This window comes from Physeter macrocephalus, unplaced genomic scaffold (assembly GCF_002837175.3).
Source record: "Physeter macrocephalus isolate SW-GA unplaced genomic scaffold, ASM283717v5 random_308, whole genome shotgun sequence".
Classification (NCBI taxonomy): Eukaryota; Metazoa; Chordata; class Mammalia; order Artiodactyla; family Physeteridae; genus Physeter; species Physeter macrocephalus.
Window position 1 is genome coordinate 1 of NW_021145650.1, and position 68,088 is coordinate 68,088.

The following is a 68,088-nucleotide window of genomic DNA, read 5'->3' on the forward strand; positions in this document are numbered from 1 at the left end:
TTATTCAGACGCACCGTCCCAAGGTTCCCATCCCCCTAGCAGACCTACCCCCTTCCCATACACGCATCCCCTCCAGCCTGCCACGTCCTTCTTAGAACCTCTGCCCTGTCAGGAACACCTCAGTTCCTGCCCCTTCTACCAAGGACCACTCAGTCTTATGTGAATTATCTGAACAGGCCCTGGCTTGGCTTCAGAGCTGGAAGGGTCTGGGATTCGGTGGGGGCTGCTTCAGGCTCCCACTGGGTGTCGCTCTGAACCTCAGCCTCCACAAGACGCGAACTGACCTCTGCAGGGGCACTGTCCTTTGCCCAGTGGCCCAGGCCAGAACGGCACCCCCTCACTATCCCTCCACTGGCACATCAATATTTCAGTCCACCAACAGTGGTCAGATCAATCTCCTCTCCAGCACTCTCAGCAGCCCCAGTAGGGGTCTTCATGGACCCTGCCCAGGGGCACCTCCATCCAGGGCAGCCAGATGGCCTCCTTCACTCCCACCGGCAACCATTCCTCGCTGAGGAAGCCGTGCCAAGGCTCCCGTCGCAACCCACCAGTGCCTTGGCTTGGCATTCTGGCCCTGCAGGCTGTTGAGTTCCCCACTCCCACCCCCTCCCCACTGTCCCTCTGTAATACTGATCTGATTGTTGGGGGGCTAAGGGGGAGAGGGGGCAGGTTGCATCTGGCTTTCCGTTTGGTCAGAAAGCTCCCTCTCCTCCTTTCCCCTTAGTTTGCAAACCCCTCCTTTAAGAAGGCTCAGGTCCGGGACTCTGGGCTGGTTTAGCGCATCCACTTGCTCTGGGCCGCCGCCTCCTGTCCCCGCCCCTATGACAGCCCCACATTTGCATTATCTGCCCTGCAGGGCCGGGGGGCGCCCGGAGGGGTGGCTGGCCCTGTGTCCTGGCGCCAGCCAGCTGGGGGCCCACTGAAAGTATGTTGAATGAAAGAACGAGCAAATCAACCAGTGAAAGGAGGAAATTGGCAACTGCTGACATCACCCAGACCATGGCGGGGGAGGGGGGAGGGCTGGGGTGGGCCTGGGGGTGGGGGGAGGGGGAGGGCTGGGGTGGCTGGGGGGCCTGGGGTTGGGGCCCCGCGGGAAGAGTTGTGGGGGGCGTGGCCACGCTTGACGGACGGTCCCACAGCCCACTGCGAGAGGAGGCCGACGGGCCGCTCCGCCCACCGGCGGCAAGATAAAGGCGGAGCGCGGGGGCCGCGGCGCTTGCGGACTGCTGGAGGGGTCCCCTGAAGTAGGTGCTCCAGGCGGACCCAGACGAGGGAGGACGGGCACAGGGCCGGGCACTACGGGGAAGATGCTGCGCGAGCGGACGGTGCGGCTGCAGTACGGGAGCCGCGTGGAGGCGGTGTACGTGCTGGGCACGCACCTCTGGACCGACGTCTACAGGTGAGCCGGGCCACCGCGCCGGCCCAAGACCCCCTCCGACTCCGGGCTCGGCCCGAAATCTAGGCCCAAGAAATCCTGAGACCCTCGCTAGACTTGGGGACACGGACAGCCTGCCTCCAGCCCGAGTCGTCCCTCATCCGACGCCCCCGCGCCCCGAAATCCTAAGAACCTTGCCCAGAAACCTGACGGCCCCCAAACTTTGTGTCAGCTTCCCCGGAATCCGGAGACCCTCCCAGACACCCTGACACAGCCCCAGCACCCTTACTACTCCTTTCCAGGCGCCAGCCCCTTCACCAGAGTCTTCCCACCTCTCCAGCCCGTCTCCCAGGACGACCTCAGCACCCGCTCAGCTTCCCCAGCATCCTCTCCTCTTTCCCTTCCCCGCTCTCCCCTCAGCACCTCCCTTACGCCCTCAGACCCTCCTGGCTCACCACCCGCCTCAGCCCAGCCCCTCCCTCCACTCCCAGATCAGCTGAGCTTCCTCCAGGATTTGGCAGGGGCCGGAGCAGGGCCAGAGGGGAGCTGCCCAAGGGCAGAATCTGGCCCTAGCGGTTGCCTAGGCTCCAGCTTCGCCCTGTGGGGGCTGCTGGGGGTTGCCTGTCGCCAGGCACTGGCCATGAGCTCCCTGTCCCCAGATGCCTTCCCCTGACTTCACCCTGGGGTCGGGGAGGGACCTTGTTTCCCCAGACCGAGGGTGTGGAGGTGGAGTCTTTGTCAGAGGCGCTCTCCTGTTCAGGATGCTGTTCCCCCTGGCCCTGTTCTCCTGTCCATGAACTCTGGTGGGGTGCAGGATTTCTGAGACAGCAGGACCTGGACTGGGGGAATTGAAGTCAGGGCCCCCCTGCTACCCCCAGCCCCCAGGAAGCAGCCAAGTTCAATGACCCGTCTCCCCACCATGCACGGGGCAGGTCTTGCGAAGGTGTGGCTGGTGTGAATGAAGGGGTGGAGAGTCCAGGGTGGGATCCTGCAGCCCTCTGTTCCAAGCATTTGCAATGTTCCCCATTGCTAGCGTGGGAGGGGTCAGTGCTGAGAGGAGGGAGCATGCAGGACCCAGGGGTGGGGACCCCATGCTGATACCCTTGGGCAAGTCCCCTGAACCTCTCTGTGCCTTGAGCTAAGCTGGAAGTGCCAAAGTGGCTTACTGCTCCCACATCATTCTGTCATCTGGAGCACCCTGCCTCTCTCAGGCCCCAGCCCTGCCAAACCCCATCCCTGTGTCTTCCCACACATCCTCCCCAGCCCATTCTCTCTGTCACCTCCAGTGGCCCTGGCGGCCCTGCTGGCCGGTCTCTAGCCTCTTCCTCATCAGGCACTGGTCTTCCCTGAGAGCAAAGGGCCCGGTCACCGTGCAGACCAGGGACCCTCTCCACTCATTGGCCCCTGGCTTCAGTTGTCCACATGTAATACTCAGGGGTGGTTTCTGAAGTTCATAACACAAAAGTGGAGTGTGGGGCTTCCCTGGTGGCGCAGTGGTTGAGAATCCGCCTGCCGATGCAGGGGACACGGGTTCGTGCCCCGGTCTAGGAGGATCCCACAACATGCCATGGAGCGGCTGGGCCCGTGAGCCGTGGCCGCTGAGCCTGCGCGTCCGGAGCCTGTGCTCCGCAACGGGAGAGGCCACAACAGTGAGAGGCCCGCGTACCGCAAAAAAAAAAAAAAAAAAAAAAGTGGAGTGTGGTCCAGGCCTCAGTAGCCTGGGAGCGCTCCCCTCCCTTCTCCACCCCCCCAGTCCTAACTAGGCACTGCCAGGGAGTGGGACGGGAGCCAGGACGCTCAGGTCTCTAAGCCTCAGCTGTCACCATACCCGCCTGTTTGTTCACTGGGGCACTTTTAGTGCAGCCTGAAAGGCTGGCATGGTGCCTCCATTGAGGGGTGGGGAGTAAAGAAGGGGTTCAGGCTCAGGCTCCCTGCCCGCCCTCTGTCCTGGCAGAGAGAGGCCCAGCCCGCGTAGGGGCAGGGAGCAGGGGCGATGTGGACTCTGGCAAGGGGCAGACGTGTGACGATCCCCTTTGTCCTTTCTCAAGAAACCAGCCGCAGCCCCAGCGACCCTCACCTCCCTCCTGCACTTCACCTAAGACTCTCCCCCACCCCCAAGAGAAGCAGTACAGTCTAGACCAGCGCTGTCCAGTGGAAATAGAATGCAAGCCACAAATAGAGCCACATGTGTAATTTTTAATTTTCTAGTAGCCACATTTTTAAGGTTAAAATAAGCAGGTAAAATTAGTTATAATATATATTTTATTTAACCTAATATATCCCAAATATTAGCATTTCAATATGTAATCAATATAAAAATTATTAATGAGCTGGTTTGCATCCTCTTTTTCTTGCTAAGTGTTTGAAATTCAATGTGTGTTTTATATTTACAGCACATCTCTATGCGGACTAACGGCATTTCAGGCTCTCGATAGCCACAGGTAGCTGGTGGCCACTGTATGTGCTGAACAGCGCAGGTCTAGAGCAGAGCTTCTCAACCTCGGCACGACCTCATTTGGGGCTGGATAATTCTTTGTCGCCAGGGGCCATCCTGTGCATTGTAGGATGTTTAGCAGCATCCCTGGCTTCTAACCCCTGGATGCCAGTAGCAACTCCCCAGTTGTGACAATGCCAGCAGTCCCTGGCGGGCCAAGTCACCTCCAGTTGAGAACCACTGGTCTAGTGGACAGAAGCCCCTTCTGAAACTAGGGAGACTGGGCCATTGTTACTCCTGATAGCTGTAATGGTAAGAGTGACTGTCAGTATTAATAGCAGGAGATATTAGTGAGCACTTACAGACCAAATGCATTATCTCCTCTCTTCCTCTCCACAGACCTTGGAGACTGTGCTAGGATCATCTCATGTTGTAGATGAGGAAAGTGAGGCTCAGAGAGGTGAAGCCATTTGCCTGATGTCACACAGGACTCAGGTCTATGTTCCGTGTGGGTCAGAACTCAGGCTCTGAATCTCCACTCCAGCCTGTGTGACCCTAAAACTAGCAGGTTGAACTGGGTGCACCTCTCAGCATGTGTCCCTCCCACCCTCCACCCAGGCCATGAGCCCACTGCCCCCAGAGAGTTCACCTACTTCCAACTGACCCTCCACTTCCCACTGAGCCCTTCCCCACCCAGACACAGGTCCTGACCCAAGACCCCATGTGATGCCCCCAGGGGCTCCAATCTCCACGGAGACGCCAAGGGACAAGGCCTGGTGGACCCTGGGCCCAGTTAGTGACGGATTGGTGTCTTGACCCCTCACTCCTGAGTCACAAAGGCAAGTGAACAGATCTCAACACCCACCCCTTTTCCCAAGGGCTCTGGGCCACCTTTCCTGAAATGTACAAACGACCTCCATCCCCTCCAGGCGCACAGCAGGGGCCTCGCCTGCCCCTTCCTCAGCAGGCCCTGAGGGTCACCCTCCCTCTCCCAGCAAAATTGGTCGTTTGGGGATGATGACCTGACCCAGCCACATTCTGAGTTCTGGCAAGCTATAAATAGATGCGCAGAAAAAAGGAAGTAGAATTTTTTTTCCTACAGATTTACTTGGCGATCATTGTTAAAGATACTTGCTGTTTCCTTCTACCACCCCGAAGTGAACTTATCTTAGGTCTGGCACATGTACGCCTTGTCCGGACAATCTTCCCTGATGGTCCCTTTAGCTGGCAGCCGTTTCTCCACTGGGGCTGGCCTGGGTCCCCATCTGATTCTGGCTTGGAGTTGGAGAGAGGGCACTGGGTGAGCGGCACCCCCATGTCGGCTTCACCCTCCCCGCTCACCTCTGCCAGACAACCCCAGAGCCTGGAGGGACTGGAGAAGGGGCAGCCTCGGAGTAAATTAATGGGGTGATCGCACTCTGCCTGACTCTCCCGCAGACTAGGCTGTGCAGACAGCTTCTCCTGTCCCTCCCTGGTTCATGCATCTGTCCAGGGGCGTGAGAGTTCTCAACTGGGCAAGTGTCCCATTCTCCCTGGTGGAGAGAGGTCAGGACCCGTACCCTGAGGTCTGCAGGAGCTTCAGAGCAGAGATGATTGTATCAACTATCTCTTGCCTCTCCAGGGCTTTCTCCTGGTTGCATTTGACCTCATGATGAACCCATGAAGTAGGAAGTAGGGGTGATCCTGTGCCCCTTTCTCTGAGATACCCTAAGGCCAGAGGCTAACCAGCCATTTTGCCCGGCAGGGTCTTGCCCATCACTCTCTGGCAGAAGATAGGAAAGGGGGTACCAGGGCAGGAGTTCCTAGACGTCAGCATAGCAAAATGCTGGAAAAACAGGGCATGGGGCAGTTACCTATCCTGCCTTGGAGGAGAGCCTGCCGAATCCAAATTCATCCTCATCTCGCTCCCTCAGCTCACTCAGACCCCTCCTCTCTGTCTCTTGGTTGGTCTGAGTGTTTTAGAAGGTATCCTTAGGCAAAGGCCAGGGAGGGTCAGCAGTCCAGTCTGAAGCGACGAGGACTTAGGGCGCCAGGCCCCGCCTCACTGACCCTATCTCCTGCTGACTCCCCTGCGCGCATTCCACTCCGGCCACGTTGGTTTTGTGGATGCTCTTGGCCCTTGAATGCACCCCCCTCATCCCCACCTCAGGGCCTCTGCAGGCGCTGTTCCCTCTGCCTGGAGCATTGTCCCCCAGACCTCTGCGAGCCCGGCAAGTCTCCGCTCACGTGACCTCCTCCAAGCAGCTTTCTTGACTCCCCCCCATTTTGTAGTGCCCGACCCAAAGCCCCAGTCACTCCCTACCTCATGACTATTGTTTTTATCTTTGCAGATCTTATCATTTACTTAATATTACTAGCTAACTTATTCTGTACCAGGCAGCCTTCTGGGCACCTTGCACACGCATCTCACATGTACTTAATAATTTACATGTGTTTAAACCTCACAACAACTTTATGAGCTAGGTACTATTTTGGGGGAAACTGAGGTAAGGGATGTTTGTCCACGATGGCACAGCTGGTAAATGGTGGTGGCATGGAGACCAGGCCCTTGACTGCTCTGCTGGGCCGCCTTCTAGGACTCGTGTTTTAGGCACGTCCTCTCCCTGCTCACGGTCTTCCTTGTTCCTGTGAACTTCCTGCCCTCAAGTCACTGAAGGGTTCCTTGGCTGGGTGAATGGATGGATGGCTGTGGCCAGGGATGCATGTGGAGTGGCCTATCGTTGGCCTGTCACTGGGCTCTCCACCCCCAGCCTCAAGGGATGGAAACCGTTGGATGGGCCGGTGGACGGTCAAGGGCACGTGGCCGAGTTTGGCCAGAGCAGCACTTGCTCCTGAGAGAATGACAGTAGGTGGCATTCGGGCCAGGTCGGGTGGCCCCATAAATTAGAACACCCAGAGCCCTCGACTCTGGAAAGGAAGCCCTGCCAGGAGCTGCTCCAGGGCCTGGGCGTCAGGCTGGCTCCCGGGGAGTGGCAGGGTCCTAAGGAGCACCTGGCACCCTGCAGTTCGAGCCCACAGCCCCCTGCGCGGCTGGGGTCCCTGAGAGCCTTCCCTCCCTACCCACAGGGCCTGAGCACAGCGGCAGGGGCTCACCCCAGTGCCCACCCCCAGCTGAACAGGCACGCCTGTTCAGCTCTGGGGGAGGCCAGTTTTCGGAGATAGCTCTGTCCTGCCCAGCCGGGCCCGACCCCATGCCTGGGGCTTTGACTGGCCCAAGCCTGCTTATCCTGGTCACTCACCCAAGAGCCCAGGGCAGGAAGCCAGCCTTTGGTCTCCCGTCTCTGGACCTCTGACCCCCACGTGCAAACTAAGTAGGGGGCTTCTCATTTGATCCTCTCCTGAGCCAGGCCTGACAGTCCCCCTCCCCCACCAGGTGTCCCTACCTGGAGGACTTTAAGGAGGACTGTAACCTCTGGATCCTCTCCCAGGAAGGAGAGGATCCAGTGCAACCAGGCCCGGAGCTCAGAGCACTTGAGTTTACCCCACACCCTGCCCATCTCAGTCTGTCCCTGAGACTCAGAGCAAGTGCTTGCCCTCTGTGGGCCTCAACATGCTCATCTGTAAAATGGGATGACATTAATACAGGCCTCGTGGGGTTATCCAAAGGTTGGACTGAGGTCACGTGGGCCAAGGGCTTGAAACAGTGCCTGGTACATAATACTATGTAAGTGGTTATCAGGAATTAGTATTGGGTTTATTATAATATTATTAAAACAAATAATAATGAACTATGGCCTCAGAAAGTTTATAACATGGGAGAGAAATGTTGAACAAGTGTTAAGTGTTGTTTGAAGCACCAGCAAAGGGAGGGAGAGATGAGTCCTGGCTGATAGGATCAGGGAAGACTTCCTGGAGGAGGTGGCAACCTAGCTGAAGGGTGGACAGGGGTTCACAGTGTGACCAGGACAGGCCATGCAGAAGCAAGTGTACCTGGCAAGAAAGTCGGGACACGTGGGGGCAGAAAGGGCATAGTTTCTGTAGCCTGGAGTGTAAGACTAGAGGGCGGGTACATTTAAACTGGGGCTTTGAATGCCAGGCTCAGGTGTTAAACTTTGTTCTGCAGGCAGGAGGGAGTCATTGACGGTGTCTGTGGAGGGAGTGGCCATAGATTAGATTGTTTCTTCCCTCAGGAGAGGGAACTTGGGCAGCTGTAGGCACCAGTGCCTAGTGAGAGAGGATGCTGAGCTTACCAGGCACAGAAAAACGCTGGCTGAAGACAAAAGTCATGTTACGTCTTCACCCATCCCTGTCCAGACCAGCTACCCACCCCAGGCCTCCGGCCACCACCACACCAGGCGGCTCCTGGAGGGTGCTCGCCATGGGGTTGCACGCCAGATTGGCACCCACAAACCCCCTCAGATTCCTGCAAAGACCCAAGGACAGGGTGTTACACCCAGGCTGCCAGGAGCTGGGCTTACTGTGGAGTAAGCCCCGCTGGTGTTAACAAGGCCCGGGGCAGGCAGACAAGCTGGGAGAGCCAGGTGCCAGCGAGCAGCAGGCACGTCCTGCCCTCGAGTCCCAGGCTGAGTGAGCATCCCAGCCCTGCGAGGCCAAGCTGGTGACCCTCCCCACTGACTGAGCGAAGACCAGAGAGGCTGACTGGCTCCCTAGAGGCCACACAGCATTTGTGGGGCTGAGCAGATATTAGGTCACAACACCCAGAATTCTCTTGGGCCAGGCACAGTGAACATCCCTCTTCTACCAATACATCTGACACTACTTTCCAGTCTTGCTCAACGTTCCTTTAGTTGACTCCTGAATTGCCCACCCTGCACCCTGGTGGATCTGTCTGCAGTGCAAAAATGATCACGTCTCCCCTGCTCAGAATCCTCGGTGCCCGCAGGAGAATGGCCAGCTCCTTGCCATGATCTGGGTCCTCTCCCCCGACCCCTCTCCCTCCCCTTTGCTCCCAAACTCCATCCACATTTACCTCCTTCCAGTTTGTTGAACATGCTGGGCTAACTTCCACCTCAGGCCATCACCCAAGCTGTCCTCGCTGCTTGGAAGTCCCTGCTCCTCGTCCTCTCTTCACTTTGTCCAAATTCAGCGGTTCTCACACTGGTCCCCGGACCAGCAGCAGCAGCATCACCTGGGAGCTTGTTAGCAACGCACTTTCCTCCCACTGTATATGTGTATCAAATCATCCTGTCATACACTTTCATTTATTTTTTTTTTTTTTTTGCGGTACGCGGGCCTCTCACTGTTGCGGCCTCTCCCGTCGCGGAGCACAGGCTCCGGACGCGCAGGCTCAGCGGCCACGGCTCACGGGCCCAGCCGCTCCGCGGCACGTGGGATCTTCCCGGACCGGGGCACGAACCCGCGTCCCCTGCATCGGCAGGCGGACTCTCAACCGCTGCGCCACCAGGGAAGCCCTGTCATACACTTTAAATACATACAATTCTATTTGTCAGTTTTTCCTCGGTAAAGTTGCGGGGGAAAAGAGAAATGCAGTTTCTCAGGCCCCACCCCCACCCCCGTCTGCTGAATCAGAAACTCTGGGGGTAGCCCGACAACCTGTATTTTAACAGTCTCTTCAGGTGCCGATGCAACTCGAATTTAAGAACCGCTGATTTAACTAATTCTTAACTATCGTTTAGAGTGTAAAATTTAAACCTCAACTCAAACGTGCCACTTCCTCCAGGAATCCTTTCTCGACCTCCAGGCCAGGGCTTCATGGAACCCCATACTTCTCCTTTAGAGCAATTTTCACAGCTGTAATCACATAATTGTGTAATCCATCGAAAGTCTTTCTCTTCCACTGGAACATTTGCTCCATGGGCCCCGGGAACATATTATCTTTTTTGCTTTGCCCCCCAGGGCCTGGTATACACCTGGCACATAGTAAGTGCCCAATAAATACATGTTGAGTGAATGAATGACCACATAAGCAAGTCCCCTCTTCCAGCCCTTGCTGCAGCAAACATTTACTTACCATGTGTCTGTGCTAAGCCAGGTGCTGAAACAAAAGAAAATCCAATCTCTACCTTCAAGGAGATAGACTGCCACAAGGGGGAATAAACATGGCTGGAGACAAACCAACTGAGTCCTCAGAGAGGGATGGGCAGTTGCCAGGCAGAGAAGTCAGGGGAAAGTACTACAGGTAGAAGGAACAGCATATGCAAAATGCGTGGTGAGATGAAACCATGCAGGGAGTTGAGAGGGTGGGAGGAGTTGCAGGAAGTGAGGCTGGGGAGTCCAGTTGAGATGCGGTGGCTAAATGCCGCTGGGCGAATACCAGGCTACAGAGTTTGGATTTATTGTTTGGTAGACACTGAAGAGCCATTGAGTATTTTCAAGCAGGCAAGTAACCTGATTTCTTTCTTTTTTTTTTTAATCACTCTGGTAATACAGTTTGGGAAGCCAAGAAGGGTGGGTCCATTCATTCATTTATTCCCAAAATATATATTGAGCATGGTCACGTCCTGGGTCCTGGGCTATGGGGGACAGTGCAGATGTGGTCCTAGCCTGTCCTTCCATCTACATATCTTTAGCCTCTTTCCCATGAGCAGGAGGTCATGGCCACCACCATCCCTGCTCTACTTCCCTCCGTAACTTCCTAGGCCCCTCCCTGCAGCCTCCAGGGACAATCAAGGTGGCCGCAGCCCCTGGCTCTTGGGTTTCTGCAGGGGACTCTGAGAGGTTCTTTCTGGGGAGGGAGGGAGGCAGCCAGCAGGAGCCACGGGGGACAATAGATGCCTTTGTTGCTTCTGCCAGGGCCGCTGGAAGAATAGCTGTTTGCTCAGCTCAGAGCAGGACTGGTGCTGGGCTGGGAGGGTGTGTGAGGCCCCAGAGCTCCAGTGTGGGTGGGGCATTAACCCCCGAGCCTCTGCGGCCTCCTGTAGTTTCTAACTGGCTCAGAGGAATGAGGATGGCAGGAAGCATCACCTATATCTCACTATTGTCAGAATCGGGGCCCTAAAGATTATCCTGCCCTGTGAGTTTATAAAGCAATTTTTTCTAAATAGAGTTGTATGCAGAAACCCATTATATAAGACAAGATGAAATAATGTGGCTCTGCTTAAAGGGAGGGTGCGGATCTGGCAGAGAGACCCCCAGCTTTTCAGCACCTCCTCCCTACCCCTTTGTCCAGGCCTGTCCCCTCTGTGCTCCCCAGACTCCAGCCACTTCTGACCTGGTCCCATTCTCTCATTTTACACTTGATGAAATTGAGAGAGGACAAACACCTTGCCCAAGGCCACCAGCAGGTTGATGGTCAAACCCAGGACTTGCACTAGGAGAATGTTTCCTAGATCTGAGCCTACAACTGCCCAGACTCCCTTAATTTTTACCAAAAGCATATTCTACCTCTAGTACCATTAACTTAAAAATTTTCTTTAAACCAACTCTTATTTTTGTTATAACTTTAAGTGGAGGTCTTATATGATTACCATAAATGCCCAACCTTTATCAATTGCCATAAAAGATAATACATTTCATAAATACATAAGTCTTCTTTGAAATTGTGCATCCATGTGCCACCTAAAAGCATCTCACTTGGGTACCCACACCTCCTTTTGGGATTTGCTTCCTGGACCTTCTAAAAGGTTCACCTCTGTCCTGCTCAGCTCCACCCTCTTTGCTGAGTATGTGTGATGTGCCAGCCCTGTGCTAGGCCCTGGAGGAGACCAGACCCTTTCCTTGGGGGCTTACAATCCAGAGGAGGACAGACACCTGGTGATAACACCATGAGGCAAAATGCAGGCACCACCACCGCCCCGCCCCGTCCCCGCCGAAGGATGAGAGACAGGAGGGATGGGCAGTTGTCCTGCATCTTATGGGTCGGCAAATGGACACTCAGAAGGTGCGAGGGACACACTCAAGACTCCCTCGGCAAGTCAGCGGCAAAATTGGGCTTGAACCCATATCTTTTGCACATGTGCTCCCAATCCAGGGTTTCTACCCAGACTCTCTGCCTCTCCTAATGATGGATGTGAATGGAGGCAGCAGACCACAGCCAACAAGTGTCCCCATGATGGGCTGAGGAGTTTAGAAGGGGACAGACCAGAGACAGAGTGGTTCTGGAGCTGCTTTTACAAGCTCCTTTCCCAGCCCTGGACACAGGCTGCCCGACCATTGCCCAGTGGTCTCTCCTGCCAATGCCCGAGACCAGTGGTCTTTGCCAGTAACTCCCACAGTCTATGGCCTGGATCGAAGAGACCCTGCCTGGGGGCCTCTGCCAACTCACACTCGGGGCCTTGGCCATCTCATCCCAGGGCTCTAAGCACCGGAGTGCATTGCTGCACATCTAGACTAGTGGTTCTCAAAGTGCGGCCCCTGGACCAGCAGCACCAGCAGTTCCTGGACACGTGGTAGAAACGCAAACTCCCAGGCGCCGCTCCAGACCTACTGAATTTCCGAAATGCTGAGAAGGGGCCAGGCAATCCATGTTTCGACAAGCCCTCCAGGTAATGCTTTTGCTGCCACTGCCGCTGTTCCTGAGCTTTGGGAACCACTGGCCTAAAGCTCTCATTCAACCCTGGTCACTGTTTACAACTTCAGCTGCCCCTCAGGCATGACAGCCAAACTCTCTGGGAATGGGATCCACAAATCTGGAGCCTTCAAAAAAGTGAAGATTTAAACAGCACCCCCTGATGATTCTGATGCCCGATCACAGTGGAGAACTCTTTGGGGGCCCAGGAACACCAGACCTTCAAAATAGCAGTTGTGCCTTTGCGGCAGACCCCTGTACCTGTATCTTGGTCCCAAATCCCATGAGAATCCACCTAAATCCCTCTGAGCCCTTTTCACCTTTAGGAAGCTTCAGACCTGGGGCTGGCGATTTAGCAAAACTGTCAGCCCTGGGTACCTTCCTCCTCTATCTCCCTGTCTCTCCTGTTATCTCCTCTTAAGCCAGTGTCTTAATCTGCTTGAGCTGCCTAAACAAAATGCCACAGGCTCAGTGGCTTAAAAACAAAAATTTATCTCTCAGAGTTCTGGAGGCTGGAAGTCTGAGATCAGGGTACCATCATGGTTGGGTTCTGGTGAGGACTCGCTTCCTGGCTTGCAGCCAGCCGCCTTCTGGCTGTGGGCTCACATGGCCCTTCCTCGGTGCACGAGAGATCGCTGTCTCTCCCTCTCTCCCTCTCCTCCCTCTGCCTCTTCTTACAAGGTGACCAATCCTATCAGATTAGGACCTTACTCTCATGACTTCATTTAACCTTAATTATCTTCTAAAGCCCTATCTTCACCTACAATCAGATTGGGAGTTAGGGCTTCAACATCTGAATTTGGGAAGACTCAAACATTCAGCCTATAGCAAGCAGCTCAAACCAGTTAGTTTTCTGCCCTGAAATCTTGATGGCTTTTCAAGAATTCCAAAGTTATTTCCCTTTCAATAGAAAACCACTCCAGAACCCCAAGGAATGACTCTCAGAATTCCAAGCTGTGAAAGCTGTGACAGAAAGTAGGGGTCTTTGTGAAGGAGCCAGCCCACGCTTGCCCCTTGAAGACCCGAGTTCCAGGCTTCTTCTCTGTGCAAACCCAGCGCTTTGACACTTGCCTTCTCTCTATCAGCCGAGGTCTCCTGGCCTTCAGCTCAGACGCTGGACAGGGGTTGGGAGACAGGGTTCTAGGCCTGGCACTGTCTTTGGAGCAAACTCATTCCTCTGTCTGAGCCTCAGACCTCCACCCATACAGTATCAGGTGGCTCCCAAGCTGGTTGCCTGTCAGAAACACGAGGAAGCGTGTTACGAATTCAGATCCCCAGGCCCTACCCTGGAACATTCTGACTCAGTGGGTCCAAGATTGGCCCAAGGAATCGGTAATGTTTTTTTGAGGCCAAAAGATGTTTTAATTAGAATACAGTGATTTTTTAAAAAATTAAAGTACAGTCAATTTACTATGTTTCAGGTGTACAGCAAAGTGATTCAGTTATATCCGTTATATATACACATATATGTGTATATATAGTCTTTTTCAGATTCTTTTCCATTATACGTTATTACAAGATATTGAATATAGTTCCCTGTGCTATACAGTAAGTCCTTGTTGTTTATTTTACGTATAGTACTGTGTAGTGGTTAATCCCAAATTCCTAATTTATCCCTTCCCCCACTTAAGGAATCTGTATTTTTAACAAGTACCCTCTTCACTACCAGGTGATTACAGTACAGCTGGGTCCCTAGGGACACCAGGCAGCCTGGGAGTGTCCTTGCAGCCTCGTCCCTCCAGGAATCTTCTCCTGAAGCCCCTTGTCCCACCTGCCCAAGGATCCCCGTGACCGCCCTCCTCTCTCCCTACAGCGCGGCCCCAGCCGGGGCCCAGACCTTCAGCCTGAAGCACTCGGAGCGCGTGCAGGTGGAGGTGGTACGCGACAGGCAGCCTGAGGAGGTGGCCGCCAACGGCAAGCAGCGCTGGCCTCTCTCGCCCAGCACCACGCTGCGGCTCACCATGAGCCAGGCGAGCGCCGAGGCCAGCAGCGACAAGGTACCGTGGCCGGGGAGGCGCCCCTGCGAGGGCCGCGGGAACTGGGGACCGACGGTGCTGGCATCAAGACAGGCTGGACCAGCGCTATTGATTGAAGCAACACGTGGGCCACACGCGTCATTTTATGTTATCTAACAGCCACATTAAAAGAGCAAAACGAAACAGGGGGACTTAATTTTGATAATATTTTTTCCTTAACTCCATCATCAAAATATTATCATTTCAACATGATATCAATGTAAAAAAATTAACAAGCTAGCTTACATTCTTTTTTCACATCAAGTCTAAATCTGCTGTGCATTTCACACCTGTAGCACATCTCACTTCGGACTTGCTACATTTCAAGTGCTCAATAAACATCCGCAGCTAGTGGCTATGGTATTAGACAGCCTGTTGTTAGATCATAGAATGATGACTTCATGGCACGTTAAAATCGTGTGCTGCTGAATGACAAACTATTAGAATCATTGGAAGTTACAGCCACAAACATCCTTGGTCTCATCATGTATCAAACGGCATGCTGAGCACCCAAGCGGCAAAATGATTTGCCCAAGTACTGGAGCCGAGACCAGACTCTCTCTTCCCTAAGTTCTCTAATTATGAACTTCACTGTGTGCCCCATGTCAGTGATGGCGCTAGGCGTTATCCGGTAAGAGCAACCTAAGCCCCCTCGTTGCTTGGCAGCAGCTAGACACACACCAGGGTAGATGTGGGGCCCCCACAAGCAGCAGAATGCACCAGGGGGCAGGTCGGCACCCCGGATGCGCTCTGAGAAAGGGGAGTCCCCTATCTAGTTGGATAATCTGAGCGAAACAGCCCACCAACCCAGGAGTGCTTCCTGGAGGAGAGGGGTCAGATGTTTAGAGAGGGTCAGCTTGACAGGCTGTGAGGTGGGAGGGAGGGAGGTGGTCATTTCAGATCTCCCTGCCTGTGATCTGTGATCTCTGCTCTTCTCTCTCTCCCAATGTGCCCCTCCCTGTCAAGGTCACCGTGAACTACTATGAGGACGAGGGGATCACCCCCATCAACCAGGCTGGGCTCTTCCTCACAGCCATTGGTGAGTTGACGTGGCTATGGCCTGGGTGCCTTTGTTCCCCAGGGGCTGGCATTGCTGCTCTTCTCAGCGACACTTGGGCTGTTTTCGGTGCTGCCGACCTGGCACTCAGAGCTTCCTCTGAATAATGCAGGCCCGAAAAGTGATGCCACACGTGCCCAGGCCCTTCTGTCCTGGGGTGGGGATGCTGCAGGAGGAGGCATGCCTTGGTCTGCCAGCGACTCACCCCAATGTCAGGGTCCCCATCGCAGGCTTTGGGGGCCATGGAGGAGAAAGAGCAAAGTCTGTTCCTCTCCCGCCTCTCCCCTGCAGCCTGGAGAAGAGCTTGCCTCTCATAGTGAGGGGAATGGCCTGTCTACAAAACCTGTGCTGTCCTCAGCAATCCAAGCTACACACTTGCCTTCCCCAGACCCAGCCCAGGGACACAAAGATGCAGCCTGAGTCCTTAACTCACCTAGTCCAAGCCCTTCATTTGATTCACAAGGACACTGAGGCCCAGAGAGGTTAGGGAACTTGTTCAAAGTCACACAGCAACTCAGTGGCAGGTTGGGTCCAGAACTCAGGATCATTCCCCTCCTGGGTTCTTTTCCATTTGCAATGCACTCCCCTGCCCTGGATGCCAGGGCACATAGGTTGTCGTCTTCTGAAGCTTCATTCACTCGACTCCTCTGCAGTGGAGGTGTTACTTTTTTAAATTTTAAATCAGTTAATGTTTAAGCCAGGGGGACATTTCAGTGGGTCATTTTGTCCATCCAGCTTCAGTTTCACATTGACAGAGTGGCCACATGTCAGGGGGAGGGAACTACCAGTTACTGAGAGTCAACTATGTGCTGAGTGCTTTAAAAGTAACAATGTCTATTTTCTGAACACCTGCTCTGAGTCCGGGACTTTGGTGAAGAGGTGGCATTTATTGAGCACCTACAGTGTGCCAGGCTCTAGTACTAAGTGGTTTACTGTCATGATCTCAATCTATTCTTACATCTATTCTGAGAATACACACTAGTGTTGTCCCCATTTTACAGATGAGAAAAATCAAGGCTCTTAAAAAAAATAAAACAAACAGAAACTTGCCTGAGGCCACAAACCCTGAAAGTGGTTTGTGGGACACCCCGCCATTTCAATTATCTCACATTCTCCAGGGGTCTCAGAACTGCCCCCACAAAACAACTACTTCCCAAGCCAGCCCCTCCTTCTCCAACCCTGTGTCTTTAGCCCCTGAAATCGGCTCAGCAGCAGTGCTCTCCTGCTTCTGAGCTTATTCCCAAACGGGCTTGACTGCTGGCCACCTGCCCTTCTTTCCGCACCGAGGGAGTGAGTACCCGGCCTTGGGAGTGGGGGGTTCCTCAGGACAACCTCAGGGGGCCTTGGGAGATGAAACCCAAGCCTCCCGAGTCGCAGCTGAGGGCTGGCATGTGTGTCCACCTCACGGGCACACAGTGCCCCCGGATTGTCTCAGGTGACCGTCCCTGAGGAAACCTAACCCCACAGAGACAAGGACACCTGAGGACATTAGCAGGAAGGGCAGTGGCCAGAGGCCTGGCAGGGAAGGGAGATGCCCAGGGGCTGACGACACCACTAACGAGACTTCCACCCTAAAGCACGGCAGACTCAGGATGGACCGCAAAGTCGTGCACTGTTAAGGAGGCAGGGCTCTGCTAGAAGACTCTTAAGCTTGTGCTCGGAGCAAGCCTCTCAGGGTGCTGCAGACATGAGACTCCAGAAGATACCAGATACACACGTGATGAATGACCAGGCTCATCCTTCTGGGGTTCCAAGGCTGTGCTCTCACTGAACAATTATTTCTTTAACTGCCCCAAGTTCCAGATATTTAGGTTCCATGGGTCAGTAAAGTGTCCCCTCTTCCCCCGCCACCAAAAAATAGTAAACCTGACCATTTTGACACGTGGCTAGAAAGAAAAGACAGGAATAAAACAATTTACCATCTATTATCACCATCATTTTAACATTTTAACACCTAAAGAGTAGGCAGGGCATACTCGCAGAACAAAAGACAGTCGTTTACATTGCAGAAATAAAGCTTTATGAAAAACTCACCCCTTTGGACTTGTGTTTCCTGTTCCACCAGCAATCCTAGTGAAAACTGGGTTTCTTTTGAGACCCGCTGGTCTATCTGACCCCTCCGGGTCCCATATTCCCTCAGGCATCTACCCCAGGAGCCCCTGAGCCCCATGCCCTGAGTAATCATGCGGGGGCAACACCTCAGAGGCAGGAACGCTCTGAATGTCCCAGGATGGTGGGGCTGCCCCCAAGGATGTATCTGTCTCACCCTAGTTCTGTGCTGAGTCCACGCTGAGCCAAAAAAAATCCCTGACTTCAGAGTGGACAATGTTCTGGCTCTGCCTTGTCCAGCCACATTGTGACCACCGCCCTGAGCCTGTTTCCTCATCTGCAAAATGCGATTCACGGCGCACTCTTGCACGGTGTTTACAAGGGTTCCGTGGGATGGTGCATCCCGAGGGCCTGGCGTGGGCTAGGTGCTCAGTCGATGCTCTTTGCTTTTCTCCCTTCCTCTTGGGGCAGCCCATTTTCTCTCTGCCTGGGTGAAGCTGAAGAACCTTCCTGTGCCTCAGTCTTCCTCCTGGGATTCGAGAACAAAACTATAATGCCCTTGGCCAAATCAGACTGTGGGTCTTGGTCCCAGTCCTGCCAGAAACCTGTGATATGCCCTCCCCCTCCAGACCTCTTTTTTTTTTTGGCTGCACCACACGGCTTGCAGGATCTTAGTTCCCTAACGAGAGGTTGAACCCGGGCCCACGGCAGTGGAACTGCAGAGTCTTAACCACTGGACCCCCAGGGAATTCCCTAGACCTCCTTTTTCCCAGCTATAAAATGAGAGTTTTGAGCTCATTGATCCCTGAGGGCCTCTGAGCCCCCAGTTAGGGCTGATTTGCCAAGCCCTCCAGGTTAAGGGGGAAAGTGGGAGGGGAGGGATCTCGGAGGGAAGAATAACCTCACCCTCTTTGCTGTGGTCCTGGCAATGAGAGCAGGACATGTACAGGAGCCTTGAGAATGTTTAGCATCAGCCTAAGGCCCTCATTCCTTGCATCCCCTCCGGAGAGTTGGGGATAACTGCCCTAGTTGGCTGTTGGGGAAGAGAATCCTTCCTCCCCAAGCTGCCCTGTTAGGCAAGAAGGCCTGGCACCCTGCCACTGTCCATGGGGGCCGGCAGCCCGCCAAAACGCGTGTGCCTCTGTGTGTCGAAGCCGAGGCAGTGTTTTGATTCTCAGGGCAGACTGCCTTCAACCCAATCCTAGTGACATTTCCAGTTAATCTGCCCCACACCCCAGGTGCCACCTGACACCTTGGGGCTATTCTGGGGAGCTGAGGTAGGATTCAGAGCCTCTGGGAAATGTCTGGACCCCAGAGGCCCTGAAACAGATGTCCTCTCCCTCCTCCCCCCGGGGAAGACAGAGCCATCCCGGGAGGCCAGAGCTCTGCGCAGGCCATGCCAGCCCTGCTCCCGTCCCCACAAAGATCATCCCTTGGAATCTAGTTAAATTGGACATTGGGGGAAGCTTTGAAGGGGAGAAGTCCTTGAGGGATGGCTTATAGCTTGAGGGGGTTTCTGAGGGAGGGTGGAGGGGAGAGGAAGCCATTCCAGTTGACTGTGAAGTGGGGTCATGGGTCATAAGAGAGAACGTGTCAAGCACCGTGGGAGGTCGGGAGGTGGGCGATAAGGGAGCCCCATTACACAATGCCTGAATTTCATAATGGGAAGTCAGTGAAACTTGTCTGAATTTAGTAAACCAAGAAAGAGCAATAAGCATGTTATTTGGTATTATAGAGATTGCCTCAGGCAGTTGAGGGGACGGGCAGGACAAGGAGCTCCTGGGTTTTTTTTAGAAGCTATTTGGTACTCTTTGATTTTTTTTTTTTTTGCACTGTGCAAATATTACATTGATTTTAACATTTTTAATTTAAGAAATTCATAGTGGGGAGTTCCCTGGCAGTCCAGTGATTAGGGCTCGGCGCTTCCACTGCATGGTCTGGGTTTGATCCCTGGTCAGGGAACTAAGATGCCGCAACCTGCACTGCACGGCCAAAAAAAAAAAGTAAATAATGAAGTAAAGCACAATGAAGTGCTTCATAATTTCTCTCCTGTGCCCCACTGCTTTCACGGACCACAGGATCCGTGATGTGGAACCACCTTGGAGCCTGGAGACCAAAGCCACACGGCTGTCAGGGTGGGGAGGTGGCCAACTTCCCTGAAATTCAGGGGAGCAAGTCCTGGTTTGGAAACAGCCCCGGGTAGAGGTCAGCCTCAGACAGTGGAGGGAATGGCCAAAGGCAGGAGTCTGGAGTCAGAGACCCGAGTGGGACCCCTGGCTCTGCACTCTCTGGGGACTTCATGGTCATTGCCCTGCTGGGTGCCTCTGTTTCCTCATCTGTATGGTACGGGTGGCTGGGTGGAGAGGGGGGAAATTGAAGGGAAAACACACATGGGAAGTGCTGTACCGTCCACAAAGAACTATACGCGCAGGAGAGATTGTTATCTTGAAAAGCAAAGAGTGATTCCTGGAGGAGGCTGGGTCTGCAGCTGGTCCTCAGGCAGGAGCTTCAGGAAGCCAGCCTCCCCGAAAGGCAGCGTTCCCTAGGGAGTGTCCCGCTGGAAAGTTCATGAAGGTCTGGGAGCCAAAATCAATATTGTTCCTCCATCTGAGCCTTCGGCCTCTTTAACAGTAGCTGGTGGTGCCACCTTCTTGGCTTTCTCCCTAGAATTCTTATCCTGCACCAGCCTCCCAGCTCATCAGCCCAATTTGCTGACAGGTGACGTCTCCAAGTCTGGGTTTGCTCAGCTGTAAAATGGGAACAATAACATTTATCTCATAGGACTGGGGGCTCCTTGGGAGGAGGCACGGGGCCCTGATTGCCCGCCGCTCGTCCCCGTGACTTGTGTGGTGCCTGGAACACAGTAGGTGCTCGACAGTGATTTGCTATGTGAATGGGATCGATGGGAGGGGTTATTTAACTATTTCCTATAGCACCTGACAGTGGGGCTGCAGAGGTGGGGAATGCTGCCTCTCCAAGGACCAGCTGCCCTTAAAGCCCCCCCGCTCCTACCTCCTTCAAGACCCAGAAGAGCCACAATCAGGATTAAGAGGGAATCGGGCTGTGGGCAAAGGGAGGCCCCGAATATAATCCCCTGACTTAGGAGAGAGAGAGGAGATGTTTCTGCCTCTTCGGGGAGAGAGCGCGCCTGCCAAGGGGACGGCCCAGGAATCCATTCATTCCCACCCAACTCCTACCTCGGTCCAAGTCATGCTCCGCATGAGGCCGAGCATGAGGCCGAGCACACCGGGCGGTTTGGGGGCCTGAACCGAGCTTATCTCATTCTGCGTGTGGCGCCCATCACCTTCCCAACAACTCCCCTGCCCCGCCCTGTCGGTCTGTAACTCAGGGAGCCATATTGCCTTCCAAAGGACACTTGGCAATATCTGGAGACTTTTCGGTTGTCATAGCTGGGGGGTGTTACTGGCATCCAGGGGGCAGAGGCCAGGGATGCTGCTTAACACCCTACAGTGCACAGGACGGCTCCCACAGCAACGACAACAAAAATCCGGCTCAAGATGGCAGTAGGGCCCACCATTGCAATTAGGGCAACTCATCTAACTGGAAAGGGCCCCATTTTTCAGATAAAGAAACAGGGGCTCAGAGAAGCTGTCTAACCTGCCCAAAGCCACACAGGCTTATAAGCAGAGAACCAAGGTTGAAGCCCAGCACCGTCTGGTACTAAACCTTGGGCTCATTTCACTGTCCCACACGGTCCCCACAGCAAGCCGAGGGATAGAGAAGGTCCCTCCCCCAAGAGAAAGGATAAACAGGGACCCTGCTGTGGATCCTCTATCTGGCGGCCTGGCCTCTTGGGCACCCTCTGATCAAGAGGGGTCGAAGACCCAGTTTCCCACCCAAAGTAAAACCCTCAGTCCTTAGAGGTGGGCCCTAGACCACCAGGAGTTCTGGGAGAGAAACGCACACACATGCACATGCGCACACACGCCTAGGGCAGACTAGGAAAGGCAGGCAGGGAATCCTATGAAAGTTTTCAAAATATGAGCTTCGATTCAGACCAGACGCAGTGTGTGCTTCAGTTCTGCTAATGTGACCTGTGTGCCCCTGGGCATGTGACTTGGCCTCTCTGAACCGAGGCTCCCAAATCTGTCCGATGAGGCTCATCCCATCCACCACCCAGAATGGACTGAGGAACAGTAAAGGGGGTGAGAGATCCCTGACCCACCTGGCAGCCCCTCCAAGAGCTGCGCAGTCTGCACGGTATCTGCTCGGGTTTCCATCCCGCAGTGGGGTGTTGAGGTAGGGGGTTGGCTAAGATGCCCTCAGCAAGGCACTCCCCTTCTGGGAACCAAGCAAATGGGTGAGCTGCACCCTAATCCCACCCTAATCTTCCTCCTGTCCCAGCCCCACCCAGCCTGGCAGGCTCAGCAACTCACCCATGTGTCTGTCCCCAGAGATCTCCCTGGATGTGGATGCAGACCGGGATGGCGTGGTGGAAAAGAACAACCCAAGAAAGGTACCTCACTACAAGGGTAGACTGAACGGGGGGCTTCCGGGGCCAGAGCCCCAGGCTGGGTCCTGCAGGCAGCCGTGGTCCTCCCAGCAAGCTTCAACAACTGTCATTTTACAGATGAGGAGGCAGGTTCCCAGACACACACTCCAATGACAGAGCCCACCAAGGAGCAAGCTCCTTAGAGGGACAGCTACGGAGCAGGTTCCCGAGTCTCAGTGGCCCCCATCCACGGGATGGAGACACCCAGTTCATAGAGTTGGTGGAAAGGATGAATGTCCTGCCACAGAGGAAGTACTGCCAAAGCACTTGCTCTTATTATTTTGCCTTTTTTTTTTTTTTTTTGGCCATCAGGAGCAGAAGATTGCATTAATCATTCCCACTTCAAGGCATATCATCTTTAATGTTGCATGCACAACCCCGCTCCTGTTTTTAGTTTTTCATCTGTTCGTTCATTCATCATTCATTCGTCTGTTCTCTTTGATCCTGCATTCCCCACTCCCATTCTCCTCCCCCACAAAGGACCACTTCAATGGTTTTAACGCGTCACTTTCTGTTCTTGTGATTCTTGCGAAACATGCGGTGTGGTTTGCGTGTGTGTTTTTTTTGTGTGTTTTTTTTTGCGGTACGCGGGCCTCTCACTGTCGTGGCCTCTCCCGCTGCGGAGCGCAGGCCACATATAGGTGATATCATATTGTATTTGTCTTTCTCTTTCTGACTTACTTCTCTTAGTATGATAATCTCTAAGTCCATCCATGTTGCTGCAAATGGCATTATTTCATTCTTTTTAATGGCTGAGTAATATTCCATTGTGTGTGTGTGTGTGTGTGTGTGTGTGTGTGTGTATTATGTTTGTTTATTTATTTATTTATTTATACCACATCTTCCTTATCCATTCATCTGTCAATGGACATTTAGGTTGTTTCCATGTCTTGGCTATTGTGCTGCTGTGAACATAGAGGTAAATGTATCTTTTCGAATTATAGTTTTGTCTGGGTATATGCCCAGGAGTGGGATTGCTGGATCATATGGCAACTCTATTTTTAGTTTTTTGAGGAGCCTCCATACTCTTTTGCATAATGGCTGCACCAATTTACATTCCCGGGTAGTGGCTGCAAGAGTCTCATCCTGGGGCTGTCTCTCCAGTGTCCTGTGGGGTCTGCGCTGGGGTTGAGAGTATCTGTCAGAAGAGAGAAGACAGCACTGACCTCTCTCCTCGCCAATGCAGGCATCCTGGACCTGGGGCCCTGAGGGGCAGGGAGCCATCCTGCTGGTGAACTGTGACCGAGACACACCCTGGTTGCCCAAAGAGGACTGCAGCGATGAGAAGGTCTACAGCAAGGAAGGTACCACAGGATCCACACTTGAGCTTGGGGTGGGGAGCAGGGAGGAGCAATGAAAGCACTTATGATAAGTCTTGGGCTGGGCCAAGGGTGAGGGAGGTGTGACCTTGGGTCTCCTGAGGATGGTGGACCCAAGTATCCACTCCTGCTAAAAACAGACAATAAAGCTGTCGATATAGTTCAATTGGAACCATGTTTTCTTTTCTTTTAAAGTTTTTTTGTTTGTTTCGTTTTATAAATTCTTTTATTTATTTATTTTTGGCTGCATTGGGTCTTTGTTGCTCTGCACGGGCTTTTTCTAGTTGTGGTGAGCAGGGGCTACTCTTTGTTGTTGAGGTGCGTGGGCTTCTCATTGCAGTCGCTTCTCTTGTTGCAGAGCACGGGTTCCAGGAGTGCGGGCTTCAGTAGTTGTGGCTCACAGGCTCTAGAGCACAGGCTCAGTAGTTGTGGCACACGGGCTTAGTTGCTCTGCAGTATGTGGTATCTTCCCGGACCAGGGCTCTAACCCGTGTCCCCTGCATTGGCAGGCGGATTCTTAACCACTGCGCCACCAGGGAAGTCCCTGGAACCACGTTTTTTAAGAAGTTGTACATATGTAGAAAAAGAAGCAGAAGAAAGTTCCCAAAAGGTTATAGGAAGTCATCTGTAGTGTTGGAGATGACAACTACTTCCTATGCTTTTTCATAAAACACAGATTTGGGGTTTGCTTTGTCCTGATTATAAAAGTAACAGGCCAACATTCCAGCCACAATTCTCCTTTGTTTTTTTAATTAAGATATAATTAACAAACAACACTAAGTTTAAGGTATACAACATATGATTTGATTTCCATACATCATGAAGTGAGTATTACAATAAGTTTAGTAAACATCCATCATCTCATATAGGTATAAAATTAAAGAAATAGAAAAACAAAGTTGTGGTAAGAGCTCTTAGGATTTACTGTCAACAACTTTCATATATAACATACAGCCGTGTTAATTACATTAATCATGTTGTACATTACATCCCTGGTAACTATTTATCTTACAACTGGAAGTGTGTACCTTTTGACCACCTTCATCCATTTCCCCCAGCCCGCCACCCCGCCCCAGTGCAATTCTCTTAATTCTAACCTCCTCATGCATCCACCCCTCAGACCTCAAGGACATGTCGCAGATGATCCTGCGGACCAAAGGGCCTGACCACCTCCCCACCGGATACGAGATCGTTCTCTACATTTCCATGTCGGACTCAGACAAAGTGGGCGTGTTCTACGTGGAGAGTGAGTGTCCCAAGCCTGGCCCTCCTGCAGTTCCCATCTAGTCAGTGCTCTCTGAGATACCCCTCGGGGGCCCAGCTCCTCCCTCTAAGGCTCCCCAGACCCCTCCCCTTAGTAGTCACAGGTGCAGGTGACTGGAGAGGGCCAGCACTGGCTTCTTGGTAATGGTAACCCGGACCACCGTTGTCCTGTGAAGTCAGGAGGACCCGTGGGATAGATCTCTCCTCCCTCAAAGGAGTTGGCAGTGACAGACTTATGTGGAACCCAAAGGAGTTCCACGTGAACCAGGGGAGGAAGGGCTTTTGAGGTCCATCTTTCCCAGAATCACATCACCTTCATGATACCTGAGGCAGGTACCCACTCCCTCCCACCCCCACCAGGTGTTGTCTGCTCATCTCAGACTTTCTGAACATGAGAACTGCCCCTGACTTTTAAAGAGCCCGTGATGATGCTGTGGGCACCCTCAAGGAGCGGACCCCTTGCTCCTCTGGCCAAGGACAGGGCCTCCTGGGTCCCCAACGAGTCAGGAACGTGCTCCCGCCATGGAGCTAATCCTCGCAGCTGCCTGCTCTGTCTCGTTCCTTCTGTGAATCGGTGTTGAGCCCCCTTAGTGCCAGGTGCTGGTCTCAGCGCCGGGATCCCTGGGTGAACTCTGCCATCACACCCTGCCCTCGGGAAGGAGATGGTCTGATGAGGGAAACATAACGGAAAGCGCAATTGGAGGAGATGACACAGACCAAGCAGTAGAGAACGGCAGGGGCAGAGGCGAGGCACCGCTAGCCTAGGTGGTCCGGCAAGGCCTCTCCGAGCAGGCGACATCTGAGTTGAGAACCAAAGCAACAATGAGAAAGAACCAGCCGTTCATGAGCTGAGGGGAGAGGGTTGTAAGCAGAGGGAAGAGCACATACAAAGCCCAGAGGCGAGAACCAGTGTTGGAGGACTAGACAGAAGACCAAGAGGAGGGGGATGTGTTGGAGTCAAGGCCACCGAACTGGGCAGGGGCCAGCGCATGCAGAGAGGGCTTGCATTTTATTCCAAGTGCACTGGAAAGCCGTTAGAAGGTTTTAAGCAAGTGACCGTCAAGGTCTGACTTATGTATTAAAAAGCTGTCTCCGCAAAATCGTTTGCTGTGGTGCAGGGTGAGGCTTCCCCCGCATGCCCAGCTCTCTGGGGGGCCCAGGGTCTCCAGCCTAGCTCTGGGGCCCTCCTCTGACCAGGCCCACTAAGAGCAGTCGCCATGAGGACTTGGAGGTCCAGTGGCCCTGGACCCTCACCTCAGGGAGGGATTTCGCCAGGACAGCAGTGGACCCGGCTGCCACCCGAAGCCAGTCCTCCTCCTGATCCATCCTGGGCTCGGGCAGTGACCTCACGCAGGTTGGAATGTCCCCAGAGTCGGGCTGGCTCCGTCGCCGAAGCGGGCCGGAGATGTTGATGTTTACCCTGTCCAGGCCAGGGTTGCCATGGGGGATGGGGCTGCCGGCCAGACAGGAAGGGTACAAGCAGGATCTCGGCTTCTCGACCACATTGTGTCGTATTGTGACACTCAACCTGTTGCTGCTAGTGACACCTGGACATTATCTAGAGCGTCTTTTTGTTGATGGCAGTGGATTGAGATCTGGCCCTTAATCACATCCCTCTCCCTCACTGCCATCGAGATGGGTCCTGAGCAGACAAGAAAAGGAGGAACCACTGCTGGGAGTGCTTTGAGATGCTGTTATCTGGGCCGCCATCTTGCAATGTGGGGGGAGGGCCAGTGTTACTGATGCAGCAATGATACCAGAATCATCAGTTTCCCACACATTTGGAATCCTGGGTGAATACTCAGTGCCACACTAAAGAGCCGGATGAAAAATAATTCAACTGTGGTACAGTTTCCTCTTCTTCCTTTTCGTCCATGCAGGCATTTGGGGGTTTTGTCAAAATCCATGTACACCTGTGGGTAAGAATATGTTGTGTTACATGAATGTCATGCGTCACTTGTGTCCCCCAAGGGCAGGGGGCTGGGCTGGAGGCTGAGGGACCCTGAGAGGGAGCTCTAGAGCCCAGGAGGTTCAAATCTTGGATCTGGGCAAGTCTACTTACCAGCCCAGGCCTTGGGTTCCTCTTCTGTGATGTGACGTGGGGCTAAGGAGAGGCCTGACAGTTCCCGCTGGTGATAGAGATTAGATAAGGAACATGTGTCAGCACTCAGTAGCCGGCCATGGAACACTCTCTATAGATGGCACTTGTTGCTTTTGGGGGGTTATTATTATGATTATTAATTACAGTAAGTCCCCTACATACGGACGAGTTCTGTTCCAAGAGAGCGTTCGTAGGTCCAATTTGTTCATAAGTCCAACGAAGTTAACCTAGGTACCCAACTAACACAATCCGAGGGCAAGCTGCAGTTTCACTTACGCCTGATATTGATGGAACGCACGTTCACATCTTTGAAATTTCGCAACTTGAAGGTTCGTATGTAGGGGACTTACTGTATAATGATTGCAGTGGTCAGGTGTCTCCAGTGCTGTTAGGAAGACCCAGGTGTCTGTGCTCCAGCCTCAGATTCTGCCTCAGGATCCCAAAGTTGGGACCTGACCTCTTCCTACAAGGGTGCGGTGACCAGCTTGTCCCAGTTTGCCCAGGATTTTCCTGGTTTTAGCACTAAAAATCCCTCATTCCGGGAAACCTCTCCATCCCAGGCAAACCAGGACAGATGGTCACACTATCAAAGAGTCTCCTTGGGAGGTGGAATGGCTGCAAAGTGACCAGAAGGGTTATGCCACGTGCCAGCCTGCGGGGCCGATGCCTGGGGCTAAGGAGAAGTCAGGGCGGCTGGCAGGGCCCAGCCCGAGGCATGTGGGCTGCTCAGTAGCGGGTCATTGTTGGTTCCTGCAGGGAGAGTTGGTCACACTCAGGCAGGACTGCACCCAGCTGGGACGGGGGATGGGGGAAGGAGGCTCCTCGGGACAGTGGCTGGATTGTTCCCACCAAGTCATCAATCTGCCTAGAGCTGGCCCAAGACACCAGAAAGAGAGGCACATGTAAATTGCAGGCCATAGAGGGGGAAAAACTGCATGCAGATGGGCAAGAACGCATCCTTCCATCTGGCCCAGCTCCCCTGCCAGACCCCCACCCTCCCAGGCCCAGGTGGAGCGCGCGCGCGCACACGCGCGCGCACACACACACACACACACACACACACACCACCTAGCTGCCCAGAGCCCTGGGAAAGTTTTCGAGTTTTCTGCAAAGACAAGTCAGCTTCCAGGCCTGAGGACCTCTTTCCTAGCACCAGTTCAAGTGCAACCTGGGACAGTGGACATTGGAGGGCTGGGTGCCTGGGGGAGAATTTTTTAAATTATGCAGAGCCATCTGGATCTACTTAGCGATTGGGACACAAGGCATATGTCGTCTTTTCTGAGTGAGAAGGACTTCACCTTCTGTCTTGAGCTGTTCCTTGGGACACCCAGTGTCTGAGTCTATATGCCTCATTTCTTGGGCCCACCTAAGGGAAGGTGAGGTGAGGTATTTTTCTTTGCCTACTGTTCCTAAGCCGTTCAATGAAGAGGTCATGAATTTTGCAGTAAGGGGTGTGCTGACACATTCATGGGCTCTCATAGTAGTAATACCAGCAAGTCCCAGCTGAGGTTACCGAGCTTACCTCAATTCCTGATGCTGTCATTTTATCTTGCAAGGACCCTGTGGCATAAGTGTTATTATCCCCCATTTAACAGATGAGTAAACTGAGGCTCAGGGAGGTTAAGTGAATTCCCTGAGGTTTTGCAGCTTGTAAGCCAGAGAGGTACTTGAACCCGCATCTCTCTGACTCTGGAAGTCATAACCACTAAGGTAACCCACCCATAATGAGATGTATAACCAGGGTCTAGTTGAGCACATTGTCCTACGTGAGGAACCATCCTGAGCCTGGGCTTTGCTGGTTCCTCCGTTCATTTTGCAAGTTTTAATCAAGCACCCTATTCATGCCAGGACTGTTCTAGTTACGTGCTCTAGCCCTCAGGTGACTGGTCGATAATCATACCCATTGTTGTTGACAACAGTACTAAGCTGAGCCTGATTCTGCCCTTCCAGCTCTGCAGGGCATAAAGAAACTCCTTCTGGAACTGCATAGGGTCCTACCTCCATGCCTTGGGCAATGCAAGTATCTCCTCTCCTCACTGCACCCCACCTCTGCCGCCCCCAGGGGCATCTCAAAGGCTGCCTTTCTCTGCTCAAACGCCTCCCACCCCGCCTCCCTTCCCCTGCCCTCCTCACCCCAGTAACCCCACGGGCTCTCTCACCCCGTAGCTCTACTATGACGCTTCCCACATCTGTGCCATCTTATCATCGGCTGAGCACTGCTCCTAGACAGAGGGGCTGCGTCTTGCCCATCTCTGCGTCCCCCAGAGGTCCTTGTCCATGTGGTCACAGAGTAGTAATTCAATACATGTGCTCTAAATTGGCCTGAAAATTCTCCCACGGGGAGTGGTGTGGGATCCATTGGTTCATTCAGTAGATATTTATGAACTACAACCTGCCCTGGACCGGGCCTGTCTCAGCCCCCATGCAGGTGACAGTCTCTCAGAGCCAACAACTAAACACTGAGATCATGTCTATTTAAAGGCTGTGATGGGGAAGGACGGGGGCTGCGGAAACTCCAGACAGAGCACCTGGCTTGGTCTCTGGGGGATCTGGCTACGATTCCCAGAAGTGACACGAATCAAGGCCTGAAGAAGGAGGGAGATAACTCTTCCAAGCAGAGGGAACAGCGCTGTGAAGAGCTGGGTGGTTTCAGTGGGGCAGGAGCGTGGGAGAAACCAGCCACGAAAACATGCAGCCAGAGACCCACACGCCAATGTGGCTTGCATTATATGGAGGAGAATTTGGGGCACAGATGGGCACTTTGGTGTTTTATTTATATAAAGGAGAGGAGAGGTCGGGGTTCAGAACTAGACAGGGATTTGAGTGCCAGCTCAGCCACTGACTGGCTATGTGACTCCGGACAAGCCATTTCTTATTTCTGGGACTGTTTCCTCCTCTGTAAAATGGGAACAATAATTCCCTTCCTTGACACCACTGGCTGCCCAGGCCTCAGCTGCTATCATTTCATGTCCCCTTCCTGGGAGAGTTAGCTCACTTAATAGGCAAGGAAGCCAGAAGCCAGAAAGGGTGTCTGGTTGCGTGCCACATGGCTAGGGCCCTACAGTGCTGGGAAGGTGACCAGGCCACGGCCCTTCTGGTGGCATTTTCTGCTTGTGCTTTTCTCTCTGTGTCTAGAGGACAGGTTACTCTGCCATCGCGTCCCCCATCAGTGACCCCGCCCCACGGACGGTTGTGGGTGGGGCCTGACCTTGGTCCTTCTCCCTCCAGACCCGTTTTTCGGCCAGCGTTATATCCACATCCTGGGCCGCCGGAAGCTCTACCACGTGGTCAAGTACACGGGCGGCTCTGCCGAGCTGCTGTTCTTCGTGGAAGGCCTACGTTTTCCCGACGAGGGCTTCTCGGGCCTGGTCTCCATCCACGTCAGCCTGCTGGAGTATATGGCCGAGGTGAGGGCTCCGGGCCTCTACCAGGAGGGGCTGCCCTGCGGGCCAGGTGGGGCTCCTTCTAGAGGGCCACTCCCGGGGGGTCCCCAGTATGCTCTACTCCCCTCAAAGCTCCAAGGGGAGGGGGTCCAGGCTTGGAGACCTGGTGGTGATGCCCCACCAGCCACATGTGTCTGCCAGCGTCCTCTGAGCTCTGCTCTGGGGATCCTCCTTACTGTAGCTACTCCCCTGGATTCTCTCCAGGTGATTTTTTCTTACCTCATGCCTGTGCCTGGTCTGTCCTCCTCCCTGCAGAGAGCGGGCCTAGTTCTGAGGCACAGAGTGCCAATGGTTAGCGCAAGAAGCAAAGTAGGCCACACAAGTGTGCCCTCTTCTTCCCTCCCTGCCTGGTCCCACACTCTAGCTGTGGGTTCTACCAACTCTGACCACAGGCCGAACCCCAAATCCCAGTCACAGGACATGTCCCCTCCCTGTGGCCAGACATCTCACCCACCTTTGCTCTTGGTTTTGGGAAACTGGACGAGAAGGAGAGCACCTTCCCCTCCTGAGGAGAAGCCCCCCACCCCCCAGCCTAGGATGTGTCCTGCCCACAAGGACCTCTCATCAAAAACTGTAGCCCCAGACCCCTACCCCTCAGGCCCACCCAGCTTTGTTCGGATATAGGGAGGGACCTGGCTGCCCTCTCAGACACAGGGTTTGCTCCCCAGTTTCATCCTCGGACCGCTTTGAGGCAGGAGGACATGGACTCTGCCGAAGGTGAAGCTAGGTCTCGCTTAGATTTATGAGAGGGGCTCTCGAGTCAGACGGCCCAGGTTTGAGCCCATGAGACATTGGGCAAGTGAATTTACTCCCTGTGCCTTATTTGCCCCATCTGGAAAACAGAAGTGACAAATACTGCTGCTTCCCAGGGTAGCTGTGAGCATACAAGCTTGTGAGATCTCATTCACAAAGCAGCCTCAAGTCGCTGGGAAAAGGGAAAGGCAGGAAAAGCAGAGCTAACAGGAGGGGGTGGGGAGAGGGCTTCTCCTGCTCCCCCAGTGCCTGGAGCAACCTGGCCATCAGGGTCTCTCAGATTGGCCCCCTCCAGCGGACACTCAAAAGGCAGACCCCGGGGGACATCCCTGGAGGTCCAGTGGTTAAGACTCCACGCTTCCACTGCAGGGGGCACAGGTTCGATCCCTGGTCAGGGAACTGAGATCCTGCATGCCGTGCAGTGTGGCCAAAAATAAATAAATAAATAAACAAACAAATAAATAAGTAAATAATTTTTTTAAAAAGGCAGACCCATGCAGGAAAGTCCACCTCCATCCTCCCCACCAAGGGCAGGGGCCAGTTTCCTGTAGCTTTCCAAAGCCAGCCATGCAAAGGAATCATATCTCACCTTCCTTCAAGTTGCAGGCAAGCTTCCCAAACCTTTCCTTAAAGAACAATGTGCTTTGTGACCATGAGAGGGGTGGGATAGGGAGGGTGGCAGGGAGGGAGACAATGTGGACATATCAAAATTTCCCCCAGTAACATTATAGCACTCACACATAGAAAAGAGCAAGGTGCCCAGAGCAAAAACAGAGGAAGGCCGGGGCTGGCTCAGCCATCGTGTGAGCCGATTTCAGGAAGAGAACTTTGATGCGGCGAGATCAGACAGTGGTTGAGAGTATGGGCTCGGCAGCCAGACTGCCTGGGCTTATATACAGGCTCTACCACTTACTAACCATGTGACCTTGGACAGCTGTGTGATTTGGTTTCCCCATCTATAAAACAAGGACTATAATACTATCTACCCTCTGGGGCTATTGTAAGGCAGAAATGAAATCGCACATGTAAAAATAGGACCTGGCACACCGTAAGTGCTCCCTAAGGTACTACTGTTATCGGTTTCACCCACTTTGTTAGGCAGGAGTGAAAAGCACCCTGACAAGACTTTTTGATCCCCTCCTCTTCTCTCCCACGCCCAGGAGATCCCCCTGACACCCATCTTCACGGACACCGTGACATTCCGGATTGCTCCGTGGATCATGACCCCCAACATCCTGCCTCCTTTGTCGGTGTTTGTGTGCTGGTGAGCATTAGGCACAGCGCAGAGAGTGGCTAAAGCTGGGGCTTCAGGGGCAGACAGACCTGAGTTCAGATCATGCTCTGTTACTTACCAGCTGTGTGACCTTGAGCAACTCACTTGGCCTCTCTGTGCCTCTGTTTCTCTGAGACGCTCACATCACAGTGTCACTGTGATGATTAAGTGAGATGAAGCAGGTGAAGTATTCATCCAAGGTCCTGGCACAGAGTTTTTGTGCTCTAAAAATAATAGGTAGCATTTCTTTCCCATATCTTCTTGGCCCATACCATGTAGTCAGGAACCTTTCTCTACAATGGATATTCAGCTCATCTTATTCATCCAGCAATTCTTTAACTGAGCATCTATTATGTGCTAGACAGCTACCGCGAGATGAGAAGCAGGGGAAAGAAGTGCCTGCAGGTGATACTGGCCACACCACCTGGCCACACACCCCTGCTGTCCTGGACCCATCCCCTGCCTCCATGCTAGGCATAGCTCTTCCTTGTTAATCTGGGGAGTCAGAGATGTAAGGCTTTGGGGCAGGTGAGGGTGAGAATTCCCCTCCTCGTTTTGTTTGCTCATGACTTTGGTAAGCACTGCATGAGGGGATGAGTTTGCTTGGCCCTTGACTCCAGTGGCCTTTGCAAAGGTGCCTTTGAACACAGATGTGGCCTCATCTGCCCAGCGCAGCCCAGAGATGCCAACTGCTGTTGCCACCTCAGTGGCTGGCCCTCATCCCTCCTCAACCTCCCTCTTGGCCTCCCCCTCTTCCTACACTTCTCAGCATGAAGGACAATTACCTGTTCCTGAAAGAGGTAAAGAACCTGGTTGAGAAAACCAACTGTGAACTGAAGGTCTGCTTCCAGTACATGAACCGGGGAGATCGCTGGATCCAGGTAAGGAGCCCCAAGCTGGGAAGGACATGGTCCAGGGATCAGGCAAGAAGAGGCAGCTTAATGTCAATGCCCTGGCGCCCAGCTGCTCCACGTATGCGAGTTCTGTCCTCAGAGCACACGTGCACGTGTACACAGGGACAGAAACGTACAAGGTAATTCACTGCAGCTTCTTAGGGTAGCAGAAGACTGTAAAACAACCTACATGTCCATCCACGGGGCAAGGGGGGTGACCATATGATTGGACAGCCTTTCTGTGGAGTACTATACATCAGCTAAAAAGAAGCCAACCTATAAATAAAGAATGCACTTCCAGTTAAGGTGTTACTTGCAGGAAAATGTATACAGATGTTAGCAGTTATGTTTTTAAAAATGGGGTCAGTATGAGTACAGACATGCTGGGGATGTGCAGAGACTATCTAAGGAGGGATATGTAAGAAACCACTGCCATCACGTGCTTGGGAGGAGAATTGGGGAGGCTGGCTAGTATTCACTGGTGGCCCCCTGGGCTCGTCTGATAGCTCTTCCCGGTGTCCCCACAGGATGAAATCGAGTTTGGCTACATCGAGGCCCCCCACAAAGGCTTCCCTGTGGTTCTGGACTCCCCCAGAGACGGAAACCTGAAGGATTTCCCAGTGAAGCAGCTCCTGGTGAGATGCTGAGGACCACCTTAGGGGATGGGGGAGGGCACAATCCTGGGACTCTTACAGGACAGAGTGGTCGGGAGGCCTTGGGCACCGCTGGCAAATCAGTTTACTGCAAATTAGTCTGTTGCCTCCATCTTCTCATCTGAAAAATGGGTCAGTTGGGATAATAATCTCTAACATCCTTTCCTGCTCTGATAACTGATGCTTTTCCAAAACATGGAGAGTTCTCTCATGGGAAATGAGAGCTATGGGAGACAGAGGCCTGACTCCTGACACTGCCCCACCTCCAACTTACAGCAAAATAAGTTTCAAAGAGGAAAATTATAGTTAAGCCATTGTCGAAAAGCATGGTTCCAACTTCAAAGCTCATTAAATCTGTGATTTTCTTCAGTTCATGAGTTTTTTAAAAAGCAATCTGACCCCCACCCCCGAGTCTAGAGGTCATTACCACTCTCCTTTTATGCCCTCAACAACCAACTGAATGAGGACAGAACCAAAATCAGTCATCTTTGTCCTCACCTTCCACCCTGAACAGGCAGGGGGAGGCTTGAACAGAACACGAAACAGAGACTGGGTAGATCAGGTGGCTTTGCCAAGGTCACACACAGGGCAGCCTCCCGTGAGACATCAGGGCTGCTCAGAGGCAACCCTTTGCCAGGTCCACACCTGCTTCTTGAGAACATTCACTAACCTAGTCCCTTCATCACAGGGAGATGGCAGAGCCAGTGGTGTGAGCACAAAGCTCTGGAATGCCAGACAGATCTGGCCTTGAGTCCCAGTTCCGTCCCTTAGCAGCAATGTGACCTTGGGCAAGCACCTTAACCTCCTCAAGCCTCAGTTTGCTCATCTGCAAAATGGGTATAGAAACAGTATCCATCTCACAGGCTTATTGTGAAGATTGAAAGCATTATATAAGGCATCCGTGCTGCTCCTGATACAATGACTATTATTAGCTGCTGTTCTGGTTCTCATTCCACAGCCCTAGACACTGTCCTCGGTGAGGACTGTCCACTTCCTCCAACATGAGGGGTAGTCAAACAAGCCAGCAGGCAGGAGAACCAAGGCCTCTCAGATCCTTCTCTTACTCTTCTTCCCGGGTCACCACCTGCCTTCAGTGTTCCAGGCTGGCCTGGTACCAAGGCCCCCAGACTGCATTATTCCTGGAGGCCTGGGCCAAGCCCAGCTTTGTGCTGCATGCCTGCCTGCCCATGTGAGGCTGTAAAGCCCCAGCTGCCCCAGCCTCTGGCGAGTCTCACCTTGCCATCTGGGGCTCATAGGCGAGAAAGCACTAAGCTGCAGCCATTCACCCTACTGGGCACAGCTGTCCCTTGAGCCTCTAAGCTGGGCCAGGATAAGCCACATCTTCTCACTCTTTGGTTTTTATTAGCAAGGATTTTTGTCAGACAAGCTTAGTTCCAGCCCCAGTGCAAGCTCCCAAGCAAGATCCCTACTTTTTAACCAAAAAATCATGAAAAGAAACTTAAAATTCAGGGGGCGTCACTGGGCTTATATCATGTAACTGCAGTCTGTTGGAGCTCTGTGGCAAGAAGGATTCTGAGGCTATGTCTGGGCTCCGTGAATAAATATGGTTAGTTGGGAATGGGTTGGGATGGTGTATGTGCTACATATCTGCCATTCCTGCGTGTATTGGTCAGCTTTCACTTGGTAAGACTGCAGTAACAAACAGCCCCCATATCTCAATAGCTGACAACAGCAAAGGTCCATTTCTTGCTCACATTAAGAGATGAGTGGGGATGTCAATAGCACAAAATGAGGACCAATCCAGAAATCACCAATATGTCTCCGCGTTTAAGAAATAGAGGCACACCCAGAGACCCAGATGTATACACACACGCAGACACTCATATATTCACATTCATTCTCACACTCATGCTGACATGCTCACAAACTCAGCCTCCCCATGCCAGGGTCCTGCTCATCAGTGGGAATAAGAAGAGCATGGGTGACCCCCCTAGAAGCTAAGTGCCCACAGAGCCAGACCAAAGGTAGTGAAAAGTGGTCATCAGAGGGTGGCTGGGTTGGGGCTAAGGGCTCCTGGCCGCAAGAGACTAATGATGGGTGTCTCTTGCCCAGGGCCCAGATTTTGGCTACGTGACCCGGGAGCCCCTCTTTGAGTCTGTCACCAGCCTTGATTCCTTTGGGAACCTAGAGGTCAGTCCGCCAGTGACCGTGAATGGCAAGACATACCCCCTGGGCCGGATCCTCATCGGGAGCAGCTTTCCTCTGTAAGAGAAGCCAGGGTGGGCCTGTGGGCAGTGGGGGGGGTGGGGGCGGGGGGAGTTATTGTTTCCCTTTAGGAGCAGACTGGGTTGCTCATACATGGAGTGAGTGGCTGGGAGAATTAACCTCTCCCATGACTCTCTGACAAGATACAGACACTCCTGGAAAGAAAACCAAGTTAGCCTTTACATGTTAGTATGAATTAGGACCTAATACAAAAGTAAATAGATAACCCCCTTCCCAAAATGGGAGGGAATATAATGAGATTATAAAGAAAGTGGGGAAGGGATGAAGGAGTTCAGAGAAGGAGTACCAAAAGAGGATCAGTGGGAGCACACCAACAAATCCTCGAGGGTGCCCATTCACAAAAGACACATGAGAAGACATGGCTCTGCCCCAAAGCCTGAGTCCCTGGCTCCCTGGCCTGTCAACAACACCATCACTCCCTCCCCAGGTCACCCACCAGTCGATGAAAAGGCAGATTCTTCCTTAGTGCGGTTGCTGGGGAGAGAGTGAGTACTGTGGGTCCTCACGTCACAAAAGGGCTGCCAGGAACCTGCACATATGGGACCAGCCAGGATTTGAGCACCAAGTCCCTATAAGCCACATGGGATTCTCTACCTTCTGCGGGAGGCCACTGACACAGACATTGACCATTTGCTCACCCTGCCCTCCTTCTCCCTCCACTCAACAGTCACTCAGCCATTCAGCAGGTATTTCCCAGGCACCAGCCAGGCACCAAGCCCTATGTCAGATATGGGGTTCCAAACATGAAGCCCAGCCCCCACCTTCCAGGAGATGGTGGAGATCACAGACATGAAACAGAGGGTGTGTACAGTGATAGAATTATACAGAGTCAGGGAAACCCAAGGAGGGGTCCCTAACCCCCTTAGGGGTGTTCACGGGGGGTCTTCTTAGAGACAAATATCTGTTGAGAGTCTTCTCTGTGCCAGGTATTGTTCTGGGCTGCGGGGAGACAGCAGTGAGCAAAACATACAAAGTCCCAGCTCTCGGGAAGTTTTCCATTAGGGGTGGAGGCAGTATAGACAATAAACATGGAAGCAAGCAAGTAAATAAGATACTTCTGAGTGCTAATAGGTGCAATGAAGAAGATAAAATAGGGTACATGATAAAGAGTGATGGGGCAGGGGCACTTTGGCTTTTGTGGTTTTGAGGAAGTGACTTTGGAATTGAGGTTCAGAGGAGGAGAAGGAAGCAGCCATGGGAAGATCAAAGGGAAGGAGCATTCCAGATAGAAGGAATAGAAAGGACAAAACCTTGGTAACAAGTTTAGCATGTGGCTAGAGCAAACAGAACAAGGAGGAAGGGAGGAAGATGAGGTGGGAGGGACAGGCAGGGGCCAGATCACAGAGGCATTTGTTGGCCACTGTGAGGTTTTTGGGTTATAGTATAAGGGTAATGGGGAGATTGAAGACCTCAGGGAGTGTGGAAGTCAGGAAGGGCTTCCTGGAAGAGGTGTCACTTGAAATGACTGAAGTTGAGAAATTAACAGCAAAGAGTTACATAGGCTAGGGAAGATTTTTGGAATCATGCCTGTGTCCTAGCCCCCTCCAGCAGTCCATGAGGGATCCCTGAGCACAGAAGCTGGCTTCTTACACCTACTGACACCCTCAGCGGCCAAAGACTGGGCTCTGTGCTCTTCACACAGACCATGGCTACAGCTAACTCCTCCTTTTTCCCCTTGGGCTCAAACACCTTTCTTCCTGTTCCAGGGTCTCTGCAACTCAGGCTCCTTCCCATGACTTTTCCGCCAATGCTGTTCTGGGTCCAGGCTAGATTCTAGAGGCTGAACTCCTCCTGCAGACCCGCTGGTGAGACAGGCACAGTGGGCAACCTTCTGAAGAACTGTCTCCTCCCCAACCCCACCCCAGGTCTGGTGGTCGGAGGATGACCAAGGTGGTGAGGGACTTCCTGCAGGCCCAGCAGGTGCAGGCACCCGTGGAGCTCTACTCGGACTGGCTGACCGTGGGCCATGTAGATGAGTTCATGACATTCGTCCCCATCCCAGGCACAAAGGTGAGCTGGCCCCTGAGGCTGGAGTGAATAGGATAGTGCAGAACCCCTGTACTACCAGCTCTTGTCAACAGAGAGGGGTATCTAGAGGAAGCAGACCGCAGAGAGGAAGAAGGAAGTAGGCTGAAGCTGGTTTGTACGTTGTTGCTGTGGCAGGTAAATGTTTAACCAATAAATCCAAAATATTAGCACCTCAGCATGTAGTCATTATAAAAATTATTCATGAGAGATTTTACATTCTTTTTTTATACTAAGTGTTCAGAATCTGGTGTGTATTTTACTCTTAGCACATCTCAACTCAGACCAGCCACAAGTCAAGTGTCCGATAATCCCACAGGGCTGGTGGCTACTGTACTGGCCATGATGCTCTAGAGAGCAATGGGGTATGGGCTTGGGGCTCTGGAAGGAGGTTCTTTGATTTCCCAAGAAGTGAAAAGAAACAGCTGCAACTTCAAACCCTGGAAATTTGGTGCAAATGGCCTGGCCTCTTGGCCACTTGGAGAAGCTCTTCCTCTCTGTCCAAGGTCACCTTTGACTCTGAGCTTTGACTCGATGGCATTGCTGAGGTGGAGGGATTACTATAGCAGGAAGGGTGAAATAGAGAAAACCCCGCCAGGCGGCCTTTGCTCGGCAGGGAGTGGCTTGAGACAATATGCAGGTGGGACCCCGGGTGCTGAGAGCGGGGGGGTTTCTTGGCCACCTCCTCTCTGCTGACACTGGCCCTCCGGATGGTCTCTCACAGGAATTCCGGATGCTCCTGGCCAGCACCTCGGCCTGCTACAAGCTCTTCCGAGAGGAGCAGAAGAAGGGCCACGGGGAGGCCATCATGTTCAAGGGTGAGTGCCCGCGGGGCCTTGGCAGGGAGCAGGGAGCTGAGCCCCCAGGGGGACCCTTGGGAGGACAGGGCAGATGAGTGCCTTGTCCCTGAACACCCAGCTCCACTTCCTGGACACCCGGCCCGCTCCGGGGCTGTGAGGTCACCGTGGTGGGAAGCAGCCCTGGCCTCTGTGACCCTCGCTGTGGCCAACGGGACCATGGAGCTGCCCGCTGTCCCTTAGGATCGTCAACAGCGCCTAGTGCTTCTTCGGGACCTAGTGGATACTTCAAATGGCACCAGACCCCAAGGAGAGTTAAATGGTTCAAAACTGACACGCAATCTGTGTTCGAGGAGCTTGTGTTTTCGAAAGGGAGATAGAGAAGAATGTACATAATGCACTTGCGGGGTAGGAAGAAAAGTGGGAGTCGACAGACGTGACGTACAGTCAGACATCATCACCGTCGGTCCCGGAGTGAGAAATCATCTGCTTAATTTAGACATCCACATAACTGGGATAGACAGACTGGGATGAGCTTTGCTCTTAAATTAATCATGGAAAGAGGCAAAGCTGATCAGGTGCAGACAGTGAGCCAGGTTAGAGAGGCCATGACAATTTCTTACGTGTTCTTCCGACATTCCCTTCTGACACTTTTCAGGTTGGCATCTCTAATCCACCTGCTCCCCAAAGTCTGCATCCCTAAGGCTGGTTGATACTTACATACATTACCACCCTCCATGTCTAAAGGCAGTGTTCCTGATAGTGACTGGTGTCTGGGATGGACGAGAGCAACTTAAGACCACTGTCATTTTTTAATTCCCACCGATAGGAAATTTTTTTTAGATTGGCAGGCATGAGTCTTGACTTTCTGGAGGCTTCTTTCTATATTAACCCCTCAAAGCTACCCATAAGGATATAGGAACTATTGTCTTTGTACAAATAGGTCCAAGGGGTGGTGTGGAGACAGCTCAGGTACAGGGTGCAACAGCACCGATCTCTTTGCCACTAACAAGCTACAAGACTAGGAAACACAGTGGACCAGCATCAGGCAGGGAAAAAAAGAGTTAATAGCTTAGGCTCTGGAATCAGACTGCCTGGTCTGCTTACGGGCTCTGCCACTAGCTGTAAGACCTTGGACGAGTCAGGTAACTTCTCTGTGCCTCCATTTCTTCATCTGTAATGCTGGAAGCTACCTTATAGAAATTTGGGGAGGATTATTGAGTTAATCCATGTAAATATCTAGAAGACTAGCTGCCACATAGCAGGCGCTCCACGAGCATTAGGTATCACTAATCAAGCCAGAAGCCACGTGGGCCGTCATGATGGAATAGGAGGCAGATGCAGGCATAGACCAGGACAAGGGCCAAGCATGAGGCAGGTCTGGAAAACAGGAAGGGTGACACCCCTTGGCATCCTGCTTCTGCCACACTCCCTCTGGTCTGCTGCTTATCCTTAGAAGCAGGCTCCTTGTGCCACCCTACCCTCTGGCCAGAGAGAGAGCAAGACAGCTGCCACCCCTTCCCTGGCCCAGGTGACATGGCCAACCTGGGAAAAGGAGTTACCCCTGGGGTTGCCCTCCTGTGCCCCAGCCTGTCCCAGCCCCTCTCCCTCATCCTAAGAGTTAGCCCAGAAGCTGGGGGCCTTGGCAAAGGGGAGCGCCCAGGCTGGACACCTAAAGCTAGACTGTCCCCTGTCCTCTGACCCCCACAGGCTTGGGCGGAATGAGCAGCAAGCGAATCACCATCAACAAGATTCTGTCCAATGAGAGCCTCGTGCAGGAGAACCAGTACTTCCAGGTGAGGGCGGGGCAGGGGCCCGTGGGAGGGACAAGGCTATGACCAATGGCACCTGTCACATCCTTGGGGCTTCCATAGGGAATGGCCAAGGGTTCAGGGCACATGACAGAGGGAAGGGCCTCAACAAGCATTCGGTCCAGCCTTCCTGGTTTACGCCTCTAAACCGGAGGCTGAATGGGGTGACAAAGCTGGGATGTGCAGGTCAGTGGAGGCTAGAAGCAGACAGGAGACCTGGGAAGGAAGGTGCATCAGGCTGTACTAAAGAGCCAAGAGCTCTGTAAGGCTAGAGCCCACAGCATTTGGGGGAGACCCACACTCATTAAAATATGATGAAAACTACAAACCTGCTCTCCAGAAAATTTCATATGTAAACACATGCCATGAATTTTTATTTGTTTTAGGGGATCAGAGATCCCTGAAGTTTTCTATCTATGGATGAATCCCACCTTTTGAGTCCCTAAATCTCAAAGATTGTATCCAGAAGTAGATACCAGTCAAGAGTCATGTTTAGTTGAATTAGATCTCTCTTTATTTGCATGGGCATATTTATTTATTTATTTATTTAGCTGCTTTGGGTCTTTGTTGCTGCACGCAGGCTTTCTCTAGCTGCGGCGAGCAGGGGCTACTCTTCGTTGTGGTGCGTGGGCTTCTCACTGCGGTGGCTTCTCTTGTTGCAGAGCACGGGCTCTAGGTGCACGGGCTTCAGTAGTTGTGGCACTCAGGCTCAGTAGTTGCGGCGCACGGGCTTAGTTGCTCCGTGGCATGGGGGATCTTCCCGGACCAGGGCTCGAACCCATGTCCCCTGAATTGGCAGGCGGATTCTCAACCACTGTGCCACCAAGGAAGCCCTGCATGGGCACATTTAGAGTATCAAGTTTAAATTTTAAAACTCAAACTGATTTTTTAAAATGGCTTAATTGACTCATATGAGTAGGAAGTCCAGCAGTGATATGGATTTCAGGCACAGGTTGATCAGGGCTCCAGCCCCATTTCTCTGCACTTCTTGGGCTCTACAGGTGCCCTCATGACAGGAGTAGAGCTGCAACAGTTCAAGGTCTCACATCCATCCAGCACCCCATCCACAGAGAGGGAGGTCTGTGCCGCCAACAATTAAACAAAAGCTTTGCATTTCACTGATTGTGCCAACCTGAACCAATTATTGTAGCCAGGGGAATTCCATATACCGATTCCCTTAATCCTGGTTTATAGCCCATCCTTGAACCAATCACGGGAGCAAAGAAGCACTGGCAAGGGTCCTCTAATTAGCTGTCACCAGGAAGGGAGGGTGTAGTCAACCCAACCCAATAACTGGCTGCTACATTTCAAGGGGAGGGGTGGAGTGGATGCTGTAGAAGCAACTGCAGAGTTTCCCAAAGTTCACATAATGCCTCACTGGCTATTTGCAAGTTGACTTTATTGTAACTCCCCTCTGTGGACATTTTTTGGCATTGGGTAGATCTGAGGTCAAATCATGGCCCCTCGTTTTGGCAGTTGGACCTTGGGCAATTCGCTAAGGACTCTACATTTTGGGTAGAGTTTCTAATAAGGGGCTAATAATAGTGTCTACCTCATGAGGTTGAGGCTTAAATAAGTAATGTATGTAAAGCACTTAGAACAGAACACTTGGGGTTCTTGTACATATTAGTTTTAATTATTATTAATCAAAATCATTGTCACTGTTATTCTCACCACACGGGACAGCCTAAGGATTCAATGAGATACTGCATAGCAAGCACTTAGCACAGGGTCTGGCTTGTAGTAGGCGGTGCTCAGTAAATGAGCCCTCACTAGTGTTATTTCTGGGATCTTCTAGTATTATTTCTGTAATCTTCTCTCTCGTTCTCTTTATTACTACCATTACTGGTGGGAGGGGCACCAGAGAGGTCGGCGCGTGCTGGAGTGCCGAGGTGAGGTTAACGCTCTCCCTGGAGTGCCGGGTCCCCTGCAGGCAGGGGTGAGGTTGACAAAGGTGGCAGGGGTGTCCCCTCACTCGCCTGCCCTCCCTTCTTCCCCGTCGCCCAGCGCTGCCTGGACTGGAACCGCGATATCCTTAAGAAGGAGCTGGGGCTGACGGAGCAGGACATCATCGACCTGCCTGCCCTCTTCAAGATGGACGAGGACCGCCAGGCCAGAGCCTTCTTCCCAAACATGGTGAGGTGCTCTGGACCCCAAACCTCATCCAGGCCAGTCAGGGGCAGCCAGATCCAGAGGGACCCCTCGGCTGAGGCTGTCCAGTCAGGAGGCCCGGGTCCCAGTCCTGGCTGAGTTGCTGTGTGGCCTCCCACCCACCCCAAGCACTCGCCCTCTCTGGGCCTCATTCCCTTCTGGGGTGATATCCTTCTTCTAGCTGCCCCTTGGGGTCCTGGGGGATCCTTTAACAGATTGGAGAGTGTTTTGTAAATTAAAAAGGCCTTTATAGACAGGAGGGATTCTTGTTATCATAGAGGAGAGTCTTCTTTGTGATAGAAGGAGGTTAGAACACACATACACACACACATAGATACATATATACACACATGTACACACATGAAAACACACATATACGCATGCGTGCAATGCACACGCTGATGCATACATATAGACCCGCATGCACATGCATGGGCATACACATAATACAGGGGTGGGTTGCCTGGTTTTCCACTCAGCTCTGCCATGCATGAGTTGCTTAGCCCCCCAGAGCCTCAGTTCCTCATCTGTAAAATGGGGACAATCACAATCCCTACTTCATAGGGTTGTTGGGAGGCTTCAGTGAGCTTAGAACAGGGCGGGGAGTAGTAGGTGCTCACTAAACGAAGCTGTGGCCCCCGCCTCCCTGTTGCAGGTGAACATGATCGTGCTCAACAAGGACCTGGGCATCCCCAAGCCATTCGGGCCCCAGGTTGAGGAGGTGTGCTGCCTGGAGACACATGTGCGCTCCCTGCTGGAGCCCCTGGGCCTCTGCTGCACCTTCGTGGATGACATCTCCGCCTACCATAAATTTCTGGGGGAGGTGCACTGCGGCACCAACGTGCGCAGGAAGCCCTTCACCTTCAAGTGGTGGCACATGGTACCCTGACCTGCGGGGGGCTGCTATGTGCCTGTCACAGCCCATCAACCACCAGTGTTGAGGCTGGACCAACCCTTGTGGCTTTTATTATGATTGCAAAATGCCCTTCAGCAATAACTATCAGGAAACTTGGGGGGGGAAGCGTTTATTACTTTTCATTTTATTTTTACTTACAGGACCTGGAAATTACCTGGCACACCTGGGGCCACACAGTGAGGTCATGGGGAGAGAGAGAGAGAGAACCCATGGAACTGGGGTTCTGCTTTTATGGCAGTTGAGGGTGAGGGCCTAGGATTTTGAGAGCTCACTCTTTATTGGTGAATGTAAAGCGTAACAGTGGGAATCTAAAGCGAGGAAAGAGGAAAAAGGCAGGTGGCCCAAATGGTTGGTTATCAAAAGCAATCAAGATCTCTAAAAGAAAGGCGCCTCAGTGGGGGGAGGCGGCCTGGCTCTTCATCTAGTTGTGTGGCTGGCAAGGTGTTTACTCAAGATCGCCGTGTTTGAAGTGGATGCCCAGCAACCAGAGCTGAGTCAGGCGCTCGTATTAGAAGAAGGAGAAAATCTGACCGTCAGCGTTCACACTACAGGGGCCTGGGCACCTCCCTCCTTCCCTGAGTTCTCCAGACTCTTCGCACCCCAGGAGAATCCCCCTGCCGGACGTGGACTGGAGGCCGCCACTGAGGGGCCTTTCCTTGCCTTCCCTCAGAAGGGCCTCAGGGTCCACGAAGTCACCCCCTGAGCCTCCATGCTGTCCTTCCTGAAAATAGCTGGACATTTGGCCAGTGTCTGTATAGCCCTGACGTGAAAAACAAAACAAAACAAAAACCGCTTCACCCAAACCCTTCCTCAAAGAATCTTCAGTCTCTTGTCCGAAATTGAATGAGGGGAGAAGGGAAGGAGGTTCTGGCATGACCAGTTGTCCCTGTAGCCGTGCCTTGTGGGTCAAGGTAGATGGCATGCAAAGGGATTCTGGAACCCCAGATGTACCTTGAACTGTCATCATCCTTTGAAATTCACCTCCCTTGGCCACCTGGACACCCCCGATGATTCATTCCTTAACAGCCTCTGTCAAATCCCCTTGGCTTTCCCTCTGCAGTGTAGACACCGCTGGCTAGCCTCCTTAGACTTAGACTCCCTGAGGGTCCAGTAAGTGAGCTTAGAACCTTCCCTGGAAGTGGATTTTATCAGAGCAGCCTTCTCTGTTTACAAGATTCTTATGCTTCTTCTTTCTCATGGACCCAGGCTCTCCCAGATGCTTGGGGGTTTCTCCCCACACCAGCATCCTTGTGGCCTGAGAGTTCACTGTATAAAGATGCCCCAGGGTGAGCCATATCCATCTTCTCTTGCTGGGTTCTCTGGCTAGTCCCTGACCTCCCTCCTCTCACAGCCTCTACTTCCTATTCCAATGCCGTCTCTCCAGACAGCTAGACAAGGACTTCTTCCCCACCAGCCAGGCTCAGACCTTCCCCCAGGACACAATGAAAGACCTGCCCCTCCTCTCCAGACCTCAGATCCAACACATAAAGACCCTGTCCTAACCTCCAGCCTGAACAGCCAGTTCTGGGCCAGCTGCTGGCCTTAGAGACAGATTGATTATCCCATTGAAGTTTCTCAGTGCATTTGCTGAAGACCCTCTCATTTGGACATAATCAGATTCATTCTCTGTCTCCAACTGAAAAGACTCAGTTTCAGCTAAAAAAAAATTCCTTTAAGGCCAGCTGATTCAGGAGAATAAGTGAATTATAATTCCACTTTGAGGGTTAGAGAGGAACTGATATATAACCAATGAAAAGGTTGTAAATTTGTATTCTTGGAGAATGGGATTTTCTTCTTGGATTATTCACTCATTCAACAAACATATATTGTATGCCTCCTAAGTACGAGGCACAGTGGTGGGCCCCGAGGACACAGTGCTTAGTAGCAAACGGCATCTGGCCCCTGCTTCATGGAGCCAGTCAGTTCCCAACCTGAGATGCCCACACTTAAATGGCCAGCATTTGCCCTTTCAGTGATGTGCTCTTTAGAAATATCAATTCGCTATATTCAGGAAATGCACAGGACACAGAGCTTCCAGCAAGTCGCTATCTCAGTGAAATGAGGGGGTTGGGTCTTCTTTAAACAGTCCTCCTTCCCATCCAGCTGGGCCAGTACCACCTAACATATCAGACCCCAGGGCCTTCAGAAGCTGTTGTCCCCCTCTTTGGGGACAGTGGCTCCTGCCTTTGGGGGCCAAAGCCCCAGATCTCTCCAACCCCAGAGCTGAAGACACCAAGTGCCTATTTGTGGATGTTTATCTGGAGACTTAGACTTTGGGGTGTGTGTGTGTGTGTGTGTGTGTGTGTGTGTGTGTGTGTGTATGTGTGTGTGTGTTTGGTTAATGTGGGTTTTGGGGCTTTCTTTCAGTTTTTTCTAGTCTGCCTTAAAGGGAAGTGAGTGCTTCCCGGGTGGAGACAGTGTGTGTTTCTAGATTTTTCTAAGGCTCTCCCCATCAATAAGTCAGTAACTTCTGATGATTCTGGAGCCCCCAGGACTGCCTCATTCCCATCTTGCTTGTCCACTCGTGTGACTACCCTTGGCGTGGACATCTCCCCCAGTCCCCCACTGGATCATCACTCCTCCCCACCCACCACTTTCTATAAATGTAGACCTAGAATACACTTCTGTGTTGCAAAACTCAGCTAAGTTCCTGTTTCAATCTTTATTTTGAAATATTTTGTGTAAGAGAGCAGGGGGTATCATGAAGATGGCAAGAAGCGGGGCACAGTTTCAGCTTTCTGGATGAGAGGCCATGCTGGAGATCAAAAGATGCTTGGGGAAGAACCTGAGTTAACAGCCAGAAAATAAATGGTCAGATGGGAAGTCATGTGGCTGTTGGTGTGATGTTCATGGTTGCTTCACGGCCACGGCCTGGAAGGAGGCAGGCCATATGCGGGCCCTCTCCTGGTCCTCCAGCCCCTGCCCTTCTGCACACAGGGTCAGGGCTCTCAGCAAGGGTATCTCAAGGGTTTGGAATCCCACACGCATTCAGTAGGTGTGTATTAAATGGCCACCACCCAAGGTCAAGACCAACACCCACAATAAAGTCTGACAGTGTTTCTGGTGGGGCTCCCCAAAAGCAGAGTCCGAGGTGAGGATCTGGGAACAAGTGACTTATTAAGGAAGAGCCTCCAGGAGAAACCAGGAAGGGAGTGGAGGGAGCAGGACCAGGAACGGGAAGAAGCCGAGAGTGTGATTTCAGATGTAGCCTCAGCCTGGTCACAGGAGAGCTCTAGAGCATAAGTGGCAGCTCAGTTGTTCCATCTGGAGGCCGAGTTTCGTGTACCTACACGAGTCGGTCATTAGCTACGGGGACTTTGGCTCTCTGAACAGGCAAGGGGGCACCCGTAGCCTATGGGCAATCATCCAGCTGTAGTTTTGTTTTGTTTTGGGTTTTGCCACACCGTATGGCTTGCAGGATCTTAGTTCCCTGATCAAAGATTGAACCTGTGCTCTTGGCAGCAGTGATAGCACAGAGTCCTAACCACTGGACCACCAGGGAATTCTCCACAGCTGTAGTTTTTAGCAGCAGAGTCACAAGAGCTGGGGAATGGGCCAGAAAAGGATCTGGGCAGAGCACCGACTGTGTCCACTGCCCTCAGTAATATCATGTTCTCGTAATATGGAATTGTTGCACGCGGGTATTTATGATTTGACCCATGGTATAAAATCCATACAACATACCACGATCTAACAGGGTCTTTGTAAACAAACCCCCGAGGCTCTAAAATAGAACCACCTAGTTGGTTGCTACACCTAGAAGCCACTTCCAAGCACTTTGGAATGCACCTGGGGGGTTCTTACCCCTCTGCCCCATCTTGGGTTTTCCGGACAGATGTTCTGACGCAGCCATTTTCAAAGGCCACTGCAAAATGAAAATCACTAGTTCTCTTATTCCTGGACTTAGCCCATGGGTCCAGCCCTCTGAGGTCATTCTTCCCTTTTATACCCAACTAATGTGGCCCAAGCCAATCTTCTATGGGGTTTTCCTGATGCACCTATTTCTGAGACTTCCCAAGGGATGCTGGTGTGTTAAACCCATCCTGCTGGTATTTTCACATCTTGGCCACTCACTCACCTCAGGATTGCTGAAAGTCACCCTGAGACATCTAGAACAGCACCTTCCAATAGAAATACAATGCAAGGGGCTTCCCTGGTGGCATAGTGGTTAAGAATCCGCCTGCCAATGCAGGGGACACGGGTTCAAGCCCTGGTCCAGGAAGATCCCACATGCCGCAGAGCAACAAAGCCCGTGCGCCACAACTACTGAGCCTGTGCTCTAGAGCCCGCGAGCCGCAACTACTGAGCCCACATGCCACAACTACTGAAACCCATGTGCCTAGAGCCCACGCTCCTCAATAAGAGAAGCCACCGCAATGAGAAGCCAGCCAGCGCACCGCAATGAAGAGTAGTCCCTGCTCGCTGCAACTAGAGAAAGCCCGTGCGCAGCAATGAAGACCCAACACAGCCAAAAATATACAAATAAATTTATAAAACGAGTTCCCAGAGAGCTCCCCATCCCCTTAAAAAAAAGAAAAGAAAAGAAAAGAAATACAGTGCAAGCCCCATATGTAATTTTAAATTTCCTGGTAGCCACATTTTAAAAAGTGAAAAACAAGTGAAGTTAATTTAATAATGTCTTCCTTATTGCAGTATATCCAAATTATCATTACGACAGGTAACCAAAATTTTTAAATATTAATGAAATATTTCACGTTCTCTTTTTTGGTAGTGAGTCTTTGAAAGCTGATATATGTTTTTTACTTATATCACATCTCTCTTAAGACTAGCCACATTTTAAGTGTTTGATAGCCACAAGCGGCTATCGTATTGGAAGGTGCAGTTGTAGAATCCTCTCTACCAGGCTGAGTCCCAGTTATAGAAATAGGCACATTCCTTAAATCCCCAGAATCCAGCTAGGCCAACTGCAATGCTAACAAAAGTTGATTGTGGGTTTTTTTTGTTTTTGTTTTTGGCTGCACCACGTAGCTTGCAGGATCTTAGTTCCCCGACCAGCGATCGAACCCACGCCCTCAGCAGTGAAAGTGCAGAGTCCTATCCACTGGACTGCCAGGGAATTCCTAAAAGTTGATTGTTATAATACCAGAGAGAGAGACAGAAGATAGACATCGGCCCTCCCTGGCCCTGGTGTACAGAGCCTTGTCCCTTCAGATGGTCCTCTTGCCTGAACCGTGGCTGCTGCCACGTTACCAGGACTGGCCTCTCTCTTGGCAAGGGGGGTGCCTTTGGCCAAGTCCCCTCTGCCCACTTTAAGAAGCGAATCCCCACCAGCCCCATGGAAAGGGAAAACATAGTTCCCTCACCTCTAGCCTCTTTTCCCTCATCATTCCCCGGGATACAACTTGATTCTGCATTTTAATGTAAGATGTCTTTGGTTCCCAGGTGAGGGGAGTTGGGGTCCCCATTATCTCAGCCCCTTCATTCCAGATAGGATCTGACCCAGACCCTGACATAGCCAAAAGCCTGTGGGAGTGGGATCCCTCCCCCCTAAACAAAAGAGCAGCCAGGGATGAACTCTGCCTGCCCAGTGGGACTTATCCAGGATCCTTGTCCAAGTGGCATCAGCTCCAGGGGACTGACGGCAATGTTATTGGTAGCTCAATATAGGGCGGAGACACCAAATGGCTGCATGTGGAACCTTTCCTCTAGCTAGACAACCAGAAAAAGACATGTCCAGGCAGAAAGCTCAGCTCTGCAGCCTTGTCTCAAGCCTGGCTGATGCGGCAATCTGGTTTTTTACCTATGCCTCACCCCGCAGCCAGCTGGGCTCCGGTTCAGCCCTGACTTCTGAGAAAGCAAAGGCCTGGTCTCTAGCTAGTCTCTAAGCAAACTACCCAGTTCAGTTTGCCTTTGCCTCAGCCCCTCACGGTCTGCAAGCTAAGGCCCACTCTATCACAGTCATGGGTAAACCCCATGATGACCCTTTAAGGACAGTCTCTGACTGGCATTCTAGGGCCCTACTCATAAGCTTCTCTGCCACTTAAGTGTTAAAAGATACCTTTAAAAGGACTGCTTTGGGCTTCTCTGGTGGCGCAGTGGTTGGGAGTCCACCTGCCGATGCAGGGGACACAGGTTTGTGCCCCGGTCTGGGAAGATCCTACATGCCGCGGAGCGGCTAGGCCAGTGAGCCATGGCCACTGAGCCTGCGCGTCCGGAGCCTGTGCTCCACAGCGGGAGAAGCCACAACAGTGAGAGGCCCGCGTACCGCAAAAAAAAAGGAGTGCTTTGTTTTCCTCCCGATGGCAATTCCTGGCACATAGTCAGTGCTCAGCAAATATTTTTGAATAAAACAATGAAACGCCTGTTCAGCTAGGCAATGGAAGCAGAAATAGCCCAATCAGATGAGGTAGTAATAGCCACCATTTCTCAAACACTGACTACCTGCCAGGCACCTGGCCAGGTTGAACTATATGAAATGCCATTTTTAAAGGTCACAAAGGTCAAATAGAGATTATTTCATATGGTTCAGCCTAATAGTTTACATTCATCATCTCATCTAATTCTCACAACAAAGCTGTGAGAATTATCCCCACTTTATAGATGAGGAAACTGAGGCTCAGAGAGGAAGTGACTTGCTCCAGTTTACACAGCAGGAAGCAGCAGAACCTGGATTTGTTGTACCCAAGTGGTCTGATTCCAGAGCTTACCCACTGAACCCCTGCTCTTGACTGCCTCATCTTAGGAACAACTTTCTAACCCAAGTTCAACGAGTCATCATTCTTTTCTTCATAAATGTTGCCTTTGCACTTGTCATTTTTTAGCATACTAGATGAACTATTTCGAATCTTATAACAAGAACACCTGCTACCTGCCAGCAAGTATCTGGAGATTACAGGATTCCTATAAACCCTTCAAAGGCAATACAGCCCCAAGTGAAATAACTTCTACATAATACAGAATATGCTCTCAAGTCTTCCGCTCAGAGTCAGATGGCATCTCAAAATCATGAAATGTAAATTATATTCATTCATCCACCCATTCATTCTTTTTTGTTAATATTACTGTAAGCATCTATTGTGTGTAAAACTACAGTGATCATATAATTTTTCATCTAAACCAGAATGAAAGGGGGCACTACTAATAATTCTACCAGTTTAACAGATGAAAACTGGAACCATGCTGAGCAAACCAGGATGTCTCTTCTCCCTGAAAACCCTGTGTCTGAGACATGATCTCATGCCTCAAGGAACTGAGAGAGTCAGGGAGACAGGAGAACAAAGAGGCAAACAGATGGAATAGACACTTGATAAATATTTGCTGAATGGAGGAATGAATAAGGCACAAAAGCTGTGGAATCACATATACACGCACTCACACGCGTGCACGCACACACACACACAATTATTTCCAGCTAGGATAGTGACCAAGGGTGGCCTTGGTGTTCATCTGGGCTAGACTGTTGAATGAACGCAGGAACGCATGACTGGGCAGAGAAGGGAGGAAAGGCTGCCAAGCTGAACAAGGACACAAAGGAGTGTAAGTATATGACAAGCTTGAGAAATGGTGATCATAGGGAATGGCAAAGATATAGACTGAAGTCATACTGGAAATACTAGGTTTTGAGCAATGGGAACCCCCTGAAGGTTTGGGCTGCTGCAGTCACATGACCAATCCTGTATTTTAGAAAGAGGACAGTAACATATATTTCTTTGTTGCTATTAAGAAACTACCTGAGGAGGGATTTCCCTGGTGGCGCAGTGGTTAAGACTCCGTGCTCCCAATACAGAGGGCCCAGGTTTGATCTCTGGCCAGGGAACTAGATCCCACATGCATGTGCAACTAAGAGTTCGCATGCCATAACTAAGGAGCCCGCCTGCCGCAACTAAATAAATAAGTAAATAAATAAAATATTTTTTAAAAATACACATAACATAAAATTTAAAAAAAAAAACCTACCTGAGGAATGATCAAACCATGGTACATCCCATTTATATATTTTGGAGCATGTAAGATGAAATAGATCTATGTGTACTGACATGGAAAGAGCTCCAAGACAGAGCACTTGATGTTGGTATAGAAAAAAAAAGTCAAGCAAAGCCATGGATTTCTGTAGAAACATATATGTGTATACACATGCAAAGAAAAAGGTATGGGAGCAATCCCATGAAACTGACAAGAGTAATCACCTCGGGGAAAAGAAGCGTGACCGAGGGGATTTAAAATTTATCTGTGTTGCTTGAAATTTTTACATAGTGAGAATTTAATTACATATGTACTTTTAAATAAGTTTTTAAAGCTGCCTGAAACCCTTGGCATCTTATTTATGCTGAAGTCTTTCCATCCTGATTAGCATAATCTCTTCCTCCTAATAATTCACAGTTCTCTTTTACCTTTTTTCACCCCCCAGCTGGGCTTCCCACCACCAGTTGAAAATTGATAGCTCCTTACAGATACTAATTCATTTTCTCCTCCTCCCTGTGGAGTGACTATGATTTTTTTCCCCCATTTTACACAATAGGAAACTAAGGCACAGAGAGGTTAAGTAACTTGCTGAAGGTCACGTAATAAATGGCTGTCCTCTCTCCGCCCCGGGTCGCCGCAGCCTCCGCCGCTTTCGGGCCTAGCAGCCTGAAGAAAAAAAAGAGAAAAGGATTTAAAAAACAAAAAACCCCAAAACGCTTTAAAATCTTAAAAAAAAAGGACTTCCCTGGTGGCGCAGTGGTTAAGAATCCTCCTGCCAATGAAGGGGACACGGGTTCGAGCCCTGGTCCGGGAGGATCCCACATGCCACGGAGCAACTAAGCCCGTGCGCCACAACTACTGAGCCCGCGCTCTAGAGCCCGTGAGCCACAACTACTGAAGCCCGTGCTCCACAGCAAGAGAAGCCACGCAGTGAGAAGCCCACGCGCCGCAACTAGAGAAGCCCGCATGCAGCTACGAAGACCCACCACAGCCAAAAATAAATAAAAAATATCTTTTAATCTTAAAAGAAAAGAAAGAAAGGAAAAAAAAAAGAGCGAATCCTCCTCGGAGGACCCTCGGGGCAGTCACTTTTGCCCGCTTCCGGCCTGCCCGCTGCCGCCGCCGCACCTAGGCGTCCGTCGGTCCCCGTCCGACGGTGCAGTGGTGAGCCGCTCGCGCGCCCGCGTTCGCGCGCCTCCGCCCGCCGCCCCGCCGCGCAGCGTGGCAGCCCCGCGCCTGCCGCCCTCGCCCCCGGCGCGCCGGCCGGCCTCCGCGCTCCACGTGTCGGCGCAGCCCTTCTCCCGCCCGGCGTGGGAGGCGGCTGCGCGCTCCGGCCGCCCGGGGCTTGCCGAGTGGGCACCGACAGGTATTTGGTTTCCCTCTTCCCCGGGCTGCTGTAATCTTAAACGGCCGGGAGCCCGAGGCCTATATTTATAGAGAAACGCACGTTCCGGAGGCTGCCGTGGGCACCACTGGGTTGCCTCTGGAAGAATTTTTGTAATTTGGAGGGCAGCCCCCGTTTTCATTGTTTTCATTTTTTGAAATGGGAGCTTCCAGACCAGGACAGCTGAAACTTACAAACTCCCAGGGAGGGCCATATTGTTTTTGAGAACCTTTTGTCTGCGGTTTGGCGTCCCCGAACTCCCCTCAGGCCCTCCCCTCGGAGCCGACTCCAGCTTCTCTGAGCTTGACTGCCACCTGTGAGCCGCGGCACGGGCCACGGCTGGGAGGGGAGCCCCCTTTGTCCTGTGTGGTCCCTCTAAGAAGTCCTCCTGGCGGGGCTCGGGGTGGTGGGGAGATGAACGCTGCGGCCAGCAGCTACACCACGGCCCCGCTGTACGTGGGTGACCTGTACTCGGACGTCACCGAGGCCATGCTGAACGAAAAGTTCAGTCCTGCGGGGCCTGTGCTGTCCATCTGGGTCTGCCGCGATTCGCTCACCTGCCACTCCCTGGGTCATGCCTACATCAACGTCCAGCAGACAGCTTTCGCGGAGCGGGCCTTGTATACCATGAACTTTGATGTGATTAAGGGAAAGCCAATCCATATCATGTGGGCTCAGAGGGATATCTCTTTGAGAAAATTTGGTGTGGGAAATACCTTTATCAAGAACCTGGACATATGGATAACAAGGCACTGTATGATACCTTTTCTGCTTTTGGAAACATTGTCCTGCAAGGTGGTGTGTGATGAGAACGGTTCTAAGGGTTATGCCTTTGTCCACTTTGAGACCCAGGAGGCTGCCGACAAGGTCATCGAGAGGATGAACGGCATGCTCCTCATTGACCGCAGAGTGTGTTTGTGGGCAGATTCAAGGATCGAAAAGAGTGGGAAGCTGAGCTTGGAGCCAAAGCCAAGGAATTCACCAATGTTTATATCAAAAACTTTGGGGAAGAGGTGGATGATGAGAGTCTGAAAGAGCTATTCAGCCAGTTTGGTAAGACTCTTAAGTGTCAAGGTGATGAGAGATCCTAGTGGAAAATCCAAAGGCTTTGGCTTTGTGAGTTACAAAAAAACACGAGGGGGCTTCCCTGGTGGCGCAGTGGTTGAGAATCCGCCTGCCGATGCAGGGGACACGGGTTCGTGCCCCGGTCCGGGAAGATCCCACATGCCGCGGAGCGGCTGGGCCCGTGAGCCATGGCCACTGAGCCTGTGCGTCCGGAGCCTGTGCTCCGCAACGGGAGAGGCCACAACAGTGAGAGGCCCGCGTACCGCAAAAAAAAAAAAAAACACGAGTATGCCAATAAGGCCGTGGAAGAGACGAATGGAAAAGAAATCAGTGGGAAAGTCATTTTCGTCGGCCATGCACAGAAGAAAGTGGAACGGCAGGCCGAGTTAAAGCGAAAATTTGAACAGCTGAAACAGGAGAGAATTAGTCGCTATCAGGGGGTGAATCTCTACATTAAGAACTTGGATGACACCACTGATGATGAGAAGTTAAGGAAAAAGTTCTCTCCTTTTGGATCAATCAGCAGTGCTAAGGTGATGCTGGAGGATGGGAGAAGCAAAGGGTTTGCCTTTGTCTGCTTCTCATGACCTGAAGAGGCAACCAAAGCAGTCACAGAGATGAACAGACGCATCATGGGCTTCAAGCCACTGTATGTCGCCCTGGCCCAGAGAAAGCAAGAGAGAAAGGCTCAGCTGACCAACCAGTATATGCAGCGGGTGGCCAGGATGAGAGCAGTCCCCGCCAATGCCATCTTAAATCATTTCCAGCAGCTGGGGGCTACTTTGTGCCAGCAGTTCAACAGGCCCAGGGAAGACCTCCGTATTACCTAACCAGTTAGCACAGGTGAGGCCTAATCCATGCTGCAGCAAGGTGGGAGACCTCAAGGCTTCCAAGGAATGCCAAGTGCTATACGCCAGTCTGGGCCTCGTCCAGCTCTTCGCCATCTGGCTCCAACTGGTAATGCTCTGGCCTCTCGCAGCCTCCCTACTACCGCTCAGAGAGTCGGATCTGAGTGCCCAGACCGCTTGGCTATGGACTTTGGTGGGGCTGGTGCCGCCCAGCAAGGGCCGACTGACAGCTGCCAGTCTGGAGGTGTTTCTGCAGCTGGGCAGAACCTAGCACCTCGTGCTGCTGTTGCTGCCGCTGCTGCTTGGGCTGTTGCACCTTACAAATGCGCCTCCAGCGTCCGCAGCCCTCACCCCGCCATCCAGCCCCTGCAGGCACCCCAGCCTGCGGTCCATGTGCAGGGGCAGGAGCCGCTGACCGCCTCCACGCTGGCCGCAGCACCCCCCCAGGAACAGAAGCAGATGCTGGGTGAACGTTTGTTCCTGCTCATCCAGACGATGCACTCAAACCTGGCTGGGAAGATTACGGGGATGCTGCTGGAGATTGACAGCTCGGAGCTGCTGCACATGCTGGAGTCCCCGAGTCTCTCCGCTCCCACGTGGATGAAGCTGTGGCGGTCCTACAGGCTCATCATGCCAAGAAAGAAGGTGCCCAGAAGGTGGGCGCTGTTGCTGCTACCTCCTAGACAAGGACAAACCGATTCACAAGCCAAATAAACCCTCATGGGATTCAGCTCAAGGTTTGAAGACTTCCTAGCTTGTCCTATGGACCTCAACACCAAGAACCACAAATTGCAAATTTAATAGGTCATTTTGTATCAAAAGGTCAATTATGACGTGCCTAGAATTTTTCAATTAAAAGAATATATTCTCTGGGTTCTGATATGGCCCAAACAGTATTAACTTTTTTTTTCTATTCTAAGTTTTGATTTTTTCCCCCCAGAAATTGGTTTTATTTGATGTACCCAAGTCTTAAGTTTCTCAATAAAGAAAAAAAAAATCTCCATAATAAATAAATAAATAAAAATAAATGGCTGATATAACAGGATCTGAACCTTTCAAAAGACTGCATACTTAACCATTCCATCTCCCTGCCTCTCTGGAAAGTCAACTTGCTTTTAATATTCTGCATCCCTCTGACTTCTTTTGCTTTCACTGAGCCTATATCTAGCCATTACAGATGAAATTTACCACCATTCCCTTTTTGCATTTCATTTACATGGTTCCGTCTCTGATACAAAGGGGTGTTCAAAATTGAGATTCAGCTGGAAAGGGGGTTTTACCACATACTGTGTTTAAAAAGCACACACCCACACACATCCAGAGGACCAAATTAACTGCTAATTTGAGAGTATGCTGGTGATGTGGCAGGCAGATGAGAGCGAGACAGAGGTTAGCAGTGTGGGTGAGCTATAATTTGTGTGTGTGTGTGTGTTTGTGGTGCTATAGGGTCCACCAACGTGACAGTCCCCAGAAGGCCTAAGGCCACTTGCTAAATCCCAGCAGCTGAGCTGACTTCAGCTGTGTGAAACGCAGCCCCATCTGGAATGGGGGTGGCTTGTGACATTTTTGCTCTGGGAGTTCATAGAGACTGCTCATGAAATTGGAGAAGTCTGTAGCATATGATTGTCCCCATCCCACTCAGACAGAATATTTTGAGAAGTCTAATTATATAGTGAGGGTGGAAGGGAGAGGGTTTAGATAAGCCCTTTCTAAGGGCAGGTTGGAAAGGGCTGGTAGGGAGCCCTGGGCAGTTCTGCGAGGCAGGGGTGCCCTCTGCAGGTAAACCAGAGGGGCTGCAACCACTGTGTTCCCATGGGCCTTGGGGGCATGTCCATAGCCCAGCCATCCCCTAACAGAAGATGCTCACCTCCTCGCTGTGTGACTTAGGGTGAGTTGTTGACCCTCTCTGAGCCTCAGGTGCCTCAACTGTAAAGGACGAAAACCCCTACCTCGTGAAATTGCTGTAATGATCAGAGAGAGAAAATGCACCCAAACTGCTCTGCAGAGGGCCTGGTACGCAGTAAGTCTTCCAAATTTGGCAGCTACTACCAGCTAAGGCAGTAGCAGCAACAGCCCCATTATCACTGTCACTGGCATCTTGAACAATAATAGTAAAGATGACGACGGAGTGAGTCATCTCACTCCAGAGCAGAGGGAGAAGGGCTTCTCTGAGAGCAAGCACAGGCAGGGCTGGGGCAGGGGCTGGAGGAAATCGGGGCCAGGCAGCCCGAAAACATTTTGATTTACCAGCTATGTCTATTCCAATTCTGGGAGACAGTTTTCGCCTCCTCTTCTCCCTAGAGCCCCACAGTGCCGAATTACGCTGCTCCCTGGAAGCCAAATACCCCAGGCAGAGAGCTGGGATATACTTGGAGGAGCCCAGGTGTTTGCAAATCTCACAGTGGTGGTGACCTGCTCACACTGATCCACAGAAGGGACTCTTTGCACAGCTAAAGGGAAGGAAGGGGTCCCCTCTGTCTAACTTTGTCTCCTACGTGACTCAGCCCCCAGCCTCTCTGTGAGGGTGTCCTGCTTTCCCCCTCCCTCCACCTCCCCACCTCCCCCCACCCCCCATAGATCAGAGGACTGGACCAGGTGGAGGCCTGGGCTGTTATCACCACCATTCCTTTCCTCCACCATTCCTGCCCACCCAGGCTCACTCCTTCTTCACTCTGGTCCCTGCAAAAGCACCCAACCCTCTTGACGTATCCTAAAAGGTCTCTAATGCTAACTACAGGGAAACAAACAGGGGTTAGCAAGACTAAGATAAGATGGAGAAGTTACTGAAAATAAGTAAAGGAAGAGTAGTCTCTGGTCTTCACCAGGACAAAGAGGAACCAGGGTGACTGCTCCCAGCTCCCCTGACTGACTCAGTTCTCTGGTTTTTCTTGGAGAATACTTCCTTTACTTAAAATTTTGATGTTTTGTTCGTCATGAATTATTTTGCATTTTTTTAATGGTGCACTAAAATATCACTTATCTTAAAGAAACCGAGTTTTTTGACCATCTTAAATTCCATGCACTCACCTTGCGCTAGTCCTGGCCCAGAGATTAAAGCTGCCTGGGTCTCCACTGGGCTCCCTTCTCCCCCAAACAACCCACCCTTAACCCCATCTCTCTTTTCACCTTCTACAAGGAACAGGGACAGCTCACCCTTTGTTTTTATTTACTCCTTCCTTCAACCAATATTGACTACATACCTACTAGGTGCTAGGTCCTGAGCCAGGCACTTTGGAGACAAAGACGAATTTGTTCATTCATTAGATGTTTTTTGGCCACCTTCTGGGTGCCCGGTCACTGTGCCAGGCTCTGGGAACACAACAGTGAACAAGATAGACATAGTTCTTGACCTCTGCTGTGAGAAGTTCAGACGATAAATATATTCGTAAAGAATTAAAAACAAACTTGCAGATAGCAATAAGTTCTACAAGGAAAATAAAGTGAATAGGCCATGCCCTCAAAATGCCCACAGTCTGGGGAGACAGACATATAAATGGGTAATTGTTAAACCAGGTGTTATGTACATGGATGGCAGATGCAGAGGATGTTTTGATGGAGGTGGACAAGAGGTGATTTCCTAGGGAGGAGAAAGTTGGACCTGAATCTTAAATGGTGAGGAATTGGCCACGTGGAAAAGGAGGAAATGGCACCCCAGATCCCAATATGGAAGTGAGCAAAGGCTTGGAGGTGAGGAACAAGGAGGGGAACAGAGCTGGTTTTATCACAGGGAGAGATGAGACAGGAGGGGCCCGTCTTGGAGGCCACTGGGACCCCAGGTGGAAATGCTCAGAAGATGGCTGGAAACGAGAGAGGGTCAGCCAGAGAGATGGAAGACGATGGCCCATTAGTCGAAGGCAAATATGATTCTGAGTTTTGGATGAGAAGGCCCCTGAGTCCCAGCACAGGGATCTATTGGGGTGGAGTGAGTTTTTCTCAGAGACAAAAATCTCCCAGGCTATAAAATCATCAGGTATTTCCCCCCGAAATTCAACCTTCCTTAGCCCTATGCCTGGAGGGAATCCAGTCTGTTTGCCCTAAATCACAAGACACTCAAAACATAGTTGAGTGTACAAATGACAATTGATTCTATGCTTTTTGGTTTTAATTTTTAATTTCCAGCCCTTGGAGAAGAAAGAGGTCCTGAAGCAAGATCCCCACCCATAATTGTTCAGCTTTCTCGTTATCCAAAGACTGAAGTCTGTAAAATGGAGTTAGTTATGCCAACCCCAAAAAAAGTTGTTATGAGGACTGAAGGAGACTGCTTATGTAAACACATTTGTGAGTGATGAAGTTCAGGATAAACATAAAGCCTCTAGCTAACCGGCGAAAAGCAGTACTTCACTAGCTAGACAAGTGGAAACAAACCAAATAACTTTGGGTCTTATCACAGACACCTTGGGAAGATATGTCAGGAGCAGGCCATGAAAATCTCTAAGTCCTCCTGTAGCTGTGCCTTTCTGGAATCCCAAAGTTCAGGGCGGAGGTACAGCCGCCCAGGAATTTATTCCTCCATAAATTTGAGCTCCCCAAATCCCCATGAAGCCCAGGAATGATGAGACTGCAGGGCGTGTGGGCCCATTGGCACCAAGAGCACCTCCATAAATCAAGGTCTCACTCCCGCTGGCCTCAGACTGCTTTTTCCAAGGTGACTGGACAAAGTAAAAGGGTAGTCACTAACCTAGGAGTGGCATCTGCCTTTGAGAAGAAAGAACCCTGCAAATGCCTACAGGACCAATTCTCTAGAAACACATCCCTCAGAAGGAGAGGTCACTCTTCCTTCATCTCAGAAGGTAATGCAACCAGGAGGACTTCAAGGGAGAGTGATAATCTTCCCATGAGCTCATCCAATTTGGGTAGCCCCTTGAGGCAGACTTGGAGGAGCCCTATTCCAGTGCGGGGTCAGCCCCAGTGAAAAGTCAAGGTGACCACAGCCCTGTCACCAGTTACCCCTAGGGCAGCCGCCCAAGGCAGCCCCCCAAGGCAGCCATGTGAATCACAGAATCTTAAATCAGCTGGCACAACACCCTGATGATACAGGCAAGGGAACTACAGGCCAGAGATGAGGAGGGACTAGTCCAAGGTCACACAGTCTCCAGGGGAAGATTCAAGGTTAGACCCAGGGGTCCTGGCTGTTTCTTGTGGCCTCACTACACACCTCCTCTAATGAGGCCACATGGCAGTTCTAGCCCAGGACTCCAAAAACTAAGCCTCATCCACCAATTCATTTGGCCACCTTAATTTGTCCAGTAGCATCTAAATTATATGAGTGTGGAAGCCAAAGAATATAAAAAGGTGCCTTTCACAAGGGTAGGGGATTAAGAAGTACAAACTGCTAAGAAAAATAAACAAGCTACAAGGATATATAGTACAATACAGGGAATATACCCAATATTTTATAATAACTATATTTTATAATAGTTATAAAGTAAGTATTATTTTATAATAACTATAAATGGAGCATAACCTTTAAATTTTGTGAATCACGTCATACACCTGAAACTTATATAATATTATACATAAACTACAACCTCAATTTTTTTTTTCTTTTGTTCATGCCACGCAGCTTGCAGGATCTCAGTTCCCTGATCAGGGACTGAACCCTGGCCTCCGCAGTGAAAGTGCCGAATCCTAACCGCTAGGCCACCAGGGAACTCCCTCAATGTTTTAAAAAGGTGCCTTTCAGGGACTTCCCTGGTGGTCCAGTGGTTAAGACTTCACGCTCCCAATGCAGGGGGCCCAGGTTTGATCCTGGTCAGGGAACTAGATCCTGCATGCCGCAACTAAAGATCTCCCGTGCAGCAAAGAAGATCCTGCATGCGGCAATGAAGATCCCACGTGCCGCAACTAAGACCCGGCGCAGCCAAATAAATTAAAATAAATATTTAAAATATATATATAGAAAAATTAAAAGGTGCCTTTCTTGGACTTCCCTGGTGGCGCAGTGCTTAAGACTCCACCTGCCAATGCAGGGGACAGGGGTGCGAGTGCTGGTCCGGGAAGATCCCACATGCCGTGGAGCAACTAAGCCTGTATGCCACAACTACTGAGCCTGCGCTCTAGAGCCCGCGAGCCACAACTACTGAAACCCGCGCACCTAGAGCTCATACTCCGCAACAAGAGAAGCCACCGCAATAAGAAGCCCGCACACCGCAACGAAGAGTAGCCCCCGCTCGCCACAACTAGAGAAAGCCCACACACAGCAACGAAGACCCAACGCAGCCAAAAATAAAACATAAATAAATTTATTAAATAAATAAATAAAAGAAAAATAAAAACCTGCCTTTCATATGTCAAAAACAAGTGGGCAGAGAAGGAAAAACAGGTACCTGCAAAGTTAGCTAACTACATAAACTGTGGGAGGTGACTGAAGAGACCATGTGACTTGGAAGACAGAGGCCACACCTGCCCAAGGTAATCAAGCCCCAAGAGTTGTTACCAATCAGTGTTCTTGGCCTCCTTAATAGAAATTGATAAAAGGCCAAACAAGAAATTCAGGCAAGGCTTTATTGGGGTTCCTGCTGCAGCACGGGGGAGCGAGAACAAGTAACAGTTTCCCTTGCTAGCTCCCTGAGGAGGGGTGAGCTGGGTAGGGGTGTGTCCAGGGGTCAGGCCGGAGGGGTGGCTTAGGGCGTCTGCCCTCCCCTTTGGTGGTGGTGTGGGCAGGGGGCATGCACAGTACCCTGCTTTTGCTCCCGGCTCTTCAGAAGTGGCAGTTGGGTTTTTGGTCTTTTTGTATCTTGTTGTCCATCATTTGCCCAAACTGCACATGAATGCAGTTATTTTTAGTCCCTTATAGTTTCTTTATATTTTGTTGCTCCAGGAGCCATTTGTCCAGGTGCAAGCACTGCAGAAAAGGGTCTCAGGTCCCAGGTCCCAGGTCTGAGATGACCTAAGCAGGGGTCTGGAAAAAGCAGCTGAGATGACTGAAACGGAGCCTTAAAACACACTCACACAACCTACTGTATAGCACAGGGAACTCTACTCAATGCTCTGCGGTGATCTAAATGGGAAGGAAATCTAAAAAAAGAGTGGATATATATATACGTATAACTGATTCGCTTTGCTGCACAGCAGAAACTAACACAACATTGTAAAGCAACTATACTCCAATAAAAAGTAATTTTAAAAAAAACACGCTCACACACACAACACTTTCATAGGACTGTTGTGGGGATTATACAAGATGATGGATCATAACGTCTGGTACATAGCAGGTGTTCAAGAAATGGTTTCTGACACTAAATGGCTAAGCCATGAAGGGCCTGGTTCCCTTCTCACCCCTCTTTTACAGAACAGAGCTTACTGTATTGCAATTGTCCAGTTGCTTGCCTATTTGAGAGTAAATTCAGTGAGGGCGGCAACCATGCCTGGCTTGTTCACACATTGTAGCACCCCAGCTCCTGGCACATAATAGGTGCTCCATGCAGATTTCTGAACAAACGAAGGAACGAACAAACAAATGAATTGAGGCAGGAGATAGATGGGCCCCAGGCTGAACAGTTTCTCCCCTGTGGACAGAAACTCCGTAATAGCAAAAACTCCATAAAAACAGGATGATGGAGGAGTTGGGCCCTGCCCAGATAAAAGATAAAAGACCACCTATTCCTCATTCTCAGAATCAGGGAGACCTCCTCGACTACACATGTGCAGAAAGGCTCCTTGGAGGTCAAAAAGGGAGGAGGGGGGCACCACCTCATAGTAAGTGATGTCAAGTACCCATAGGCCTCTTCACTAAATCCATCTTGGCTAAGAGATGTGCACGCACACAGGGGAGGACCCTGAGATATACCAAATACCGACTCAGAACCAGGCAAAGCAAGATGACTGGTCAAAGGAAACCCGGAAGAAATGCCCCATAAGTGATTCAAACCAAAAGGGTGCGACTCTCTCTATGAGTCCGCCCGTGTGTCTATCCACACGTACTGTACTCTTTTTTTCTCCTAATAAACACTTTACTTGTTTCACTACTTTCCTTCTTTGTGGGAATTCTTTTTCTGCAAAGCTGAAGAACCAAGGCCTTGCCACTGACCAGTGGTCTAGTGGCTAATTTTCGTGCTCTCACTGCTGCGACCTAACCTCAATCACTGGCCAGGAACTGAAACCCTCTTTCAAGCCGCTGCAAGGCGGAGGCCACCAGAGATCAGAATGAATGAATGAATGAATGAATGAATGACACTTCTGCCGGTCATCTTTGAAGTCCCCTCGGTTCATTCACCAACCCTCCTGATTTGCCTGAGACTGAGGGGTTTCTCAGGATGTGGGAGTGCTGAAACCTGGACAGTCTCAGGCAAACCGCACTGTGTCTGACAGAACTCAGCGACAGAGTTGAGTGACGTAATTGATTGATAAATTTTCAGGAAGAAAGGGGTTAAAATCGGGATAAGCCTTGGATCAGATGGCTCCGCCCCATCATGCTCTTTGTCCCACCCCTTTCCACTGCCCTCCCTCTCAGACTCCGCCCCCTTCCTTGGGGAAGGTCACCTTCCAACGCGGGAAGCCAAGTGGGCATGCGCTGAGCCCACCGCAACTGCGCACGCTCTTGTTGGCTTTCTCCTCCTTCCCTCCTCCCCCTCGGAAACCGGAAGCCGCCTCCCACTCGGTGGCTCCTGCGCGGCTAGCGGGTCCTCGGTGGATCCTGGCTCTGTGCCGCGGTGCTCGGCGGGACGCCGGCGGAGAGAGACATCGGGGTTAAGGGGTGGGGCTCGACGTCAGGATCCAAGATGGCGGCGGTGGTCGCAGTCTCCTTGAGGCGCCGGTTCCCGGCCACAACCCTTGGCAGAGCCTGCCTGCAGGTGAGCTTCGGCTCTGGGGTGGGAACGGCAAGAATGAAAGTCACGGAGATGGCTTGCAGTTGAGGGGGCGGCGGAGGAGATTGAGGGGAGCACAGGGCCGGGCCTCAGGGAGGAGGATACCAGCTCCCGCTTGCTCAGGGCTCTGATCTTGGACGGGAGCATCCCTGCTGGTTATCGTTCTGCACCTCTCTGCAGCCTGTGAGTTGGTCTGGGCGGAGAGGATTTTTTTAGACATAAGAATAAAAAAGAAGTTCAGAGAGGGGACTTGAATTGCCCAAGGTCACATAGCGAGCGAGTGACGGCTGACTTGGAAGCAGAATTCGAATCCCAACATTTGAACGCCAAGCCCTTTTTGTGCCACCAAACCATCCCCTCTGAGAAAGACAGAACCGCCGGAGCGTGAAGGATGGGACTGGGAGGCGAGGCACTCCTCCGGGGTGAGGGCTCAGTAAAGAGGGGAAGGGAGAAACGGAGGAAAATCCACTCAGCCCCTTGAGGATCTGGGTTCCTTAAAGCAGCGTTGTCTTCTCAGTATCCCTGTCTGTAAAGGACGTATCATAATACCGACAGATTTTGGGCTTGGATCACAGGTACAGAGCTTGGCGCTGCTCTTATTTATATTATTCCGGGTGCATTGATACGTTTCCTCCACGCCCCTTGTGTTGTCAGGAAACTACACACTTCTGAGCTTCTTTCTAAATGGGAACAGGTAGAAGGGGAAGGGAAACTGCCATTGCAATCTGTGTATATTAGGGACTGAGGTATTACAAATCCCTTTCAAATCTTTTTTCCTCCTCTGGGCTCCTGAAAAAACCCTGTAAGGTGGGTGAGCAGGAATTCTAACCTCCTGTTTAGAGATTTGAAAACTGAGGCCTCAGAAAGATTTTTTTACTTGCTCAAAAATATCACAGCCAAGAACCAGTTGATCCAGGACCTAAACTCAGTGTTTTGAACATAATGTGTGAAAAACTCCTAGCACAGATCTGGGCACATGGTAGGTGTACAAGAAATATTCGGTCTTCTCCTCTTCTTGCACTCCCATGAGAATACGTCTCATTTTAAGTAACTGCTCTGGCTGCACAGCACAGTGCATATGGCCCATCTTCTAATGGGCCCATCTTTCCAAAATGCTATACGTGAACTTAGACAAGTCATTTTCCAGTCTTTCTGAGAAGGAGGGATGAGAGAGAGGACTGCCTACCAGAGCCTCAAGCTGGTGCCCTCTGAACATTACATTGGTGATTGATAACGACATCGTTTACCAGTTCCTTTTATAGTTGCTGAGCAAGCAATTAAGTTGTGAGAGCCCCACCAATGAGAGTGAGTTCTAAAGCTCAGGTCCCTCTTCCAAGCATGAATTATAAAAAAGGCTGGTTTCATAGGTCAGTGTTGTAATTCCAGGTGAGTCCATTGTAGGGCCTCCTGAGGGCAGAGAAAATAGAAGATTCCCCCACACATGCACCCCCTTGTAGGAATATGCATTCAGACCCACAAAAGCCAACTAAAAAGTAATGAGCTTGGTGTATTAGCTCTGGGTACATTCAGGTTCCTAGGGGTCTAGGACACAGTAAGATTTCTCTTCTGAATTCCTTTTATTTAGTTTGCACCGCTGAACCACAGTGCTGCCTGTAAGTATTTAACTGTAATGTATTAATTGTTGTTTGTGTTGTTGCCTCATTTCTTCGTCTAGACTCTATTCCTTGAAGGCAATTACCACCCACTTTCAGTTATGTATATCATTGCTCCTTGCACTGGCAGGGCTTAGGATACCTATCTGCCAATCAGAATAATACAAGAACTGATACGGTTGCCAATAGTGAAAAGCAGAACTTATTTTCTGAGCCATGCTAGAAACTTGGCCCTCTAGTTAATCCTATGAGGTAGATTTTAATACTCCCAACCTTCTTACAAAAGAGGAAATAAAATCAGAAGGGTTACGTAATTTGCCAAAGAACATCCAGCTACTAAGTGGTAGAGCTTGGATTTGGACCCATGCCACTCACACATCTAGCTCCAAGCCTGCTCCTTAAGAAAGCTTTCCTAGGGACATAACAAGCTGCCTTCAGCATGATCCAGAATTCACCCTTCTCATCCTCCATCCGGTTTCAGTCCAGTTGTTGATGATCTTGCTTCTTCCCTTAAATTATAAACTGTGGGTTTCATCTTATCCAAGATTTCCTACAAAGGAGCGCTAAGCCTTGAATACTCACTGGTTTTGTAGATTGAGGTAGAAATGCTTTTGAAGGACCCCCCCCCACCCCGCCACCTTGGTCATGGGTTTGTGGTATAAATTTCTGGACAGGCTACAAAGAAAAAAAAAAACCTCAAATTTTGGCCCACCTCCTCACTCCCTCCTGTATATCCTCCTTTTCTGCCTGTTACTGTGGGACAATCGGCAGCACTTCAGTGGCTGCCCTTCACTCGTGCTCTCTGTCCCACTGCTTATTCAAAGATAGCTCTCCAGGGCTTCCCTGGCGGCTCAGTGGTTAAGAATCTCCTGCCAATGCAAGGGACATGGCTTCGAGCCCTGGCCCGGCAAGATCCCATATGCCACGGAGCAACTAAGCCCGTGCGCCACAACTACTGAGCCCACGTGCCACAACTACTGAAGCCTGCGCGCCTAGAGCCCATGCTCTGCAGCAAGAGAAGCCACGACGGTGAGAAGCCCGTGCACTGCAATGAAGAGTAGCCCCAGCTCACCGCAACTGGAGAAGGCCCACACGCAGCAACGAAGACCCAACACAGCCAAAAATAAAAAATTAAATAAATAAATAAATTTATTTATTTATTTTAAAAAAAAAGATAGCTCTCCGTGAGAATTCCCTGGCAGTCCAGTGGTTAAGACTCCACGCTTCCTTGGGGCTTCCCTGGTGGCGCAGTGGTTGAGAGTCCACCTGCCAATGCAGGGGACACGGGTTCGTGCCCCGGTCCGGGAGGATCCCACATGCCGCGGAACAGCTGGGCCCGTGAGCCATGGCCGCTGCGCCTGCGCGTCCGGAGCCTGTGCTCCGCAAAGGGAGAGGCCACAACGGTGAGAGGCCCGCGTAACGCAAAAAAAAAAAAAAAAAAAAGACTCCACGCTTCCATTGCAGGGGGCATGGGTTCAATCCCTGGTCAGGGAACTAAGACCCTGCAAGATGCGTATGGGAAAAAAAAAAAAAGGCAAAGATAGCTCTCCAGAAAGTCTCCCCTTTCCCCTGCCTTATCAGGTTTTCCTTCTCTGTTGGATCAGCAGCACACAAGCATGGTGTAATTTCTTCCGTATTAAAAAAAAAAAAAAAAGCCAGATCCAGCCACCACCCCAGTTCTCCACTCATCGTTATAGAAAAATGTCTCAAGAGGTGTTTAAACTCGCTGACCACAGTTCATCTCCCCACATCTTCCCAGGAACCTCAGAGTTTTCACGCTTACCACTTCACGGAAAGCACTTGGGTCAGGGTCACCAGTGACCTTGGCTTTGTTAAATCCAACGTCAGTCCTCAGTTCTCCTGGTACTTTGCCCTCTGAAGCATATTGTTCACTCCCTCCTCAAAACACTTTTTTTGGCCTGGCTCCCAGGACATCCCAGGATTCAGGTTTTCCCCCTTGCATGTTGGCAGTTATCTCTGTCTCCCTTTGCTGATTTCTCCTTTTTGCCCCAAACTCTAAATGCTGTGGCTCAGTCCTTAGGCCTTGTCTTTATAGACACTCCTTTGGGCTTTAGATACCTCCTAAATGTATGTGTCCAGCCCAGACTTCACCCCAAATCTTCAGATTCAGATGGCCACCCAACTGTATTCTCAAAATCTCCTCATGGATATTTAATAAACTTTTCTTGCCTAAAACCAAAATCCTGCCACTCCCCTGCCACACACACACCAACTTTCCCTCTCATCGCAGTTGATGGCAGCTTCATCCTTCACATGGCTTGGGCCAAAAACTTTGAAGTCATCCTTGCTCTTTGCCTCACTCCCAATCTGTAAGCAAATCTGTCAGTTCCTTCTTAAAGTGTATTTAAAAACTAACCGCTTTTCACCATTTCCACAGCCACCAGCCTCGTTCAAGCCATCATCGTCTCTTAGCTGATGATCGCAGTTACTTCCTGCTTTTCTTGCTTTCATCTTTGCACCTCTACAGTTGGTTCTCAAAACAGGAGACAACATGATCCTTTCAAAACTTGTCTTTGTCACTCCTCTGCTCAAAACCTTCCAGTAGTTTCCCATCTTACTCGGGGTAGAAGCAAAAGTCCTTCCAAGGTGCTGCGTGGTCTGGTTCTTTCATCAGCGTCCTGATTTCCTCTCCATCACTCCATTGTCAGCTACCACCGGCGCCTCGTTTCTCCTCAAACACATTCCCACCTGAAGATCTTTGTGCTCCGTGCACCCTCTGCCTTCTGTGCTCTTCCCCTAGATTTATGTGCGGCTTTGCTTTTTTTTTTTTTGTGGTATGCGGGCCTCCTTCTGCTGTGGCCTCTCCCGTTGCGGAGGACAGGCTCTGGACGCGCAGGCTCAGCGGCCATGGCTCACGGGCCCAGCCGCTCCGCGGCATGTGGGATCCTCCCAGACCGGGGCGCGAACCCGG

At 51.4% G+C, this 68,088-nt stretch overlaps 1 protein-coding gene and 1 pseudogene across 5 annotated transcripts; both read left to right on the plus strand.

Annotated features, from left to right (window-relative positions):
• Nucleotides 1-1,288: 1,288 nt before the first annotated feature.
• Nucleotides 1,289-52,508, plus strand: LOC102988183 (protein-arginine deiminase type-2). Of its 5 annotated transcripts, none has more exons than XM_028485288.1 (16): nucleotides 1,289-1,399; nucleotides 14,051-14,234; nucleotides 15,219-15,291; nucleotides 21,774-21,835; nucleotides 23,058-23,175; nucleotides 24,311-24,436; nucleotides 29,783-29,961; nucleotides 31,911-32,014; nucleotides 32,793-32,904; nucleotides 33,444-33,551; nucleotides 35,643-35,794; nucleotides 37,682-37,826; nucleotides 38,566-38,659; nucleotides 40,349-40,434; nucleotides 42,457-42,585; nucleotides 43,657-46,334. In XM_028485288.1, exons 1-16 carry the CDS (start codon nucleotides 1,308-1,310, stop codon nucleotides 43,756-43,758), a joined length of 1,866 nt encoding a protein of 621 aa, XP_028341089.1. In that variant the 5' UTR covers nucleotides 1,289-1,307; the 3' UTR covers nucleotides 43,759-46,334. The 5 variants fall into 5 exon arrangements, with proteins under 5 accessions (XP_028341089.1, XP_007114615.2, XP_054938893.1 ...); XM_007114553.4 differs by having other exon boundaries at nucleotides 43,256-43,743; XM_055082918.1 differs by lacking the exons at nucleotides 42,457-42,585; nucleotides 43,657-46,334 and adding an exon at nucleotides 51,996-52,508.
• A 729-nt stretch (nucleotides 52,509-53,237) lies between these two features.
• LOC102987899 (polyadenylate-binding protein 4-like) lies at nucleotides 53,238-55,684 on the plus strand (annotated as a pseudogene).
• The last annotated feature ends 12,404 nt before the right edge of the window (nucleotides 55,685-68,088 follow it).

Coding starts and splice junctions, on each gene's coding strand:
- LOC102988183 (XM_007114553.4), top strand. CDS start 1,308: ATGCTGCGCGAGCGGACGGTGCGGCTGCAGTACGGGAGCCGCGTGGAG. Junction 1,400..14,050: donor CTCTGGACCGACGTCTACAG/GTGAGCCGGGCC, acceptor CTCTCCCTACAG/CGCGGCCCCAGCCGGGGCCC. Junction 15,292..21,773: donor GCTCTTCCTCACAGCCATTG/GTGAGTTGACGT, acceptor GTCTGTCCCCAG/AGATCTCCCTGGATGTGGAT.